The sequence below is a fragment of the Leptodactylus fuscus genome, chromosome 1 (assembly GCF_031893055.1).
Source record: "Leptodactylus fuscus isolate aLepFus1 chromosome 1, aLepFus1.hap2, whole genome shotgun sequence".
Taxonomy (NCBI): Eukaryota; Metazoa; Chordata; class Amphibia; order Anura; family Leptodactylidae; genus Leptodactylus; species Leptodactylus fuscus.
The window spans coordinates 80,445,596-80,517,684 of NC_134265.1; the positions used below are offsets into that span (position 1 = coordinate 80,445,596).

General features: G+C 42.0%; 1 protein-coding gene across 1 annotated transcript; it reads left to right on the plus strand.

The window, feature by feature from the left end:
- The first annotated feature begins 19,432 nt into the window (after positions 1 to 19,432).
- SNX2 (sorting nexin 2) lies at positions 19,433 to 55,440 on the plus strand. Its single transcript, XM_075272270.1, has 15 exons — positions 19,433 to 19,562; positions 30,132 to 30,249; positions 34,760 to 34,923; positions 38,428 to 38,494; positions 38,653 to 38,696; positions 39,427 to 39,568; positions 41,002 to 41,080; positions 41,274 to 41,349; positions 44,444 to 44,557; positions 44,797 to 44,890; positions 46,320 to 46,525; positions 48,499 to 48,642; positions 53,510 to 53,590; positions 53,685 to 53,756; positions 54,984 to 55,440. The coding sequence occupies exons 1-15, from the start codon at positions 19,455 to 19,457 to the stop codon at positions 55,032 to 55,034; spliced, it is 1,560 nt and encodes a 519-aa protein (XP_075128371.1). The 5' UTR covers positions 19,433 to 19,454; the 3' UTR covers positions 55,035 to 55,440.
- Positions 55,441 to 72,089: the final 16,649 nt, after the last annotated feature.

Sequence of the window (72,089 nt, forward strand, 5' to 3'; positions counted from 1 at the left end):
ATGTTGTAAAAACTGAGGAATTATTCACAATGAAAACAATACAAAAACTCAAACGTGCAGCTCTAGTCTAGGATTGTGTTCCCTACGGTAAAGGCCAACCATAACAAGGCAAAATACAAATAAAATTAGCTGTAATAATAAGAATATTTCAGGATTTATTATGTTTATTATTAAACAGTGTTTAAGACTGGATAAAAACTTGGGAAATAAGTACATTTTCTTTTTTTTGTCTTAAAGAGGTTTTACACCAGTGATACTTAGTAGGGAATAAGCATCACCCCATGGAAATCACACACCCCAACATAGATGAAAAATGGTCTGTTATCCTAGTTTATCTTTGACTATTAAGTGGTTCAGTTCCCTTTTCTTCATTTGATATTGGGGGTGGACCTTCTCACTCAAGGGGAGAACAGAAGAACCGCGCTCACCTGGGTAAATCAACAAACTTTATTAGCACAACGTGTTTCGAGCCTATATTGCTCTTTCTCAAGTGCATACAGATAACCTTCCCACAGTGGATGATGGATCTCACACCCATCATCCACTGTGGGAAGGTTATCTGTATGCACTTGAGAAAGAGCAAGATAGGCTCGAAACGCGTTGTGCTAATAAAGTTTGTTGATTTACCGGGCGAGCGCGGTTCTTCTGTTCTCCCCTTGAGTGAGAAGGTCCACCCCCAATATTATTGACTTGACGTCTCCCAGACGTATATCCAGCTGCCGCCCACGTTTACCTGTGCCATCCATTCCTAAGATACACTATAGAGGTGGTTGTGTCTCACACAACCCCACCAGGTGAGCGACCATTTGTTTCTGCTTACCCTGACTTTTTGATTAAAAAAAATACTACACCAAGGTCGGCTCGGTGCCTCTCTTCTTTTTTGCTTTTCTTCATTTGGTTACTGTTTAGATACCTTAGATAACATTCAGATTTAGAACTAAAAATAGTAGGAATACTTTGTAAGCTATTGAATGTTATGTGGATATGTACAGGATGTATCAACCATATTTTCTGTAACTTTTATACAATTGTTTGTAATATTTAAATTCCACATAAAAACTATAAAAACAGAAAAATGGTCTAATAAGACCTTATATAGAATAAATGTATATTACCACTTATTGTATCTGTGACTTTTTAATATGAGGAAGCACTCTTTAAGTGTTATTTTCTTTCATTATGTACCTAATTCCCAATGTACCTAATGTCCTCCAGCAGGCAAAGATGATACTCTCTCTAGCTGCCCATGCCATACTACCGAGGTTAGAGGAAGTAGTACAGCACTCCAATAATAGTTATGCTTCTTAATACAATTTTAATGGTGTACATACATTTTTATTATACGTATTTATGTACACCATTAAGATTGTACTAAGAAGCATAACCATTTTGGAGTGCGGTTCTACTTCCTCTAGTATCCGTGATTTTGTGGGGAGGTGGTCAGTCTCACACAGAACATGCACCCATCACCTTCTGACAACCTGTGTGCTGCCTATGCACAATTTGTGATGCTGTACCAAGGCATCATGGGATTGATAACACAGCAAAGAGAAAGTGACACAAAGGATCTTTCTTTACCTTTTACACAGTGAAAGATATATAACATAAGAAATTTTGTTTTTCAGTTTCCTTTTTCTTTTGCTTGTAACTTCTCCTGTTGCAGAGATATGAGTGTTGGAGGTAACACTTGGCTGTCTCTGGTCCACCCCCTGACGTGTAAGAAAATGGGGGTTGTAGCTGTTCACCAGGGATTTGGACACTTTTCCTGCAGCTGCATTCTCAGGGGGTACAACATCCCCTTTCTCAAAACTGGTATGGGTCTTGGCAGTCAGACTTCCACCGATCAGCAATTTATTCTCTGTCCTATGGATAGAGGATTGATATGTTTCTTGATATAACCCCTTTAAAGAAGAGAGGAAGTAAACACTGTTTCTATTAAAATCAGAAGGTTTGGTCAACTATTATGTGATGGGAAGGCCAAGTTTTCAAAACCTTAGATTGTCATGTACAAATTTACATGAACTAGTCAAGGGGAGCAGCTTCGTTTAGTCATTCAGTCATTGTGCTATACGCAGCGTGAGAGGTCGGCAGTTAGGCAGGGTATTTAGTGCATCTTCCACTACTACTAGGCCTATATTTCAGGCATAAGTAATGGAAACATGTCTTTCCACGTGAGGCCCCATTTCTCTCACTATTCCCTGCTTACTCTTCTCAGAATTTTGAAATGAGGTGTTAAATCCCAGGCGATGAACTCCCATTATTCAGACATCAATGACCTATCCTCACCAACTATAGTCAAAGCACTTCTATGGTCCATTTTAACTTTTAGGTTTGTTCATGATAAGTTAGCTGACAAGATTGTATATAATAAATAACATACTTTTATAAGGCGCTTTTCAGACTAGTCATTCCATATCATTAAAATATACAATGTCCTTGATGGTTTTGTTAAATTATATCAATAAATGTATCAAGGATCGAGTGATGAATTTCCACTAAAAAAACATATTTTCTTTGGATAAGATATTCCCAGTGACTAGCCTGATATACATTTGGACATGCTTAGCTTATAATGAAATACAGCACCAGACTCGTTACTTGAAGTATGTTATCGATAAATTACCACATTTCTCTGTACCACTGTGTGTGTGTGGGGGGGGGGGGGAGGGGTTACTAAATCATCAGCAAATCTTTATGGTGAAGACATATTCTCACTTTTGTCCAGACATTTTGTCCAGAATTAAGAATTTAATTTTCTCATTATTTTACTTTTTCTTTGTTTTATTTCTTGAGCTAGAATAAGCAAACATATTCATGGGAGAAGATATAGCCAGAATTTAAGAAAGTCTAGATAATTCTGTCACTGAGCCAGAAATACATAGACCCTGCTCTCTCCTCCTTCCGTAGTTCCTTGCAAGACCACAGTTTCTCTTGAAGAACATCAGAACATGAAGCTGAATAGCAATAACTAGATTAGATCTGTTTTAAGTTTTATTTATACATAACTTTATCCATATGTTTTTCATCTTATGTGACCATTCAATAATTTTACAATATTTTACTAGTAGCAGAAATGTTCAGGTCGCCACAACATAAAACGAATAATGGCTAGCCATCGAATGTGTATTGGGTTGCCCTGACTTTCCCTTGGTGTCAGGGGAAAGAAGAAGAATTTCAACATTCCTCTTTCCGCATTCAGAACACATACACACTTGTCTGAGCCAATTATGCATGTGTACAGCACTCTAATGGCCATAGGTAGAAATAGACTGGAGCCAACTCATTGAGGTCTACGGGAAATCTTTCTAGTTATGCTCTATTCTATGCAGGGAGGGACAGTAGATATACTCTGACATGACCTATTGTCATATGTAGTTATAATGGTGGGTCAGTAGTGTCATCTATAGAGGTGTTATCCATAGAAGTGTTAGTCTAATATTAGATTGTAGATTTCAATGTTGTCTCATGGGACCTCCCAAGATGTACCACAATTACTAAGAGGTTGAAGCCTTTGGGTGAATAAATTAAAGATTGGCAGAGAAATTCCCCTAATATTTTTATTTCAAATATACTTGTGGTAATAATGTTTCACATATAATTAATGCCTTAAAACCTTAGAAAACATAACTCTGCTCTCCATCTATTAACTATGTATTTCATTGTCTAAATAAACTTTTATCCATTAGATCACTGAAGATGAAAATGACCAACTAGATTCCAGTTTTCAAGTGTCATTTCAAGAGTTTTACTACATTGTTTGAGAACACACTGTATATCATTGATTTATATTGAAAGCAAAAATATACAGCGCCAATTGTAATACCTTAAACTATATCAAATATCAGCTTCCTATAAAGATTCAGTTACGAGAGAGCCGTACATTGTGGAAGCTCAGCTGACAGCTACACAGTAAAGGCCTTTGTACAAAACACGATCAGCCAACCAATTAATACTATTAACAATTGTTTCAAGAAATTGGCAAGAATAAAGGTAAAGGAACACAATCCAGTACAGGACACATGCAGGGTCAGGCTGTCAATGTTTTCACTTAAACAGTATCTAAGTTTAATGCCCCTCTCTATCTGCCCCACGGTAAAATGTCCCCCTCCAGCTAACCTGACAGTTTAATGTCCTCCTCCAGCTACCTCCACAGTTTACTGTCCCCCTCCAGCTGCACTGACAGTTTACTGTCCCCCTCCAGCTGCACTGACAGTTTAATGTCCCTATCCAGATTCCCCCGATAGTTTAATGATACCTCCAGCTACCACTTTTCAGGTAACCCCAATTTAATGTCCAAGTTCAACTGCCCCCACATTTTAAATTTCACGTGCCAGCTGCCCCACAGTTTAATTTACCCCTCCACCTACCCCTACAGTTTAAAGTCCCTCTGTAGTTGCTCTCACAATATTATGTCCCTCTCCTAGTACAATACAAACATAAAAATAACTAGTTTTCACCTCTACTCATTCCCCTGCCTCAGACTGTCAGGAACGCCCTTCTGACGGTGAAGAGCTACAACACCAGTACCGACAGCTCTTCACCCGGGGCACAGATCATGAAAGCAGACAGTGAATTGAATTCAGCGCACTGTTGGCTTTACAGCAGTATATAAAACTGCGTGTGCCCAAACCCATGAAAGGTCCTCTTTAAGAGTTTTAGGCTACAATTTTACAGAGTACAAAATAACTGCATAAAGATTCCAAGAAGCAGAATCTATACTTTCACTTTACTTTCTTTTTTAAAAGTCTAACGTCATAATTTAAGATGATAAATATATGAAACTTTTAATGTTTGTCTGATGTGTAAAAGCCAGACTGAGGGCATTATTGTCAAAACCATGTTTAAAACATACACTCACCGGCCACTTTATTAGGTACACCATGCTAGTAACGGGTTGGACCCCCTTTTGCCTTCAGAACTGCCTCAATTCTTCGTGGCATAGATTCAACAAGGTGCTGGAAGCATTCCTCAGAGATTTTGGTCCATATTGACATGATGGCATCACACAGTTGCCGCAGATTTGTCGGCTGCACATCCATGATGCGAATCTCCCGTTCCACCACATCCCAAAGATGCTCTATTGGATTGAGATCTGGTGACTGTGGAGGCCATTGGAGTACAGTGAACTCATTGTCATGTTCAAGAAACCAGTCTGAGATGATTCCAGCTTTATGACATGGCGCATTATCCTGCTGAAAGTAGCCATCAGATGTTGGGTACATTGTGGTCATAAAGGGATGGACATGGTCAGCAACAATACTCAGGTAGGCTTTGGCGTTGCAACGATGCTCAATTGGTACCAAGGGGCCCAAAGAGTGCCAAGAAAATATTCCCCACACCATGACACCACCACCACCAGCCTGAACCGTTGATACAAGGCAGGATGGATCCATGCTTTCATGTTGTTGACGCCAAATTCTGACCCTACCATCCAAATTTTGCAGCAGAAATCGAGACTCATCAGACCAGGCAACGTTTTTCCAATCTTCAATTGTCCAATTTTGATGAGCTTGTGCAAATTGTAGCCTCAGTTTCCTGTTCTTAGCTGAAAGGAGTGGCACCCGGTGTGGTCTTCTGCTGCTGTAGCCCATCTGCCTCAAAGTTGGACGTACTGTGCGTTCAGAGATGCTCTTCTGGCTACCTTGGTTGTAACGGGTGGCTATTTGAGTCACTCTTGCCTTTCTATCAGCTCGAACCAGTCTGGCCATTCTCCCCTGACCTCTGGCATCAACAACGCATTTCCGCCCACAGAACTGCCGCTCACTGGATGTTTTTTCTTTTTCGGACCATTCTCTGTAAACCCTAGAGATGGTTGTGCGTGAAAATCCCAGTAGATCAGCAGTTTCTGAAATACTCAGACCAGCCCTTCTGGCACCAACAACCATGCCATGTTCAAAGGCACTCAAATCACCTTTCTTCCCCATACTGATGCTCGGTTTGAACTGCAGGAGATTGTCTTGACCATGTCTACATGCCTAAATGCACTGAGTTGCCGCCATGTGATTGGCTGATTAGAAATTAAGTGTTAACGAGCAGTTGGACAGGTGTACCTAATAAAGTGGCCGGTGAGTGTATATTTAGACCATATTTTACACTTTAACCTCATGGTTTCCCTGTTATTTATGTGTATGATTTTGTCTTCATGTGTCCTTATATTTTTAACTTTGGATACAAAACAAACTTCTAAAGTTTTATTGAAATGCGGGTGTGGTTGTTGCTTTAAGTTTGTTCTATATATATCCCATACCTTATTATGTGTTACTGGCCTCTGTATGTTTTGATACTTATCTAGTATGCAGTCCCACAAAGAGCGTCCTCCTTCTTCTTTTGACTGCAGGCACTGATGACTTATGTCATCGCGCCTGCGTCGGGGCAGAGGTCATACTCTGCAGTCAGTGTAAGTTATGGACCCGCGGCCTACACTGACATATTTCAGTTGTATGTGCATTTGCACATACAGCTGAAAGCAGCGATCGCTCAATAACAGGGAATCCTATACCTGATTCCCCGTTAGTGAGCGTTCAGGGCGACGGCGCACGTGCTAACAGAGAGTGCTCTGCTTGCGCTCTCTTGCACGCGTGCCATAGGTTCCCCATGACGGACCGAGATCCACACTGGAAACACTGATGAGATCTCTGTGTTCTTCTCTAGCACAGTTTGTAACACCACATTTTGAGACATTTTGGAACTAGAAAGTTGGACAAGTAAATAAAAATACAAAAAATTTGGGGATCTGAAAATTGGCAAGAAAGATTAAAAATGTGCATTTATAATAGGAACACTCGTTCCATATATGACCCATTCGGACATCAGGAAGTCATTCTTTGTGGTTGGAAGACCACTCCCAGGAATATAAAGGATTCTTTATTGTTCAGGAATGCGATGGAATGCTACAACAGGAACTAATACTAGACATACATTTCAGAAGGGAAGATTGTTTCCCCCCCAAAAAAAACAGAAAAAAAAAAATAACTTATGATATAGCATTTTTAATATATTGGTCTAGTTATCTGGTTGACTACAAATGAAAGATGATACATTACTCCACTAAAATATGTTAATATGTATGTTATGAGCCTTAGGTGTATGGATAAAATAAGAACTTCCTTTAGGCATCTTGCAGGCAAATATTTATCAAGGTCTTTCTTTTCTACTATGAAAGAAAGTGCAGCATGTTGCAGCTCACACAAATAGTTTTTCACCATTGCTCACAATTACAGTTCTGCTCTATGGGGCAAACCTTTCATTTTGCTGCTCAGTGATACATAGCTATATGTTTACTAACTCACCTGAAGGATCAAATAAAGATGAATTTGACGTTATCAAGAAAAGTTCTTTCCCATATTCCCATTCACAAGGAATCCATGCTGTAGCACAGAAGAGCAGCAGTCATTTTAGCATCTCTCTTATGATCGTAAATACTGGTGGTACATACAGGTGCAGCGTAATAACTTTCTCTGCTGTGATATCTTACTTCACAAGGCAACGAAAGCCATTGAAAATCCATTGAAGAAAAGTAACACTAGGCTCACACCTGCATTCAGCTTAATCAGCTAAAGAATAGACCATAATGGGACCCCGAATTGGGGACTGAAACCAAACGGAGACACTACACTATAGTCCTTTTACACAAGACAAATTTGTGCCCATAAAGATCACGGATCAATACAGCAAGTCAATCAATACTTGTTTAAAGGGAATTTACCACATCCTCCAAAGATATTCCATGGTCACCACCATGTTACAGGGCACATTATACTGATGAACAACATAGTGTTGGTGTGTCATTAGTAGTTTTGGAGAAAAACAACTTTGAAATGTCATGTTAATGAGGCAGTTGGTGCACTGGAGGTGGGCCTCAGACCCCTACCATCTCCTGCCAACGCCAACCCCATTGAGTGAGAGTTGATCCTTCCACTGATATATCACTCATCCTCCTCGAGCAGTAAGAGCAATACCCCAAAGCGCTGAAGGCCCGCCTCCAGTGCACCAGCTGCCTCATTTGCATATGATTTTAGAGTCCTTTTTCTTCAACTCTACAAACATGACATACATAAAAACATGTTATTTATCAATGAACTGTTCCCTATAACATGGTGATGAAGGTTGAAAATGCTTGCAGTAGGTGGTAGACTCCCCTTGTTCACAGTTATCTTTATGGTTCCATAAAACAATTATTATTATTATTATTACTATTATTATAATAAACAAATTGTTTACTTGTTTACTTGTTTATTGGCTTATCATTGTCATGTTTACACAGGACACAACCATTCACACTAACAGAGTGTACAGTCAGCCATGATAAGACCTTAAAGGAGTTATCCAGTTTCCAAAAATTATCTGCAAAGACATCCACAGCAGTGCTAAATATGCACTGACCCTTTGTGCACAATTTGCTTGGCTTTAATTTACTTGCTGTTCCTTGCATCACTGTTATTTACATGAAGTGAATCTGTGGACAAGCTACATTTCCCACGCTTAAAGGGGTATTCCCACCAACATAATTATTTTTAAATTTGTAGATAATTAAAAGTTAAACATTTTTGCAAATATAAGTAATTAAAAATTCTGCAGAGTTTTAAAGATTTTCTCTAACTATCTTAGTGGTCACAGTCTTTTATCTTGATCGGTTGCCATGGATACGACCACCAATGCAGAAACTTTCTAAGGTCAGAAAATCAGCCATGATTTCCTTATTGTGGCCGGGATATCTTCTGATACATGTAGTGTCCCTGCCTGATAACCAGGTACAATAAGGAAATCATAGCTGGGTTCCTGACAAGTCCCAGACCATAGAAAGTTTCTGCATTAGTGGTCGTATCCATGCAGCGCCGCACCTCCCATGAGGCAACCTGAAGCGACCGCTCCAGGCGGCGCTATGCCGGGGCCCCGGGGGAGGGCGGCATTTTTGCTTACCTAAGCCAGTCCAGGACAAGCTGTCCTGGACTGGCTTAGCGTCACCGTCACCAAGCGGTGGATTGGGGAGGCCCTGTGGACACAGCGCTGCTCCTGTGGCCTCCCCTCACGCAGAGAGCAGGTCCTCTCCATGCCTGCTCTCTGCCTGCTAACGCCACTCCGCCACGCCCCCTTCGCTCCGCTTTCTGTCGTCCGCCTCGGGCGGCGAAAAAGGCAGGTTCACCCCTGTATCCAAGGAACCAATCAAGCTAAAAGACTGTCACCACTAAGAAAGTTAGAGAAAATCTTTAAAACTTTGCAGAGTTTTTAATTATTTATATTTGCAAAAATTGTTTAACTTTTAATTATCTACAAGTATAGATATGATTATGTACATGGGAATACCCCTTTAAGCTTACCACTTATCCTCTGCTTACTCCTCCCTTCTCTACTCTCTCCTGTAATGAAATCCCAGGTAATAAAATCACTCCCACATCCAAGGTCATGTATTGCTGTGATGTTTCGTTTGCTCGTGTAAGCAGCCACAAGAAAATGGTCGCAGACATGCACAGTAAGGCTCTGCTCAAAGCCTGATGGCAGAACCAACTGCGCGTGCATAAGATTTTGAAGACCAGGCTGGAAGAAGACACGATGGAGAGGTATTGCAGAAGAAGATGAGGTGGCGCTGGAGATTTCTCAAGCAGCATTGAGGACGCCCCCAGTGCTGTTTGGGCGCTGGGGAATTCCCCCAGTGCTGCGAGAAAAATCATTTGCATACCGCAGAAAACCAGCAATATCACTGGAATAGCGACCCGGAGAAGACTTATTATATAGGAGAAGAGTAGCCAAATAGACATTCTTAAGGCTATTCCTACGTGTTAGTCTTAAAAAATGGGATTCTAATGATAGAATCCCTTTAAGCACAGCTGAGGGTTCATTGCAGTGTACCAGTCAAGCCAGTGCTATGAATTCCTCTGGTTACTAAAGACTTAACATTGTTGCATATCAAGTCTGAGGCAGAGTCTTAATATTCTTTATTTAGTTTTTCAACCCTTGATGCTTGCTATTAGTCTCTTGGAGCATGCTAGCGTTATACTGTTTATCTTATCATCTATTTCTGACCTTGTCTTTTCCCTTTGACTATTCTTCTAGTTTTGATTTTGTACTTCGCTGACAGATTGGTTCTGACCCTTAGCTGTCTTGATTACCCGTTCCTGTTTCTTTGTCTTGTCTGTTTTTTGTGTATTCACTTGTATTATGGGAAGGGACCGTCGCAAAGTTGCTTAGGGTAGTTGAGGCAAGTAGGTAGGAACTAGGGGTGGGTCAAGCATTAGAACTCACTTTCTCTGTCGTTCTCCTTCCTCCCAGTTTCCAGCAGCAGCTACTGGGGATTTGCTTAAGGGGAAATTCCCTAACATTCAGTTTGTGAGATACAGACCAAATGTCAGCTCTATTTCAGCCAGGATCTGGACTTCCAGCATCATAGTGATCTATGATGCTAGAAATGCTTGCTTCCATGTGGCTCTACTCTTCCATGCTATAATCATGTTGTTTGTACAGGGACAATAGAGCCACAGAGAAGATGGGACTCCTAGCATCAGAGATACATAAGTCCTAGCTCAGGGTTCAAATCATAGATCAGTATAATGCTGGGAATCCAGATTCCAGTTTAGGGTTTGATCCAAGAAATATGGCCGCCATCCAGTCCCTGCAACCTTAAAAAATGTCTGAGGAACTCAAATGAAATCAAAATCTGAGCCCAAATATACAATCTGCATGTATGTTTGGAACACAAGTTTTTTGAGTGGACAGAGCAAAACAGCACACACAGTAGATCACTGCACTACAGAAATATTTCTAGCAGACTCATTGGTACTGTTCAGGAGAGCATCCAGTAACCGTAGCTTTTCCGTGAGATAATCAGGTGCTTTGTACAAATGAATTGGTTGTTACAGTCTTATTGGGTCTTTTGTAGCTCCCATCAATATTACTTTCTTTTAGATTAAGGTAAATTGATCTCATGCCAACATAACTAGACAAGCTATTAGTACAAATTTTAAAAAAGACAATTTGTTCTCGCATTGATTTATCACTTCAAAATTAAATTACAATTAACAAAGGAAACATTGCTCACTTGTAAGATAAAACACACCTACAAAATAAACTTTTCGTTTAACTAGGTCGACTGCAAGTGATATTTTGTGGACTAGATAAAAGATCAGTATATGCCGTGAGCAATGTAGATCAATAGTTTTTTCTTTGCTTTTTTCAGTTTTTTGTTCTTGCAACTAAGTAAAATGCTGAAACTATCAGGGCTTCAATGCTATAAAGTATAATGTAATGTCTAATGGTAAGAAACTGAAGAGGGGCTGTAACAGGGGCACCTATTTTATAAGGGACCTGTAACAGGGGTACATATTCCATTGGGGGTTGTAACGGGGGTCACTTAGTGTATGGGGACCTGTAATGGGGATAGTGTACTGTATGGGGGGGCCTGTAATTGGAACAGTATACTGTATGGGTCAATAAAAGAGACAAAATACTGTATGGGGGCCAATAAAGGGCAATAAAGCAATATATCATGTATGGGAATAAGTAAAGGGGACATTATACCATGTGGGGGCCAATTAAGGAGGTGGTATACTGGGTGGGGAGCTGGAGTGGCCCCAGTCAAAAGTGCAAAAAAGAAATCCTCTGCAATCTGAATACAAACCAAGTCCCACATCACTACTTACTAGGAATCAAGTAATAAAAACCAGGTCAGGGTCCATCCAAGAGTGCAAAGTCAATGCCAAAATAAGACAACCTTGCCTTCCGCCGGGTTAACAAGCTTCCTGGCCTGACGGTAAAGAACTTTTACATCTGAAGAAGGGCGGAGTTACGCCCGAAACGCGTAGTGTGTTGTTCAATAAAAATCGTATATCTACTCATCCATTTGGCAAGCGCGGGTCCTTTGTGTTCAGGTTTGCAATCACAAATCTGTTATCTGGTCCATCTTTGTACTATACATACACCCGTGAGGTGTGAGGTACCCTGCAGCTGCATCCAATCCTGAGAGAGATCCTTGGCCAAGTGATCCCATCATCACCAAAACAGTTGTGTATACAACCTAAAAGGTGAGCCTGTTTTTTTGTCATCTGAAATTATCACTATCAGTACGATCTGCACTACAGGTTGCTCGGTGTCTCTTTTCTTTTTGAGAATGCCAAAATAAGAAGACAAGAGAATATCCAGTAAAGAACCCAAGGTCGGTATAATAACAACAACCAATATGATCAGATTTCTGGAGCTTAACTTAGTAATAATTAGCTAATAGCAAGCACCTGGCCTTAAATATCCCTCCTCAACTGCTGATTGCTTCAGCATAGTAGACTTCTGACAGCTACAGAAAACTTCATGCATTGGCATGACTACCTTAAAGCAGAAGTAGTGATCAGAGTCACAAAGTAAGATTCTTAACACCCAATTTATACAAAAGTGGTGAGTGCAACACAAAAGGCAAAAATAATATTTGACAGAAATTGTAACTTTTTTCATGCTTTGTATACTAGTGTCTTGTACACCATAGTGACTAATTAGTAAGTTATGGGGAAGGTTGTTTTGGCTGCTGATAGGGGGAAACTCTGTCAATATTTTTGGAATAAAATTGGACTCTACTCAATGAGTAATTGGAGTGTCCACTCTGATGACTTAGAAAGCAGAGTGGAGAGTGAGAAACAAAAGTTTTAGTAAAGGAGGGAACATTGCTATATGTATCATTACGGAAACTCTATTCTAATTATAGAAGGCATAACCCTATGTGAAGCATAAGGCCAGGTTCACATCACCAATTGCTGTGCTTTTTATGGGTTGTTTGGACCTATATTGTTGGGTCCTAACTTTTGAATTCTGCTTGACCACTTCGCATGAACACTAAATGACCACAGCAAAGGTCACAAGCTGATACGTCACTCTATTGCTCAGAGTCGATATAAGGTTGTCAGTGGACCTCTGGAATATCTCTGTTGGATTGGTGGAGGATTGAAGTGGTGAGGTTTTTTTTTATTACAAAATATGTGGGTCCTCTTTGTTTTAACAACTAACCTACTAAGCAGCCCCTTTAATGCTACATTCAGTATTCATGTTGATCAATGGAACATTCAGTATCCTGTCCTTATGATCAATGAATCCATTGCCTTGTGAACTAGTCAGTGTTTGGCCTTTTGTGACCAGTATCACAATCAGTGTCATCTAACATGGTCCTAATAAACTGCATTATTCTCTGTCATCGCAATGTTCTGGGTATACAGTATGAAAAGCACACTTGTTTTATTCTATTCAGTTTTTAGAAAGTGCTGAGTTTTATGCTTGTCGGTAAAATGTTCTCTGTATCGCTTATTGTGCAGCAATAGTGAATCACAGTACAGTTATTCAGGCTTTTTGACGAGATTGACAAAAAACCACTACTACATTTAACCCCTTTTTTTATTTTACGTTCCTAAATTATAACCTGTGTAGCTCTGCAGAACAGTTTTTTTGCATGAGAATTTTTTTTAAAGACATCTTAGAATATATATATGTTAATGCCTCATGTTATGAATTGTTTATAATGGAAGAGAGCAAGGGAAAACAAATTGTGCCATAGTGATTTAAAAACAAAACAATAAAATCATAATTTTATTCTATAGAAAATTATAAGTACAGAAATGTCAAACATTTATGTTTAGAACTGTTTAAATATTTTATTAACCTTTTCGCTGCTAAGGGTCTCTGGAAATTTTGCACCTGCAGTAGCCAGAGCAATTTTCACAGTTTTGAGATGGATAAATCAAAGCTAAATTGCAACATTAAAAAAGCATCCAACCCCCCCCCCCCCAATGCAATTTTGATTTAAAGTGAATGTTTTATGAAAAAATGTAAATAAATTTACCGTATATTAGCTGTTAAAAGTGGAAACCAAACAATAAATTATATGCACCAAACTTCCTAAAAATAAGAATTCAACATGTGCAGAGTTCATACATATCACTATGGCCTGCACCCACATGCACATGTCTTCAGAAAATTGCTAGAACTGGAAGGAACAAAAATCTGCTTTGAAGCTGGAAATGCTAAAAAAGTATCATCCTATAAAATGTAGGGATTACACACCATGAAAAGCAAGTGAACCCCTAAACCCTATATATTTTTTGAAAGTAGACAACCTGAAGATTACATATATCTCAATGGGTCATCAATAGCCACATCCACCTTCATGCAACTTAGTGACAAACACAAAACATTTTTTTTAAAAAAATGCACTAAAACACATATTTGCACCTAAAACTCATGTTCAATCTCACATTCATATACAAAATACATCTAAAATAATAAGTTAAGGTGTATACAATGTGTATATATGTACCGCAAACATTAACTACAACAAGAGCTCGGACTCCCAAAAACCCTAATACAGAAGATGGTCAGGATTTTGCTGTTATTTACTAATATGTTATAAAGCTATACTGCACCTACCAAACTGTGACTGTGATACCAAAATCTAACTTTTTTGAGATTGCACAGCATACTGTATATAAAAACACAATTTAATAGTTCATATATACAACCACCTTCATGCAATGTTGCGGCAAACAGAGATTGCAAGCAAAAATTGCACAAAAATTCAAATTTGCCACTAAAGTGCGGCTCAAGCAATCCCTTTCTGCAAACATAATGTACTTTCCAAAAAACTGCAATATGTGAGGAGTTCATACATACCACACATGTATATATTTACAGGGGCGGGTGTTAAAGAAACGCCAAAATCGCAGAAATGCGCCATTCCATTTTGTGCATGCAAATTAAATAGGACTTTCCATAAAAATATTATTTTCCATCCCGCTATAAAAATTTTAGCAATGTATACGTTCATCTCTAGTGATAATAGTTTTTACTATTATTTTATCATGTAACGGATATCGCTTGAGGCGTGTTTTACTCTAGAAAGCTCAGATATGGACAGGGATTGGGTGAAATGTAAACTTTATTCATGACTTTGTATGTGTTGTGTAAGTGTTTGGTGCGACTTTTTTTTTGGTGCTGCAACCTGGACAATAGTAAATGTCTGGGTCACAGCGCCAATAACCTTCCTGGTTGTGTTCAGGAGGTATAACATAAGAATACCCCACTAGTAAAGCTCAGGGGGAATTATATTATACCTGTATGTGACAATCAGACAGCAAATCAGTATGCTATCTGATTAACAGGAGGGGGGAAATAGGGACTAAATCCCTCCTCCCCCCTCCTCCTAGGGTCACATAGAGGTTGTCCACAAAGATTAGAGAAAAAGCTTCTCTATCTCTGTGTCTCTGTGCAAGCTGCTGCAGCTGCAAGTCCTTCTCCCCTTCCTGTTTCACTAATACTTCCCGAGACAGGAGGGGGGACAATTTAAAGTCCCGTATCTCAGGACTCGTTTGGCCTATGAAGATAATTTTAGATTCATTTTAAAGATGAGAATCTCATCTTTAAAATGACACCAAGATCTTCATAATAGCCCTTACAGATTTTTAGCGAATTGCTGTTAAAAATGCTGTCGGGAATTGAGATCTTCAATGAGATCTAAATCCCCAATAGCGTTTTCAACAGTGAATCGCTTTGGCACAGTAAGGGTTAACATGAAGATCTGTCATTTTAAAGATGAGATTCTCATCTTTAAAATGAATCTAAAATTATCTTCATAGGCCAAACGAATCCTGAGATATGGGCATCAGAAGTTAAGCACGTACCTCTACGTCCTCGGCTATGCAAGTGACACCCTGGGAGGACGTAGAGCTACGTGATTGGCAGTGAAAGGGTTAAATAAAAATGATTTATTTAATATAAATTGTGTTCATTGTATTTATTCTATTTTGCGTTGCTTTTTTAATCAGTCAAAATTTAGATTAGTTTACTTTTTTTTTTATTTTTTACTAGCTCTGGAAGAAGATGCGCAGAGAGGCCGTTCCTGAAGAAGATGGCAGTGTAACATCTCTGCCTGTTCTGGTCTCTACACCACCCTCTGCTCGCATGCTGTGGCGCAGGAGGCGTGCACAGTTTGATAACTTGCTTAGAGTTTTTGGTTGCATTGTCTGAACACTGTCCTATTCCTTCACCTTGTTAATTGATTTTCCACCACACCCATCTCCTTCACCTTCATTTCCCTCTGCTCCTCTAAGAGTTAAGTTTTGTTTTTCCCTGTGATTGACAGCCTGCCTTCCTATCAGGTTCAGGGCAGGTTCTTCCTCCCTATTTATTCTTGGTTCGCATTCACATTGTTGCTTGCTATTGCCTTGTGCTTGCTGGTGGTTTTTCTTGTTGTTTTGTTACTTGTATTCTTAATCCTGACCTCTGGCTTTCCCTATTGACTATTCTTTTGGACTTCGATTTGGCAATGTATTGCTCTACTGTTACCGAACCCTGGCTAGCTGACCTCCCTTTGTTGTTGTTTGTCTTGTCTGCTTTTTGTGTGTCACATATATAGGAAGGGATAATCTTCTAGTTGCCGCCTATTACATAAGATAGGACCTGGCAAGAGGAAGGGACAGTGGGGGGTTTCAGCTTAGGGCTCACTGTCTCTTGTGCCCCTTCCTCCAGGGTTCTCCAGCAGCTACTGGGGAATTGTCATCTACGCACTGGGGAATTGCTGTCTGCACTTCCCTAACAGGCAGCTTCGCTGGAGAGTTCTCTCGCAGCATTGGGGATGCCCCCAGTGCTGTTTGAGTGCTGGGGACCGCCCCCAGTGCTGCGAGAGAACTCATTTGCATACAGATGAAACCGGGATTTCTCCCGAACAGCGGCGCGGAGAAGACATCTAAAGGTAGGAGAAGACTAGCCTTTCTTAAGGCTATTGCTACTTGTGATTGAGAAAAAATGTCATTTTAATGGTAGAATCCCTTTAAGTAGTTGGTGCCCTGGTGGCAGGGCAGGTCTTCAGCTCCCTGACACACTGCTCTTGGCAATTAGCCCCTCTGCCATCTCCTACCTGCACCACTGCCTGCAGTGAGAGTTGATATTCCCACTGCTATGATACAACCTTCCTACTTGAGCAGCAAGAGCATTGCTCAAAGAAGCTGAAAGCCTACGCCCCGTGCGTCAACTGCCTCATTTGCTTATCACTCCACTATTAAGTTGTAATTTCCAAATCTACAAAAGTGACATACATACCTGTGATGATAGAAGTTATGTATTATTACCTAATCATATTAGTCATATATACAATATATCCTTAGTTTAGTGAATGTTGGGACACACAGCTCTTCAAGGTAAGAAAAAGGATTCTTCTTTTCCAGATAAGGAGGGGTTGTTCATCCCTCACCTCAGGGAGTAAGAGGAGGGGAGCACATTTGCGATGAAGAGCCAACAAGACGTTAGAACTGATGTCACATCTGTGATGCCAACTGAGAGAGCTGGGTGTGTCCATTTCACTACAGAAGGTTACATGGAGGCTGATTTTGACAGCTGATTTCGCTTCAAAATCAGCCTCCATAAAATGTAGCCCTATGTGAATTGCTCACTTTTTTTTCTGCTAGCTTGCTAGCAGAAAAAGAAGCGACATGACCTTTCTTCAGGCGTTTAACGCCTGAAAAAATGAATTGGAGTCTATGGGCCGCTGAAAAAAACGCTAGCGGTTTTTGGTCGCTTATTTTTGCAGCTGTTTTGGCAAAAACAGTGACTGAAACTACTGGCGTTTTTTTTATCATGTACTTTTTTGTAGTGCAAAAAAAAAAAAGCTTCAAAAAAACAGCGACCGAAAAAGCGTCAAAAACAGCGTCCAATGCAAAAAACACATGTCCAAAAAAAGCGACGCTGAAAAATCAGTGCCAAAATCAGCTGGGCTTTTTTCACGTGTGAACTAAGCCTAAGATATTATTCTGTTTTTATCCAATTTTTTTTTTATTTTTTAAATTGTTTGCAATGTTGTGTTATTTTTGTCAACTCTTCTAGTACATATAGCACTGAACCCCTTGGGTATTAAATTGTTAAATTTAAGGCTACCTAGTGTTGCTCTATGAACCCATTACCTTTGTGAGGTGTGTTTGTGTCTTACTTTTGGAATATAAAAAACAAAAAACGAGAGTCTTCAGTAGATGATACCTTTTTTAATGGCTAACTCATAATGATGACAGAATATAACGTTTCTTCATCGCTTGCAATTGCGATTGCATTCCGTCCGGGGGGTCTCCATGCGGACGGAATACAAGCGCTAGTGTGAACCAACCCTTAGTCTCATTTCACAGAGCATGTGATTGTAGACCAAAATGTAATGCACCAGTGTGTCTAGTGCACCGACATGGAATTAATTCTATGGGCCCACCTTACAACTACTGGTGTACAAGCCATATGAGAAAAAAAAGTCACGCCATATTCCTGGTCCACTCAGAGTTATCATCATGCTCACCTGTTCCCATCACTCTGTTGTCTGTTGCCGGTGGCCATTCAGTCTTGTGCGGGCCCGTTCTTGTTAGGAGTCCTTTGACTTATATGACCGCTGAGATCAAATAGCAGTTGTTGGTATGAAACTGGTGGTCTATCTGAGTGACATCACCGGGGAAAGGGATAGGCCAACAAGTTGTTGGGGACAAGTGAGCATGTCTTTGTTTTATTTTTTTTTACACCTCCTCAGCCACCAGAGGGGTCCCTCAAATTTATAAACAACCTCTTTAAAGGGGTTTTCCAGCGTAATTTTTTTTAATGGCCTATCCTCAGGACGCTGAATAGAGTCACTTCAGTGGTATTCCTGTACACAATCCGGGGCAGGAACAGAAAGCTCCATCTACTGTATAGCGGTCGGGCACCTTTGCTGCAGCTCAGCTTCCTCTGATTTCAGCAATGAGCTACTGTAACAGCACTGGGCTGCTATACAGTGGATGGAGCCTTCTGTTCCGCCACTGGATTGTGACTTGAAGGAACAAAGTACTTTCTCTTACGGGAGTTAGAAAATTGGCGTGAATACCACTCACCACAAACTAATGCAAGTATAGTCATAGTGAGGAAAATATACAGGAAATATTTTAAGAAAAAAATGTATATTACAAGCTTGCAAGCCCCGCCCCATGTAAAGTCACGCCTCAACAAACAACAAGCCACGCCCTGTGCGCTTAAAATTGTTTCAAAAGTTGGCAACTATTTAATGACAGCAGACCGCAAAAGTATACACAGAAAGGCAACAGAATTGGTACTAGCACACCATGCAAGACCAGCCATGACTAACCACAGCCGTATAGCTATGCACCTGACACATTGCTTTACTATGCAATTTAGAGCCTCAAATTTATACATTTTAACATAACATGGTGATCCAACTGTCTTCATTTGAAATGTCCCACAGCTCATGTTCTGCAGATCATTTATAAGAGCCATGGCTATCATACTGGCCCTGCATGACACATATTTATCAGCTGCCCACACTATTGACCATTACAAAGATGGACGACGTCTCCCTTTTCGACTGATTTGATTGGCTGTTTTTGCTTCCTGATGAGAATAGATGATCACGTGCTAAGTCACGGGACTACACGTGACAGCCGGAAAAGAGGAGGTGGAGTTGTAGTGACAGAAAGATGGCAGCTGAGAGGGAGCCGCCTCCGCTGGGAGATGGGAGACAAACCGATTTTGAGGAGCTGGAGGACGGAGAGGACCTGTTCACCAGTACCGTGTCCACCATGGAGGTGAGGGCGCTGGGCTCTGCTGTCAGGCTGCTTTGTGAGTGTGCCGGTCCCCGTCTCCCAGGGGGGTGGATGTGACAGGGGAGGCCAGGATGACAGTGTCATCGGTGCTAGTCACCCCGGGTCATGAGCGCTACACGCACACGGGCTGCTCTCAGACAGGTGATAGCGCCCTCCATTGTCTGAGCCTTATAGATGAGTGTAATGGTCTGCAGGCAGGTCTGTAAACAGCATATGTGTAAGGTCCGTGAACAGCAGCTGGTCTCATGATGGGTTAATCCAGGCCCTGGCACATTGTATAGTCACACATGTATGCTAACTATAGTGATATTCTGTGTGAGGGGTAAATGCGGGCAGCTCCATAGGTGAAGTATACACTACTATGTGATAGGTAAGTGTGCACACACAGCTGAGTTTGATGTGAGTGAGATTATTTCTGCATCTTGTGTCTGTATTCCTGTAGACATCATTTAGATGTGTAGAACAGTGACAGAAATATCTCCTACAAGCCTGCCCCATGTACATAGACCGCAAGGAACTTATTTTCCAAAGGTGAGCTTGTGTCTGCGCTGGTTTTCCAGGTCCTTATGATGGGCCCAATTCATGGAACTTCCACTGATCAGCTGATTGAAGGAGCCTTTGAACAGTCTCAGCTCGGTACACTGTGTAGTGGATGAGAACGCTATTTAATTGATATAAAGCTGCAGATCCCTCAGCTGATCAGTGTGGGTGCAATTGGACCCTCACCTATCTGTTTATATGGCCTTAGGTCTTCAGTATTAAAGTCCCAGAAAACCCCTTTAACTCAACAGTAAGTGTAAACCCAGCATGAAACTGACTCCCTTAGAAGAATTAAAGGGGTTGCTCATGTGTACACTATTTAGGGCATCATAAATGGCTGACAGCCATAGTCGGACAGAAACGGTAAAGATCCTCTTATTCAGGAAAAAAGCCAGTGACTGGATTCTTGTGAAGTAAATAAGCAACAAATGATGCACCTCATTCATTATACAATATAGATAATTGTATAATGTAATTAATCACTTTATTTTGGAATCAGTAACTTTCTGACTCCACCCAAAACTGACTCCGACTCCACAGCATTGATACTATTCATGGCCATCTCTTATGGTAGGAAACTGATAGCGGAGCATTTGGGGCCTGACTAACTCCCATCACCCTACTGATCATCTGATTGCAGCCACTGCACAACTGCCACAGCTCTGTGCACGGTTTAGTGGCAGGGGAGGGTACTGCAACCTCAGTCTGATTGACCTGAATGGCTCTAAGCTTGCAGTAGCTTCCCTGGGCAGTACACACTGTATAGAGCTACTACAGCAGCTGATCAGCAAGGGTCCTGGGAGTTAGATCTAGGGTTATGGAGTTGGATTTGAGTCCAGTTTTGGGTGGAGTTAGTAAAAAGTTTGACAACACTTACAAAATATAATATACTGTATTCTACAATTATTGGTATTGTATCATTGGGTGTGTAGATTGACTTCTATGAAAGTAAATATGTAACAGTCACTGGCTTTTTAATGAATTAGAGGAGCTTTACTGCCTCAGACTGACCATGGCTGTCAGGCGTTTATGGAGGGGTTGGGGTTGTGGGTTTGGCCTACTGTCTCCACAGCCCCGGCTGACCTAAGATTACGCCAGGAATAGTATACTCATGGACAACTTCTGTAAGGAGTTTAGAGTGGGATAAGCTGCTTTCATTTCCATCATGGAGTTATTCAGTGTTTTCCTCTTGCTCCCTTACTGCCATAGGTAAGTTGGGTGGCCATCCTCCATGGGTTTATACACAATGACATAGCCATGTGCTTCTTCTTTCCATCAGGCTGTTCTCCTTGGGTTTGGGGGTAAAAGCGGCTGAAGGTAAAAGGTACATTGCCGAATAGCTGTATGTTTTTGAGGCATTTTCTTGAGCCAAAGCCAGGAGTAGATTTGTGAGAAGTGAAGAAGTATAAGAGCTTCCTTTGTATTTCCAGTACTCCTGAAGGGCACACCTCTGCTTTTGGTTAAAAATAAAACAAAATGCAGCCAACTCTGCAACCTAACACAGCTTGGCCTCATACACCTTTACTACAGTCTCCCCTTCTGTTATGTCTCCGGTTTCCAGGTTTATGGCACTTTGTAATATTTTTTGCTATAATTCTGTTTCTTGGGTATATTGTAGGCGGAGGGACTATGTAGTTTTCCCTTACCTGGATTTTCCACCCCTATGCTTTGTTAATCCTCGGTCACAGCCCTGTGACTGCCCTGTATCCTGTTGTATGTGTGTCATGTTACCATTTCCTTACCACATTGCTAAGTGTACCACTACTTGTATATTGGAGAATCTTGTGGTCCCTCTTAGGTCCCATTTACATGGGTGAATGTGGTCTGGACTATATGTTGCCCACATTTCTGGGATGGCATGTGGTCCAGAGATTGGGCTCCTAGTGATTTACGCAGCTGTGAGTCTGGCTCAGACCCTAGTGTCCTGTACTGTATATAATGTGGGGTGGGGTCTCTCAGCATCGCAGATCACTATCTGAGGAGTTGCTGTCTCCTGCCTGGGTTCAGGCCAGGAAATCTGGCCATTGTGCAGTACAAACTAGACTTTCCAGCTTGTATTTGCCTATGTGCATGGCCAAGCCCTTACCCAGAGAAGTAGAAGGAAGCTAGTATTGCTTGTTTAGCTTCTTAATCTGGTTGTCAGATTGGTCAAGATAATCACATGACCCGGTCACGTGTAACTCAGCCACAGCTGAGAAGGGCCCTGCTACTTAAAGGGGTAACTGAGGACTAGAAAATCATGGCCGCTTTCTTCCAGAAACAGCGCCACATAAGTGATGCATGTATTGCAACTCTGCTCTATTGAAGGACTGCAATGCCACATGTTTTTGTAACACTGGACTGTCTCCTTTGTATACAGTGTTCACTTTCTTAGTTTCCTTATTTAGGATTCATGATGGGGTACAATAACACACTCTAGCTTAGTTTTGAGTATGTACCTGGACCCATACTGCCAATTGAACCTGAAGTTTCTGTATGCTGCCTGATGGTCCAAACCCTTACCAAGAATTTTAGGTTTCTGGGGGTCCCTGGTTGGAAAACAATGGACTAGTATAGTTTTTCTCAATATTCCTATGCCAAGTAGTGCTAGCTAAAGGTCAGTGCATCAAAGTGTCTCCAAGGTTATGAGGCAGCCTTGTAAAAGAAAGCATCTACTAGGGTATAGCACAAGTTTAAGATCTAGGGCCCAGGAGATAGCAAGAGTTAAACAAATTTATCATTGGGGATGCAGTAGTGGAATCTCTAAAGATCTAGAAAGGGGAATGTTCTCTGTATCCTGGCCGCCATCCTTGCTGTCTATCTTAGCTATATTAGTAAGTGGCAGCAAATACTGAGGTAGACGGACTGTTGTGGCTGCACCTCAACCCTGGTGGAAAAAGCACCAAAATGTGGTGCATCTAGTTTGAGCTTAATTTTATTTTATTTTTTATTTGTGTGACTTAAATGTGACAATTTACTCCAAGGATTCTGGCTCAAGGTAAAGTAATATGTGTTATAAACTTAGAAGATGTCCCCCATTTATCATCCAGTATCCACCACTGTGAGGACTCTGGTGTTAGTCTAAGTTTACATGGTGTATTAGTAGATATGACCCATTGTCTCTCCATTTGTAAGGTGGTGTATCTGCCACTAGTACATCCCGGTCACTTCTGAAATGGTCATTTTAGTTTATTTAGCCTCCACTTGTTGTCACTGTAGTAGATCTCCTGTTCCACCAAACTGACTGTAAATGGACCTGACTAAGACTTCATTGCATTAATAGAGGGGTTCATTCACCATCTGGGGGGAATTGCTGCCTCAATTCAGGTTGGCTGCTCAGGGGCCAGAGATAGCCGTATGGCACCCCCTATAGAGAGCTGTAGGTGTTGGTCAGGATTCTCAGATGATCAAATTTAATTGATTTTCTTGTTTCATGTTATTGGGGGCTGCATACAGGTTAAAGCGTAGTCTCTTGAAGACCACTTTATAGATTAAAGGGGTATTCCCATGTACATAATTTTTAATAATAATTAAAAGTTAAACATTTTTGCAAATATAACTAATTAAACATTTGCTGAGTTTTTTTAAATATTTTCTCTAAATATCTTGTGGTGACTGTCTGTTATCTTGATCGGTTGCCAGTGGATATGACCATGAATGCAGGAACTTTCTAAGGTCAGAAAATCAGCCATGATTTCCTTATTGTGGCCGGGATATCTTCTGATACATGTAGTGTCCCTGCCTGATGACCCGGCTACAATAAGAAAATCATAGCTGGGTTCCTGACAAGTTCCAGACCATAGAAAGTTTCTGCATTAGTGGTCGTAACAATTGGCAACTGATCAAGACAACAGACTGTCACCACTAAGAAAGTTAGAGAAAATCTTTAAAACTTTGCAGAATTTTAACTACTTATATTTGCAAAAATGTTTAACTTTTAATTATCTACAAATATAGTTATTATGTACATGGGAATACCCCTTTAAGGCTAGGACTTGTAGTTATGCATCGTATCACTCCATTACTACATCACAGGTAAAGCTGAATGTAGTCCATTGTGATCACCAGATGGCAGATCTAACCCTGCTAGATCCCTATGTAGCCACATTTGCTATCACTATTCAGATCTCTGCTTTGTGCACCTATTTCTTTCTTGTAGGCCTGTGGACATGTTCGCCCCCTCTCTTCCTTGTGTCCCATCTTGCTGAACAGTTTCTTTCTGAGAATAGATGCTGATGACCTATCCCTTGTGGATAAGCATAGATTTCCATAACACATGAGAAATACTGGACAATCCCTTTAAGGATAAGGCCCCAAGTTGCAGAAATGCAGCATTTTTTTTTTGTTGCAGTTTTTTCTTTTTTTCGGGAGCCAAAGCCAGGAGTGGATTGAGCAGAAGGTAGAAGTATATATTTCCCACTACTTTTGTAGCCATTTTTGGCTTTGACTTAAAAAGCCGCAGCAAAATCTGCAACAAAAAACTCTGCGTTTCCGCCACCGGGACCTAAAGAACCTGCTGCTAAGCTTTTGCTGCCAGATACCACACCTTGTAGGTTGCCTTGACTGGTCCGAACGGTCTTGACATCAGAAGGAAAACCTTCACAGTATTAGGCAGGTGGTTTTAATACTGTAGCTGTCTGTACAGTGTGTACAGATATATTAATATATCCATAAAAATATGTTACAGCTGTAGACTATACAAGAAGTAGGCCGTGTAGCTCATGCCCCAATATTTAAAAATAATGTACAATTTTATTCTTAGAAATCTGGAATCAATACATGAATGTAATGGTTTAAGCAGTAAATGCTGTGTCTTCAGACAGACTTGCTCTCACGGTTAGTTATGTGTACCTTACTGTGCACAGTCTGATATACAGGGAGTTGACCCAAAGTGGCGTATAATGTTGGAAGGCGGTTAGCTGTCTGAATTATTTATCAGGCTCTTCTGACTCGATTACTCACGTTTTCCTTCAGTTTCCTGAGTAAAGGCAAGTGTCTGTCTCAGAAGATATCGAGCTGGTGCTCAAGGCCATGGCTTTGATAAAGAAATGTGCAGCTTTTGGAAGATTTGTTGCACTTATATATATTGTAATAACGCAGTTTAGTTAGAAGATGATGGGTGTAAATGAATAAAGGAAGTACCGAAATAGAACCTGCACACAAAGGGGGTATGTATAAAGACTGGCGTATTGTGCGCTGTCATAATGAAATGAAGGATTTGCCTAATTGATAATAAGGGGGAAGGCTTTGTCATAAATCTGGCACATGCTCCAGCTCGTGGTATATGCAACCAAAATCTGTGACAATAGATTTAATGCAATGATGTTTTAGTGCACTTGAAAACCTCGTAAACCTGAGATTTGTGACTTTTTAATACCACCGAGTGGCCTAAATGTTAATAAATCTCCCCCCATCATGTTAAATCAGGGTGATACACACTTCTCATCCACCAGTGCAGCAAACTGCATGTTGCCAAAACAGCGGCCACATACAGCATTGTGGATAAAACAAGGTAATCGCCACAATATTGTACACTCATTGTGGCCACTGAGTGTTGTAATTCCCGCAATATTGTACGCCCATTGTGGCCACTCAATGTTGTAATCCTCACAATATTATGCACCCGTTGACCCACAGTGTGTGTGTGTGTGTGACTTTTCTCTGCATATGGTTGCTGCACTGGCGGCTGCTCAAATTTCCTTTTATACTAGCAGTGTCACACACAGCTTTTACCCTTCGGTAATGCCCCGACCAGGTGTTGCTTTTTTTTTTTTTTCTGTAGGTTGTGAACCCCATATAGGGGTCACATTTTTTTTCCTATCAGTATGTCTTTGTGGAATGGGAGGAAATCCACACAAACATGGGGAGAACATACAAGCTCCTTGCAGATGTTGTTCCTGGTGGGATTCGAACCCAGGACTCCAGCGGGGCAAGGCTGCAGTGCTAACCACTGAGCCACCGTGTTGCCCCTCAACCAGGTGTTGCTTTGAAATGTATGGTAAAATATTTTCATTCATGGGCCATGCTGTAAGTAGAGTTCTTCACAAAATGCAGCCAACTTTAGACATGGTGTTTTTCTCCATAGGTTTTATAACGGGACACCAGGAAAATCCACATGCAAAAAGATTGAAAATAAAGACATTTTTGGAAATAAATGGGGAAGAAATTTATCAAAGGATACATACTCACATTTATACTTACAAAGGATTTACATCTTTTTACATCCTCCAACTTTTTTCCAAAGTTGCAATAAAAGTAGGTGAGGTTTGGTAGGAGGAGACACTTTTCTATAAAACTATACCTCAGTCTGCTCAGCTCCTCCTGATCTATAACATGCTACAGGCAGGACCAGGTTTACCTTAGAGAGGTGTAATAAATGGATGATAAGCTTAGAGGTGTTCTAGCGCACTTTATAAGCTGTTAATTATTTATTGCTTGTTTAATGAGTCGTTTCACATAAAGGCGCATCAGCTGGTTAAAGTTAGAGGAATTGTTGCAGTCTTTTTAGCCTGGAATCTTCAGCTACTTATTAATTTGTTTGTCACTATCCGTATGTTCGGAGTAAAGGGCTTTCTGTCTTTATTTTATGCACAATTGGTTTACATGCAGTAAGCTTAGACACCAATGTACTGACTGTAGTAGAGATGTCTCTGTAAGCCAGACTCAATGCAGTCACATGGTGAGCTTGGTGTTTTTGTCCTGTTTGTGTTCCATCCCCTACACTGAACACAGGGCCATCTCTCCTCTCACCTTCCCTTTAGTCCTGGACTTCACATGCCTCAGCCTCATATCTCAGCTGCGCTTTTCTTGTTCATTTCCATAAATTGCCGCCATCTAGGCCGTTGTGACTTCGCTGTTAGGTGTTTAGCAGCAGTTTTTACATGAGGTACACACACATGGCTAACAGGCTTCAGATGGCCCAGACAGATCACCAACAGAGAGGATAGTTTGATCTGCCCTCCTGCACAAGCAACTCCCACAGTTTCCTTGTCCACCATCCAGACAGAGGTGACACCTTCTTCACATGCTCAGACCATTTCCAGAATCTTAGCAGAAGGAAATCTTGTCACAGGGCCCATTATGTGTCCGGCCTTTGTAAGCTAGCCACCGGCCTCCTTCGTTTGGGGCTGTGTCTAGAAACCTCAACTGCTACAGACTTCAACCATATCATCTTGATCGATTAATCCAAGTTCTGTTTGAGATCTGATGATGGTCAGGTTGGAGAATGGAAATTTTGTGGTGAGGTCTTTAATCCTGTGTTTGTGGCGGAATGACCTATTGTGCCACTTAGGGCTCGTTCACATCTGCGCCCGGTCTCCGTTCATACAGGTTTCCATCTCCTGCACAAAACAGAGCAGGAGACGGAAAGCTGCAGGACTCTATCATGCCCATTCATTTGAATGGGTTTGAAAGATGTCCGGCCGTGACCGCCGGTGAGCGTTTTATGCTCTCTGCTGCGAAAACTTTTTTTTTTTTTAAATCTGACACAGAGTTGGACATGCAGTACTCTGTGTCCGGTTTAAAAAGAAAAAAGGTTTTGAAAGGCTCACGGCCGGACCCGGTCTGACAGGTTTCAGTCTTCTGCATGCAGTCCGGGCGCTAGTGTGAACCCAGCGTTACTGGTGTGATGTTCTTAGGAGCCATCGCATACTATAACCACATATGTTGCCTTTCAAAGCAGGGCTTACAACTGGCATCTTTCAGCAGGTTAATGCTCTCCCCCACACAGCAATGCTTTCTAAAGAATGCCTCTATCTGCTTGCAACACTTCCTTGGCCTGCTCACTCAACAGATTTATTGCCAGTTGAGCCTTTATAAGAGCGGCTAGGACACCAGCTTTCACAACCTATGAGTCTGCATGATCTTCAGACCCAGCTGCAATATCAGTGAGGAAATGTCTTGCAGGATATCATCCGGAAATTATATGCCTCAATGTCCAACTGTATCTCATCTTGTATCCAAGCTAGAGGTGACTAATTTCTCCTTCGAGCTTTATCTTTTGTCAGTCAGTATATATCTGACTTACTGTGCCAGCTCACCAAACCCCCCCCCTTTTTTTTTTTTTTTTTGTTAAATGTATTTTAGTTAATAAGGAAGAAAGATAATCATCCATATATTTAAAATAAAATCAAGATTTTATTTTTAGGCTTCCTGTTGTAGCCAGATGATCAAGTAATACATTCATGCTAACAAACCGTATACATTGAACTAATAATTGTTCACAATATTGCATAACCTGCTTCGTCCGCCTCCTGCTTCCCGCCAGTCCAAGAAATGGCGGCCAGTGACAGACTGCGCTCATTAACTCTCACTAATGAAATGTTACTTGGACGGCAGCTTGTCGTATAATTGATAATTAAATATTCAGGATCTGGGACTGCATCGGACTTGTGCTCGCAATAGCTGAGAACACATTTTTGTAACATAAAGTTATCTGGACTAACAAAGTTTAACTTCTTACAGTGATGGTAATTAATGGGAAATGGGGGGGGGGGGGAAGCAATAAATTGTACATCTGTTAATGGGGTTTTCAGCTAAGCATATGTTGGCGGGATGAGGAGGAATCAGACATTCTGGTTTTTAACTTGCCTGATACTTTGTCCTCAAAAACCACTACCAGAGGTGTTGAGAGCACATGCACACTTGATCCAGGCCGAGTTTGCATGTGTAGGGTATCTCCACTACTAGGTTTCTGATCATAATTAAGTTTACTGTAAGAAAAACACTGTGGGAACTTAAGAGTAAAAAAAAAAAAAAATTGTGATCTCACTGAGCTACCTCCTAGGGTGAAGATCTACTTGTACCTCTGTCTACCCATTACATCCATTCCCATGTACCAGACTGTCTTGAAACTGGTCGTGTCCACTATAACTCATTTTGTAAATTTCCAGTTGTCCCAGTTCTCTATTTTCCACTCCAGTCTCTGCTTATGTTCTAGGAGTGTTTTCCATCTTAAGGGTGCATGCACACTACGTAACGCCAAGCGTGTATGAGAGCCGTACACGCCGGCGTTACAGCAGGGCTGCCGAACACTTCCCATTCACTTCAATGGGAGCGCTCGTAAACGCCGTTGTTACGAGCGCTCCCATTGAAGTGAATGGGAAGTGTTCGGCAGTCTGCTGTAATGCCGGCGTGTACGGCTCTCATACACGCCCGGCGTTACTCAGTGTGCATGCACCCTAAGGCTCGTTTACATGGGGCCAAAGGGGGCCAATTCTGATGCGGCTTCCTGCATCACAATCAGGGGCAAAATACGCGGTCCCGTGCCCCATGTGAACTAGCCCCTAAGCCTTACAGTGAAAGCTTTTGGTCACTAGATTTTTTAATTTTTTTTGGCTACTGCACTGTATTGTTTGATAGCCAAAATGGGACAAAAATATCAAATGAACTGCAACCTAATGTTGCCCTTCTGTACTATAGGAAGCATACTCGGGTATGCTCAGATCCAGTAAGGCCATATAACTTTCCTGGTGATAAATCAAAGTAGAATTCGGCCCATGGGTGTTGTGGAAATGTCTTTTTCTGCAGAATCGCTAACATTTTAATTTTAGTTTTTCCTGGGTAAACTGCAAAAATCCTTAGCATTGCACAAGTATAATAAAGTATTATATATAGTCTTTCTGACTCAGAGTAAGGGGTGTACATGCTGACCTTGTTTTATACTATTGCATAATACTACTTGAGTCATTGTTCCCCAGAAATGCCCCACTATATACCATATACTCGGCAATGTAAGAAGGACGACGGCTACTTCTATGGCTGACTCTGCTGATCCGTGCCTGTAGATTTTGGATTTTCAGGTTCTACAGGAGATAGAGCAGTGTTTTCAGCTGGTGTAATGCCGTGACCTGATAACTTGCGATGGAACGTTTCCTTGCTTATTGTTATGTTTCCAGGTTTAGGAAATGGAAAGTGCTGATACTGAAAACTATTTCCTTTTACTATGAAAAGAACAAGTCAGCTGCTTCATAGGCACAAACAGAGCTGTGGGATATTATGTGTTAACTGCTTTTACTTCTTGTTGTTTTCCAGTCAAGTCCATCCTCTCCAGAGCCTGCCAGTCTTCCTACAGAAGATATCAGTACTAACTCTAATGGCCCCAAACAAACAGAAGTTATTCTGACTGATGACCGGGAAGATCTTTTTGCTGGTAATTGTTTTTTTTTTCCCTCATAGTGATATGTTTTATCTATATAAATATAATTATCTCCAACTGGTTGAAGATTTAACAAATTACAAAGTGATCAACCCCTGTGATCTCTATCGGATTTTTTAAAAGACTGAGTCAGGATCATTCAGAAGGTGCTGTGGACTTGACCAGTAGTGAGGAAAATTTAAAGGGGTTTTTCAGAATTTTATATTGAGGTCCCATCCTTAGACTAGGCTATCGACATGTGATTGGTTTGTGGCCAGACCACTGGGACATCCGGGATAAGGAGATTGCAGGTTATTGGCGGTTGCTGGAGTTCTACAGCCCCTTCTCTGTAATACACACACTTGCTCTCACGCTGCTTTGGCTCGTGTAAGACTTGTGTGGCTCTTTTATGAATGCGGAAGTCACTTATCACAATGGAGCAGGTCAACAAGGCAGTAAATCCCACATCCCCATGCTCCTTTAACCACTTCCGGACCACCCATAGACTATAAAGGTCCGGGAAGTGGTTGCCTAGTTCTGACAGGACGTACCGGTATGTCCAATCAGAACACAGTAGCTGCACAGAGATCGTGCAGCTACTGAAGCTGGGAGCTGACTGTAACTTAAGCCGGAGCTCCCAGAGAGATGGCAGGGAAGGTTTATTCCCTTCCCTGCCTTCTCGATCGCTGTGTATACAGCGCTCAACGAGACCCCAGATCAGCCCTGTAAGTGTAAAGAACAGCGTGCAGGAGGCTGTATTCCTCCTGTAACTAAGGCTAAATGTAGCAGCCTCACTTATAGGGAAAATCAGCCTCCCTAACAAAAAAAAAAGTGATCAGATGTCCCCAAAAGTCTCTTATCACCTTATCGGGACACAATCTGAAAAAAAAAAAAAAAAAATGTATACTGTATATACTCGAGTATAAGCCGACCCCCCCCCCCCCCCAATTTTACCACAAAAAAAATTGGGAAAACTTATTGACTCTAGTATAAGCCGAGGGGGGGAAATGCAGCAGCTACTGGAAAATTTCAAAAATTAAAATGGTTGGAGTTTTTGGGTGCAGTAGATGCTGGGGAACGGGAGGGGGTGTTTTGGTTGTCTGTCTGCCCCTTCCCTGAGCTTGAGGACTGGGATTTTTTTCCCCCACTTGGAATTCAGCCTGGCTGAATATAGGGTATCTGCAGTGCTCTTATTAACCCCTTCCTGACGGAACAGGAGCACTGCAGATACCCTATATTCAGTAGACCGGGCACTTTCAGACACAGGGATACCTAATGTGTATGTGTTTCACAGTCATTTTCTTTTGTATGTATTCTAGGGGGGAAAGGAGGGATTTAGAACTTTTATTTTGTTTAAAGCTTTTTTTTTTTTTTTTTTTCTTTTTCTTCACTATTTTACGGGAGAGTCTATATATTGATATTGTGGCTGTGCTGAAAAATTTGGCTTATACTCGAGTATATAATAAAAAAGTTTAAAAACAGAAAATAATTAAAAAAATAAATAAAATAATACGCCAATAAAATGACGTTATTAAAGGTTATAGCCCCACCCCCGACAACACCATACAAAATAAAAATTACCGTAACAGAGAGGAAAAACTATTTTATAAAGTTTTTCAGTAGCACTTTGTGTTATTAAATAAGAAAAAATAATAAAGTGAAAATCAAACACAATTTCCCTCCTATTTTGTTTATATTTTCCTGGATATAAAAAGAATTAAAACACATTCGAAAATACAAACAACATAAAAATAAAGCCCTATGTGTCCCTGAATAAAAATGAAAAAAATTAGTTGAATGAGACATGTGAGAAAAATGTTACAGCCCTCAAAAACCGCACATACAAAAAAAACCCCGAAAATGCGTCTGGTCCTGGACCACAAATTGGCCCGGTACTGAAGTAGTTAAAGAAATTTCCTAACATACTTGAAAGTTTACTAACCAGGCAAAAATGGACAACCCGTTTTAAGTTTTAAATAGGCTGGGGACAGTGTGAAAAAATTATATTGGCCTTTCCATGGTGTTCCAGTGACTCCGAGTCCTAGTTACACATGACCTCTGAGGTCAATCAGCGGCCTCAGTGAAGGACATGTGATGTCACTACTCATGACTTCATGGGTCTCTTCCTGAGGCTGTGCCGGGAGGGCACAGGGGACAGATGAGTGTGTGTTTTTTTTTGTTTTTTTTTTGTTTGTTTGTTTGTTTGTCCCCACCTCCCCTGGTTGTCCAGGCATTATTTATTTAATTTTTTTAAGATTAGACTAACACTAAACACAGAAAATGCATGCACAAACGTGTTAAATGTATCCCAGCCCATTCTCTGTCTTCTGTGTGTGTCCCTGCCCCCTCCTCACTATCCTGAGGATAGTCTGGCAGTAAGACAACTGGCTGGATCATGAACCTCCCTGCTGTTCCTTATCTCCAGTAGGACAAAAGAGTAAGCCCAGCCCCCTTTCCTAAGCCCCACCTCTATAGGCGCTAACCATTTGAGGATTTAAGAGATTCGCAAGAGATTAAGTCCTATAGGGTTTTTACAAGACTGTCATGTAGAAGGTGCAGTAAATCAGTACTATGGACAACTATATTTCTTTATTCTATACATTTATTTATAGGTTTAATGTTCCTTTAAGGAATTCGTCTTGTTAAGGCTGAGTTCTCCTGTGGCCACTGCCGTGCCCTTAGTTACATGCTAATCTTCAGTGGTTACTGGTTAAAAACTAGTTAGATTTTTACTAGTTAACCAAAGGGCAGCGCCTGGAGTCCGGATGTGTGATGGCTCTTATTATGATGAATATGTTAGTGGCTGTGTCCCATTATTTATTATATTTTGTTTTGTTTCTTTGTGTAATGAGTTGCCAAACTCGAGTTTAGGACTAAATAATGTTTTTAATACAATTTACGGTTTGCTTTCTGTAAATTGAACAAGAAAAGAAAAAAAAATCCTTGATTTGTCATTAGGCAGAATAGTTCTGGCTTTGTCTTGTCTTATCTGGTTTGGCAGTTTATACACCCACTTTATCTCACTTACAGGATCGAGAACTTCTGTAAACATGACTGCTCACGCCATATACAGCATGCATTAAACGGATGAATTAAAGAGAATCTGTCAGCAATTCTGACCCTGCAGAACTGCTGACAGTGCTAGATAAGTGACCTGGAAACCAGTTTAAACATACAGTACCTTTTGTGGATGTTAACAGCATGACAGAGAAAAATAGGTTTTAATCTGTCATGCATCCCTAGTCTGTCTGCCATTCTCTAAAGGACCCCAAATCCAAATTCAATGCAATATTCGACATGATCAAATCCGGAGGACAAAATACTTTCCTGCCTCTGTCGTTTATTTCTATTGATGAAGAGGTTATCCAGAGCATTAACAGTAACGTTGTATCTTTAGGAGGACCCCCAGCACCCCGCAGATCAGCTGGATGAAGGAGACTCAGCTGTCAGGCAATCTCTGTGTCCCATTTATTGTTTACATTGCTCTACACACCACAGCTATGAGCTTTTAGTACTCGCTGTGCCTGGTATTACAACTCATTTACCGCTTTGTCCCCTTTAATATGAATGGGACTGAGATGTAATACCAGACACAGAGCTGTGCTGTATGAAGCCACACCACAGCCTCTTCACACAGGGGGGTGTCAAGATGCAAATGCCAACTAATATAACATTAATGGCTATTGGAAGGACAAGCCAAAAGTTTTAATGCACATCCCCTTTAATGTAATTGGTGTGAACTGTGCTCATGACACATCCCCTATGTTTCAGTATAGAGCGCTGCACATTGCTTCCTCTGTCGGATGTTGGTGTTTTTCCTAGGGCTTCCAGCTGGCACAGGGTGTCTTACAGATCTGTAAATTCTCCTTCCTCTAAAAGGAAGAATCCAGTTTCTGTAATCTGTAATGGAGGCAGAGTCTGGGCTACTTTTGATGGGAGGGGGGGAGAGTTTTTGACTCTGGCTTCAAAACAAAATTATTTTTGATATTGAGTCTTGATAATTATGATAATTAGATGAATAGTTTGTTGCTTATTTACTTTCCTGGGAATTTCTTCTGTTCAATTGTGACTATCAGCCATTAATAAAGGAGTCTGAGTCAGTGGTTTGGTTTACCAAGTCCACCGCCCTGTCCGTATTGCTACCTGTAGGACTTTTTAGTGGTTCTAACCTTCAATTACATGATGGCTTCCTATAGGTAGCATTAAAGAGACAGGTTCTTCTTCTAGAGAACAGCTATTCTTTCATCCCCCATACACCCAGAAAATAATAGATTTACCATAAACATTACTATATAATGGAACGCTGATGCTGTTATGCCAGCTTCTTCCTATAAAGGAGAGTGGTGGTTTGTTTTTCTGGACACAACTCTTTAGATTTCAAAGCAATACAAATTTGAAGACATAGGAAAACCTGAAGGCAAAACCTGCCAGTGACTTCAATTTCATAGTGTTTTTTTTTTTTTGTTTTTTTTTGTATTTGTACTTTTTGTAACATTCTATTTTTTTTTTTTTTCTTTTCTTCTAGAAGCTACAGATGAAGTTTCCCTGGATAGTCCAGAGCGGGACCTCATCCTTTCTTCAGAGCCCAGTCCCGCCATCACTCCTGTAACACCCACATCACTCATTACCCCAAGGATGGAGGCTATTAATATTTCTGCACCTGTTATTTATGATCGCTCTAGGGATGAGGTGAGGGCAGACCTAGGCATAGTATCATTCTATGTATTTATGTACCAGCTATGTTATACAGAGCTGTTCAGCCAGGGAAAATGAGGGAACAATACTTTACATGCAAAACATTCTGCTAGGTAAGACGCCAGCGAGCAATGGCATAAAAGTGCAAAATAATGAATGGATGTGCTGTGTGGATCTACATGTGTATCATAATCAGATAGCTTAGTTACCATAGCAGATCTAGATGGGGCTCTTGAGGCTGACATTGAATTTTTTTTTTAGTGTGCCTCCCACTGTGAAAGGAGCTACCATATCACTTCATTCATGGGCACAACATCAATGTTACCAGTGGCATAACTAGAGTCCAATGGGCCCCAGATGAAAATTTTGAACAGGATCCTACCCCATCCCTATGTGTTATTCCTGATAGAAGTAGTTATGGGTACTACAGCAATGTGGGTAAGGACTCAATTTCATAGGACAGTACCCACAACAACCATTATCAAAACTATGGCAAGTAAGCAGTTCAGCACTCTGTATATTAATGATGCAGATCAGCTGTTTCCCAGAACACACAGCTTCCGGCAGATCTCAGATTGATGGCCATCAATTTCTTTTTTTTTTTTCTTTAAACATTGGATTACCCCTATTAATGACCTATCCTTGGGATAGGTCATCAATAACAAAGAGATCAGGAGGCCTCTGACACTGCAACCCTTGCTGATCAGCTGTTTGAAGGGGCTGTGGCATTTGTGTGAGCATCATGACCCCTTAACTGCTTACATTGTAGACTGCCTGTTTTATAGCAACAGTGCAATCTAGCTTTTCCCATTCACTTCTGTGGGACAATGCTGTAATTTCATCACATGGCCGCTATAAAACGGATGGCATTTGAAGGTGCCATAGCGCTTTCAAACAGCTGATCAGCAGGGGTTTCGGGAGATGGATCATCAATAAGGAACTGGAGTACACCTTTAAAATTTGTAACAATCCAACTGATTGCTCAGTTACCTGGGGAGGATAAGAGGACTGCAGCGAGCAGCAGAACTACTTACTCATTACTCCAGCAGGACCGTAGTCTTGGTAAGACTGATAATATTCTTACCATTGTCTCCATTAGGATCACCATACAGCTAAGGCAGCAGAGATCAGCATTAATTGTTGCCTTAAGATCTCTGCTGCCACAGCAGTATTGTGATGCTAATGCAGACCTCAGGTCATGGTCTTCCCCTTGTAGCGCTGGGTCCTTGGTTCCTATCTTATCAAGGACAACATCTCAGTGTAGCTTGTATGTACTTATATTTTGCATGGTTTTCCTTTGGGTATTCTATTTTCATTCTCCCCTCCAAAATGCCCTGGTAGATTAATTTGGCTGACAACTGTCTATGGTGTATGGCTACCTTTTTAAAAGGGTGTTCTGTGTCAAGATGGGTCAGCAATATCAGCTGCTATCCACTAACAGGGCTGGAAGCAGATAGGGTTGTACCCTGTGTTGTGGCCGGGCTGAGTTGCTGCACTGCAGTTCCTATTCACTTGTATAGAAGATGATCTAGAGTAATTCAGCACGGCCACTACCTGGAGGACAGAGCTGTCTGCTTCCAAGTCTATTCTGTGGACAGTTGTCAGACCCCTGCCATTCTGATATTTATGACTTAACCTAAGCATCGTCTGCTTGGAAAACTGTATTGCTGGCATTGTTGTTTGTTACTGGTCATTGTTTTGGGGTTCTCACAAAAGATAGGGGTAAATGTCAGATTCCTGGGAGTCCAAAAGCTCATGAGAGAGCTAGGTCTGTGTATCACTGTCTGAATTGAGTAATAGTGACGCAGGTGCCCTGCTGCTCTGTTCATCTCTATGGCACTGCTGAAGAGAAGCTCTGTTCAGCATTCAGCCATCTTCTTCGGAGTGGCCTGCTGCGGGAGTAATATAAAAGCCAAGGACAGAAACAGGCATGTTAGAAGGACCAGCTCTGTCCTGGGGAGCCACCTGGCCCCAGTACAGGTGGTGGGTGACAGAAGGATTCTGTACGTGGTGAGCTCCATGCGGGAGAACAAATCCCACCCCATGTATGAGACTGTGACAGCACTGGGCAGTACTGACAGTGACTGACTGCTTCACCCTAAGTGTGAGAAGGAGCGCTATCGGAAGTCTTAACTTCCCACTAGTTAGGCCATACACCCAACACGGAGCTAAACCTAAATTACTCCATACAGAGAACCGAAAGATCCTGAAGTTGTGATATCCCTTCTACTACTTTTTTACCTTTACCTTTTTATGCAGCATTCACACTTGCGCCTTGACCTGTCTGCCTTGATTCCGCCTAATTTCCTGGAAAAACTGTGTAGGGACAGCTTGTTGGCGGTCAGTTTAAAATTCCATTCATTTAAATGGGTTTTTAAAGCAAACCACCGGTGTCTGTCTGCAGCCTCTCTGCTGTGAAACTTTTTTGTTTTTTTGCATGGACACACAGTCCTGCATGTTGGATTTTGTGTTTTGTGGGCTGCATACGTACACCAGCAGTTTGCCTTAAAAACCCATTGTAATGAATGGAGTTTTAAATTGACCTATGCAGTTTTCCGAGGATTTAGGCGGAATCATGGCGGACAGGTCCAGGCCCAAGTGTGAACGTTGCATTATCTGTACCTACCGTCACTGTAATGCCTCTACCTTGGAGCTTTTGTATTTGTATATTTTAATATCTATGCTGTTGTAACACACAAAATTTCATAATGGTGCGACTATTAAAGGATTATCTTATCTCATATCTCTGGCAGTCCCAGAGAGGTGAATGGAACAACAGCTTGTATTTGTGACCTTTGCTTTATTCAAACAGGCTTACAAAAGACGCCCATCCTTGTGTTCACTTGGACCAAAAGTGATCACTTATCCCCCATCTTGTGGATAGAGAATAAGTTGTCTTTGCAGGATCTCTTTTTTGATTATTTGATTATTTAATATACATACATACATACAGCAGTTATTAGGTCAGGGGTCTCCGTGTAACCACCTTTTCCTGCACCATAGCACCAGATTAGGTAGAAGTCTCAGCGGATGCTACATTCACATTTACGATTTTCTCTACCTGTTGTTCTGATCTTTTAGAAGACCAGAAGAATGGAAATACTGAGAGGACCAGGTCCTTTCTATGACTGACACCAACGAACCCTGAGGGACCTCATTGACTGTAATGGGGTTGTTGGTATCTGTTGGCTGTCACTTTTTAATAACTGAAATCACCTGACGAAAAAGTCAGACTTGCAGGACATTTTCATCCAGCAATTTCATGTGGATCTACGTTGGAGACTCTGACTCAGATGTAAACAGCCTGAGTTACTGAGATATATAATGTGATCCTGTGTAGTTTGGCTAGTCTATGTAATAGTCTGATTATGTAACTATCAAGATATTTATTACATTACATGTGTGCTTATTTGTAAACCCCATATCAGGACATTATTAGGACTGTTTATTGTGTGACTTATAAGTGGAAATCCTCACGTAATTCTGTTTATTATACAGATCGAGGAGGAAGCAAATGGAGATTACTTCGATATAGAAATCGGCGTCTCAGATCCTGAGAAAGTTGGTAAGTACGAACTAAACCTTGTCAATCCTGTGCTCTTATTGTGTACATATAAGTTATATTTAGTTGATCTTTATCTTGAGATGAATCAGAGACCTTGCTTCTAAATAGTGACCACACCTTGTCAGATGACAAATAATAAGATTATATCTTTATTTTAGGTGATGGGATGAATGCCTATATGGCCTACAAAGTAACGACAAAGGTTAGCAATCTTCTTAGTTGTCTTGTTTTTATATGTGGATCAGTAAATTTACCATAAACCGGCAACACCAACAAGAAACCTTTGGAATTTGCTTTTCTTACCAGTCCTGTAGTTAGCTAAACCATATTTTGTAGTATTCTATGTATAGTGAGGGTATTGCAGAATGTTGTTGCATTTTATGTATAGTGAGGGTATTACAGTATTGTGTAGTATTCTATGTATAGTGAGGGTATTGCAGAATTTTGTAGTATTAGATGTATAATGAGGGTATTACAGTATTTTACAGTATTCTATGTATAGTGAAGGTATTTCAGTATTTCGTAGTATTCACATCTCATCCCCAAACTCACTGAAGTCATTACTCCGGCCCTAACCCATCTGTTCAACCTATCCCTAACATATGGATCCTTCCCTTCTGCCTTCAAATGTGCCACAGTCTCACCTATTCTTAAGAAACCGTCCCTCTACCCATCCTCTCCAGCCAAGTATCGCCCCATCTCCTGTACTCCTGTCCCCAGTACTCCAATTCTTTTTTTTTTTTTTTTTTTTGTCCCCCCCTTCCCCTCCACTGCCCCTGGTCTATTTTAAAAATACTTTTAATGTCCATTTTTGCCTGGACAACCCCTTTTTTAAGCCTCTGTATTATAATAAAGGCACAATTGCTATAAATATTGCAAATTTTGTCAGAGCATCATAATTCTTATAACATATGTTTTTTAACTTTTTCCAGACTTCTCTCTCTATGTTCAACAAGAACGAGTTCTCCGTGAAGAGAAGGTTTAGTGATTTCCTTGGGCTCCATAGTAAATTAGCAACAAAATACATGCACTTTGGATATATTGTGCCTCCAGCTCCAGAGAAGAGTATTGTAGGTACGGTTGCTTCTTAACCTTGGAATATTTTTTTTTTTTTTCAGTGTGAGCTTATGGGTGATTTGTAAGTAGAATTTCTGTAGAAATCTCTTTTCTCTCTGCACAGGATACAGGTTGTCATGAGATAGAGATAAGTTGGTAAAACAATACACAAGGTTATAAAAAGCCACAAACAAGCTTGTGTTACACAATAAAATCTCTGGAAAGGAAAAGGAAGAAGCTGCGGGAAGCTGAACTTTTGTAGTTACAGAATACAAGTAGTAGTGATCGGAGGTTTTTTTTTATTTTATCCTCCAATATTCTGCAAGCTGACATTGATATTGCCTTACAATAAAAGCTGGCATATTTCTTTTTATGCTTTGCGTTCCCTGATCCTGTATTTTTTTTTTTTTTTTTTCTACTTAAAGGCATAGTCCCACAATGGACATGGTCACTAAAATTGGGTCTTGAGCTCCCCTTCAGCTGCTTTGAAGGGAACTTTGAGTGGAGTAGCGGTCACACATGCACCCTGCTACTCTATATGGAAAGTACACGGTGTCAATCCTGTAGACATTGATGATGACTTATGTTTATAACCATTGTAATCCCTCAATCAATGGAAAGGAGTAGGAGCAAAGTCAGGAAAGTACCATGTCCTTTCACCTTTAGTCCACTCATGGACAGTCCATTATACACACTGGCTGACTATAGCTAAGGGGTGACTGACACGTAATACTTATTGGCTGATGGGGAGCAGCATGAGAAGTTGGAAACACATTTGTTTCACTGTGGTTGGCAAGACAGAATGGATGGCCTGTTAATGTCATCGTGTCCCCTGTGCTGCTTCCAATGATCCAAGTCAGAGGGAATACAGAATCTTCGTTATTACCCCTTTTACAAATCGGGCAGGATGTTTGCAGCCTTATTTGGGGGAGGGTTTAGTTACTAAGAAGATGAGCGTCTATGAATCACCCCTGTACCTAAACATGGCATTTTATTGACCCTGTGCTTACTGGTGTTGTACAGTTTGGTGAAGATGTGATATGTACAATACATCTTTAACTCTTTTATGTTTAGATTGTTTTGTTCATCTAAGGCTCTTCTTTTCTTATAAAATGTTACACTTTGATGCAAAATAGCCATTGACATTGCCAGTGATATTTTCCCCATGTCTAATGTAAGAAAGCATGTGGGTATATACTGGCTGTAGAAGCTTTATTACAGGCATGCAGACTTTATTCACAAATTCAGAGTTATTTGACCCTACTAAATGAAGGCCAGTAAATCTGGCATTGCAGGCTGTGTATATAGAATCCAAAATGGCGTCTGTTTCAGCTAACCTGCCTTGTGTACAGCTCTTTCTTGAATGAAAACCTTATGAGTGATAGTCTCAGCCCCCTTCAGCAGATTTTAGTATTCTTGGCATTAAAACAATTGATACTTTTATTTTCAAGGCATGACTAAAGTTAAGGTGGGAAAAGAAGACTCTTCATCCAATGAATTTGTTGAAAAGAGAAGAGCTGCTTTGGAAAGGTATTCTCCTTTATTATTAATAATAATACAAATTATCTTTTACTAAATGTAGATTTTTTTTTCTATTGTTACAAATACATTACTGTATCAGTTGAAATGCTTCTTTTTTATGAATGTGTGCTTACTTTGAAATATGAAGTGCAGTTTTATTCTAAGCTTGGCCATGTTTTAATAAGTATTTTTCTCTGAATAGATATCTTCAACGAACTGTTAAGCACCCCGCATTGCTGCAAGATCCAGACGTTAGGCAGTTTTTGGAAAGCTCCGAGGTTAGTATTCTATTTTTATGGCAGCCTCTATTGTCCTCTTGTATTCTGTGCACTTGTTTTATTTTATAGTGTGTGGTTGAATTCATTAAAACCCAGGGATATAAATATTTATTAGGCTTACTCCACATAAAGTGCTCTTTACATCAATTAATAGGCTCTGCTGTGCTAATTCTGGAAGAGTTTAGGCTCTGTACTGTCAGGCAGGAGCAGGCGAGGGGGGTGATTTTTGGGCTCTGGCTGCCTTTGGTGCTCTGAATTACACTCTCTCCCCCCCCTTACTGACACTGCCCTTCTGAGTCTACATACCACATCGGACACCAAAACTAACTGTGCTTGTTACTTGGGAAAGGCGGGGGCTAGAGAGAAAAATCCAACTGTGCTGGACTCTGTGGAGCGGTGACTATTAACAGATGCTAAGGAATTAAATTGGTGGTGATGGTGAAAGGTCCTCTAGAAGTATGCTTCAGTCTGTTTTACTCCATAAAAAGGCATAAGCAGGTTGAATCTCAGAAGGGGATACCATGGACTTTTGTTCATGATATCACCCCTCCACCCCCCATTATCAATAAGAAGCATACCTGCCATTTAACTCCTTATATATGCTGCTGTCAGTGCCAACCGCAGCACCTAAGTCACTTTATGGAAAAAAGTAAAAATAGATTTGGTCTCATTAGAGATATAAATGGTGTTTATCATGTCGAATATATAACACACATTGTTACAGATGTGGTGATACCAATTGTCTTTTTTTAAACATAGACTTTATAGATGTGTGTGTGTGTGTGTGTGTGTGTGTATGTGTATATATATATATATATATATATATATATATATATATATATATATATATATATATATATATATATATATATATATATATATATATATATATATATATAAATAATATGGGGTAGTGACTATCAGTTTCCAGAAATAGGGAAAATAAATTTGCCTCCTCACTCTGCAGTCATAGCTGCTTATGTTCTCCTGCAGTCTCATTAAAGTGAAAGTGCTAGTATTATGCAGGACAGATTGCACATTCTACTGGCACCATTTACTATTCTGTACAATGCCATGAGAAACTGAAAAAAAAATTCAGTGTGGTAAATTTGGGGGAAAAAAAATGCAGATGACAGTTTCTCTGTTTTAATGGAGTGCACTGTCCACTGAAAATAACACATTGCATACATGGTGTTCCGTGGGTCACTGCCACCACAGCAGTACCAAAAAAAAAAATATATATATATATTTTTTTTTTCTTAAATAACATTAAATTTAGTAACCTTAAAAAAAAAAAATATATAAAATTTTGTTGCATCCTCATATTGTGATAGCAGTAACTCTTCTGAACTATTAAACAAACAGAATTGTGTTTTGTTTTGTTTTTTCGTTTGTTTTTTGAAAGACGAGATGTAGTTATTAGTGGTATCATTTTGTAGAATTTGATGTTTTGGTCCCTTTTCGTTGAATTTTTTTATTTTACTTTTTTTTGTCTGTCAAAAGGAATTTCAGATTCTGCCATTTTGATATGCTTTCGTGTTGCAGTTTTTATAGTTTAATAGTGAGGGTAATTCCAGATGTGGGGATACCCAATTTATTTGTTTTTAGTTTTACTTTTGTGTGTGATCTAAGAAAAGTGGGGTGATTTGAATCTTTATATTTTAATGTGGTTTTTTTCATATTTGAAAACTTTTTTTTTTTATTTTTTATTTTTTTTTTGTTAGTCTCCATAGGGGATTTTTAGCTGGCAATCATTAGATTATATATACCATAGACTGCAATACTTACAGTATTGCAGTCTATGGTAAAACCCTTGTATTACTAGTGAGCCCTGCCAGAGGCAGATCTGAAGTCATAAATCATTGGCAGGCCTGGGAGACACAGCAATGGAATGGCTCCAGCGATCTCCCTGGATGCAATGGTCGCATTTCACCACAGCATTTACGGTGTTAGTTGCCCATGATTAAAGTCGCCAGTTCTGGCCCTGCTGTATAAAATGGCAAAGAGCCAGTGCCTTTAGAGCTCTGGTGCAAAACACCATGCAAAGGTTTAAAGCCTCTTCTTGAGGACTTATATTTACGTATTGTTGGTTCTAGCCCCCATGACTCAGTTAAACCGGTTGCACACGACCATATGCTAACCAGCCGATATGAATGAACCACATAGATTGCGCACATGGGACACGTCCTTTTATTCAAGCAGGGCCTCAAAGTCGGATAGGAATAGGACCCATTCCATGTTTGCCCAGACTGTCGGCCCGCACACAGGATTGTGTATGGGCCCATAGAAATGAATGGTTCATTGTGCTATATAGGTAATACCCGGATAGCACCCTACCCATTCATATAGTCTTAGAGCTGTTTAAAGTTGGTGTCCCTGAATATGTTCTACTGGAGTAAACTATTATGTACTTTGCTCAAGCCCGAGTCCTGCGCATTCAAAACTGTAGGGGGTTTAATTGTGGTATTCTTCACGTAAGCCGTAGTAGCATCCACTAAATGTAAAAATCATGAAAAGCTATTGAAGAACTCATGGCTTATCCATGACATTCTTTGTAGGCGACTCCATTACTCTGGGACAGTACATAGCATCACTGACTATAGTGAAAGTGTTTTACAACGAAATGGCTTTTTGCCTTTTTTTTTTCTTATCTCCAGTCTACATCTGAGTCTGCCGTATTGATTCTATAATTATTTTACATTTCAATTTTGTCAGAGCTCTGGAGCAGATTTCTGCCTTTTCTATAATTGGTAGCGTTTTCGGGTTTTTTTTCCCCCTTTTAACACAAAGTGATGGAAGACATACGCTGGCTACCTGAATTAGCTGTTTTAAGCTTTTGGGACCCTCTTTCTATTGACCTTTTGGCAAACACCACATTTGTTCATCTATATGTAAAAGGGGTAAATGAAATTCAGCTTTTTTCTTGTTTTCCACTGGGATGGGAAAGGCAGTAAATCAGAAAAAATGAGTTTACTTTGTATTGAAATGTAATATAGTGGAGAAAATGTAACATCCTTTTTATTTGTGCTTTGATACTCTTCTAGGCTGTAACCTTTAACCGGTTTGTTTGCCCTTATTTGTCATTCAATTGCAGCTGCCGAGAGCGGTTAGCACCCAGGCGTTGAGTGGAGCGGGATTATTGAGGATGGTAAACAAGGCTGCAGACGCTGTCAACAAAATGACAATCAAGATGAATGAATCGGATGCCGTAAGAGCTGATTTTTTTTGAGTTGTATAATGATGGCCATTGGAGGTTAAACAATCGCAGTTTAGGCTCATAGACACACAATGTAGGATAATTTACCTATTGACTCTATTCTCTTTGGTCTGGCGAGGAACACAGTTGTATGTAGCTTGTCAACCACTAGTAAATCTAATATAACGTAGTTTTTGTACCTTGATAAATTGGGTTTTTTTTGTTTTTTTTTTCATTTTTCTTTCCGTCAGTGGTTTGAAGAAAAACAGCAGCAATTTGAGAATCTAGATCAACAACTTAGGAAACTGCACGGCAATGTTGAAGCCTTGGTCTGCCACCGTAAAGGTTTGTTGCATTGCAAATTTTTTTTTTTTTTTTTTTTCTTTGTGGAGTCAGGGTGTGTGTCTTGGCTTTTATGTATTTTTTTTTTACTATTTCATATTACATTATACATTATACATTTTAATCGACCACATATATCAGTGATTCCCAACCTTCTCAGACTCTAGGCACCCCTGGTGTAAAAAAAAAAAAAAAAAAAAAATCTCTCAATGGCAGTTTTGATGCTTTTTTTTTTTTTTTTTTTTTTTTAAAGCAGTTCTTGAATATGCAACTGAAATATTGTTAAATATATATTCATTGGCAAAATGAAAACTGCATTAGAAAAAATAGAAAAACTCACCAAATGTGCAAATTGCCAGCACCATGCACCCAATTGACCCCCAGAAAGTTTAAACTGCTCCCCATTGGCCCCAAACAGTAGTTTTCCCGTATAAATAACACACTATTACTTACTCAGCCCTGTTTCCATGATGATCTCTGCAGCTCTCCTCCACTTTTTTTAAGCTCCACACATCACTAATGGCTGCCTGAATGGTGGAGCAGTTCCTGCTTCACTCTCTTTATTCAAGTTATCTGGGCCTAAGGATGTAGATAGACTTGAAAGAAGACTTCAAAGCATCTTTCCACCAAAGTGTTGTGGCACCCCCAGCTGGAAGTCACTGACTTTTACAGTACCCTGTAATCCTTTATACTTGCAACATCTTCTAGAAGTAGGAATTAATAGCAATATTACAATGGCAGGTCTTGGAAGCCTTATCACACTCTGTTGCTGTGACAACCAATCTGCATCCTGTCATTGGGATGGGGGGGGGGCGACTAAGGGTTGGGAAATGCGTCTCACTCAGATACTGGCGTTTTCATAGACTATGGCGTCTGAGGGGTTAAACATCTGCCTCAGCCACCCCAATCAATGTTCTCCCTTTGAGTTCAGTTGTCTATAAGGTGTTGGGGTTCCCCTATATTATAGAGAACTGTCAGCCTTTCGAACAAAGGCTATTCCTCCCAGCCTATACATACACCGGCATCCTTGACTCCACAGGGGGAGGAGCGTAAACTGCTGCCAGACACTGAAAGTGGCAACTTATCTACCTTGATAACAGAGGATTGGGCTTGTTGAAATAGAACATGGCTGGCCCTTGTTACCCCTGACATCTGTTGTAAAGATGAAGCCTCTCACATACACCGGCTTAGATGGTTTGCCATTCCCACTGAAATCCTTGAGCTTGGTCACCTACACCGTTGGGTATGAGCAAGGACCTAAGTGTGTCTACAGTTTGATATGTACTAGCATTCAGAATTTTGTTTGAGTTTTTTCAGTTCACCAAGTTATACACACACTGCTCCACAATGACTGCTTCTTTTTAATATTTGTGTGAAGAGTATTTGTAATGTGGAGGAAATGCCTGAAATGTTACTTGTCCTCTATTTGTAGAGCTGTCGGCCAACACAGCTGCATTTGCAAAGAGTGCTGCTATGCTGGGCAATTCTGAGGACCACACTGCGCTGTCCCGGGCTCTATCACAGCTGGCAGAAGTAGAAGAAAAGATAGACCAGTTACATCAGGAACAGGCCTTTGCAGATTTCTATGTGTTTTCAGAGCTTCTCAGTGACTACATTCGACTCATTGCTGCTGTGAAAGTAGGTGCACGGTACCATTACTTGTGAATGTATTGTATATGCTGTATTGTGGCTATATATGTCATATGACCAAAAGTATGTGCGCACTGGAATAGCAGATCCATAAATCACGACATTAATATTCCCTACTTTACCAGACTCTCTCTCCTTGGCTGTTATATTGCTACAGGCTTTATTGCTAAGGAAAGGCTTTCCAAATACTGATACCTGGAGTCTATTGAGCTATTAGGCTGCTTGCACATAGGCTTTCCCCTCTAGCGTTGTGTGTTTGTTTTTTTTAATCTGTCATTTGCATATTTTGGGGAATTTCCCATCCTATAAAGTATTGCATATGAAAACGCCTAAAAAAAAAAACCTTTCAGAGAAAGGAATGCATTGAAATTTGAAAAACGCCAAACACCCCACAACGGGGCAGATTTTGATGAAAACTGTCTTAAAGAAAAACCACTTAGTTGCCCATAATACAGCTTTCAATTTTCAAGAACACTGTAAGACTTGAAAGCTGTGATTGGTTGCTCTGGGCAACACAGGCCTTTTTATTTTTTAAAAAGTTTTTATAAATCTGCCAAATAGTGTGTGGGGCTTTTAATAAATCATTGACTAAATCACTGAAACATCTGAACACTCCACCTGCCACCAGCCTAAGGGAGCGTTTACACTACTGTCGCTGTCCGACAGCTAGTGTCCGCTTCTTATGTCCGTTCAAAATCTTGCGCGGACCTTAGCTGTGTCCATGACATTTTGCATTAATTTAAATGGACATCGGGTGCGTTCTTTTACTGTACGTGTCTGTCCTTAAGTGTCCGTTCCCAAAGATGTCCGACTTTTCAAGCGGACAGCAAAACCCGACATGTAGGTTTTTGCTGTCCGCTTGAAAAGTCGGACATATTTGGTAACGGACAGTTAAGGACACTCACGGACCGTAAAAGAACGCACCCGATGTCCATTTAAATCAATGCAAAATGTCACGGACACAGCTAAGGTCCGCACAAGATTTTGAACGGACATTAGCAGCCAACACTAGCTGTCGGACACCGACGGTAGTGTGAACGCTCCCTTGCAGCTTATAGTCCATCAGTGACATTGAGCTGCTGTATAAGACCAGACTTTTTTTTAAAGGGTTATTCCCATCTCTGCAAATCTAGATGGAATAAGCTCCAACCAATGCTGCACCCACAGTGGTCCTGTAGCCCCATAGAGGAAAGAAAGAAAGCTATGGAAACAGGATATTTGGCTATACTGTTTTAGTGGCGGTACGGAAACTGTGTAACTCATTTGTGCTACACTGTTTTTGTAGTTTCCATTCTCCTCTATGGAAGTTACTGGAACAGCGGAGCAGTGCTGCTCTACCCCAATTCTGTAAGTCCATGAGATGGGATTAACCCTTTAATAAATTGTCCAATTCATCTTTGATGGAGCTGAGATCAGGGCATTGACCAAGCCAGTGAAGTCTTCACAACTACAATACCTTGGCAGCCCAAGGTGAAAGCTTTCCGTTCTCTATAAGGGTATCCAGCCCTTTTACAGGTTGCAGCTATTAGTAGGGATTCCTTTCCCCCATACAGTATTGGTGACTGTCGGTAACACATCCACAGTTTACATGAGGGATTGTGCGGTCCTGTTTTCTTTTGTTGAACCTCTGAACATCTTTACTCTGGGTAATAATTGAGAATGTTTATTTGGGTGATTCACAACCCATGTTAAAGATCCTCCAGTTTAGTGCATACAAGATTTACTTTAAGGTATATATGTACACATTTTCCCCAGGAAATTTCTAGATGAGAATTTCTCAAGGAGTTTATAGCTAATTTGCTGCCAAATTCGTGCTACATATTGAAAAGGGGAAATCTGCTGTAAAAATCTGCAGCATAACTATTTGACCTTGTTATATCTGTATTTTAAACATATTTTCGAAGTGTCTTTGGATTAGTGGAAATAGAATCTCATTATTAATTTTTTTTTTTTATTCCTAGGGTGTATTTGATCAGCGAATGAAATGCTGGCAAAAATGGCAGGATACTCAGGTTAACCTGCAGAAGAAACGTGAGGCAGAGGCCAAGCTCCAGATCGCTAACAAACCTGACAAACTTCAGCAAGCTAAAGATGAAATCAGAGAGGTTTGTATTTCTTCCCTAAAGCACTGACTACGTGTTTTTTTGTTTGTTTGTTTTTTTTTTTCCTTCTCCATTCTGAAATTCACAAAAGGTTTATGCAGTTACAGAATGTGCAAGAGCAGCCAGCAGCACCGACCCCAGATTGCTGAACTCTCCGCGACGTCATGCTAAATACCCTTGTGTTCATTAGGAATAAATAAAATTGTCATTTTAATATTACTAGATAAAACATGTTGAGAGTGTCTTATACACTATCGTATGTATGTATGTATGTATGTGCGCGTATATATATATATGGATGAAGTCGTGATGTATGGTCATGATGCATATGGTATTTTTGATTATATTAAAAGCAAAAGGCTTAAAACAATGAATTTCTGATGATTTCTTCCCCATGCCTCATAAAGGAGATTGAAGAGGTAGGATATAACTCATCATTCTCTATTCTCTAGTAGACTATAAAATGTCTGTCTTGTGTGCTGGTCCTTCTGTATACTTCTCCATTATATTCAGATGTGTTGTGATTGTGTACACGTCATCTGTTCTGTGTCTATATTATGATGTGACAGCGGTAATGAAGTATTGTATTTCTAGACGGTGCCAGGCATGGCTGTGAACAACAATTTACTTCCATGATGTGTGATGTATCCTGTTACATTGGTTTACCTGCAGATGTGTTTTCTTTGTGCAGATGTCTGCTGTCTTGACAGTGTTTGTTTTAGTAAACACTTGTATTCCCCATAAAATTCTGGAGCATCTTTATAAATATGTTGTTTTTTCCTCGGTTATTCCTCAAAAAAAAAAAAAAAAAGTTTGACAAAGGGAATAAGACAAAATTAGCAAATTTATTCAAACTGGTGTGTCGCTACATTGACGTTGTCCAATCAGAACTTTCTCGGTGCAGACAGACAACCTTCCCCCCCCCCTTCTACTTCCAACAAGTACCGTATATACTCGAGTATAAGCCGACCCGAATATAAGCCAAGGCCCCTAACTTTACCACAAAAACCTGGGAAAACTTATTGACTCGAGTATAAGCCTAGAGGGGGAAATGCAGCAGCTACTGGAAAATTTAAAAAAAAAAGTGATCAGATGTCCCCAAAAGTCTCTTATCACCTTATCGGGACACAATCTGAAAAAAAAAATAGATATATGTATACTGTATATACTCGAGTATAAGCCGACCCCCCCCCCCCCCCCTAATTTTACCACAAAAAAAATTGGGAAAACTTATTGACTCGAGTATAAGCCGAGGGGGGGAAATGCAGCAGCTACTGGAAAATTTCAAAAATTAAAATGGTCGGAGATTTTGGGTGCAGTAGATGCTGGGGAAGGGGAGGGGGTGTTTTGGTTGTCTGTCTGCCCCTTCCCTGAGCTTTGAGGACTGGGGGTTTTTTTTTCCCCACTTGGAATTCAGCCTAGCTGAATATAGGGTATCTGCAGTGCTCCTATTAACCCCTTCCTGACAGAAGAGGAGCACTGCAGATACCCTATATTCAGCAGAGCGGGCACTTTCAGACACAGGGATACCTAATGTGTTTGTGTTTCACAATAATTATCTACTTTTGTATGTATTTTAGGGAAAGGAGTGAACTTTTTTTTAATTTTTTTAAAGCTTTTTTTTTTTTTTTCTTTTTTCTCCACTATTTTATGGGAGATTCTATACATTGATGTCGCGACTGGTCAAAATTTGGCTTATACTCGAGTATATACGATAACACTCACCTTTTAAAATTATTTATAAATTTCAAGGAGGAATAACAGGAATGGCACAACATAAAGCAGAAAAATTCTCCAGAGTTGTTGTCCTATGTGGAATTCGGTTACCTACATAAACGGACATGTCAGGAATGGTAGCAGCTTCTCTTTAAATAACGTGACTCTGGAATGGGATGGTCACCTTTCTGTATTATAGAGTGTTTATGTAATAAATAACTCAAAAATGCATTCTCTTTGAAGGGTTAACAATTCTATTTCATAAACCTATTTTTTGGATAGTCCTTTCAAATGCATGATAGTCTTGCATGAAAAGGAGGTGCTGCTGGTTCTTCTTGTATCCAGACAACTGTGTGTGTATACATAATATATGTAAAATTATTTATGTAAACTCATTGGCCCATTCTAAAATAAAAGAAGCTCCAAAATATATAGAATTTATAACTGTAGTTGTATATACAGTAAAGGTAGTATAAGATTGTTGAGCAGCCCACCATCAATATAATAGTAGGTTAAAAGGTGAAGTTTCCCTTCTAAAAAGTTAAATGCCTTCTTTATGAATTGGTGATCCTTAAAGACCCCAAGTCAATGAGCCACCCTTGGACCCAGCTAAGCTGCAATAGTTTGACTGGGCCAGGGTACAGAGCCACTGCTTTCGGAACTGCTGATTGGTGGGGGTCTCACGCCCAGCCCATGCACCAGTCTCACACTAATGATCTATTCTAGGGACAGTCAGTAATATTAGGTGGTGGTTGACCCTTTTGCTTCCAGACCATTGTTTCACATCAAAGAAAATGTAATGGTCCTAGCTATATTGAATAAAGTAATGTGCATAACCAGAACAGCTTAATATTGGATGTTATACATGTCTACATATTTGTTAAATGTGTAGTGTATGTATATAGGTCATGTGTGTGTGCATATATGCATGTTTGTTCTTCTATGTCTAAAGACAAATAAAGATGCCTATATTAAAGGGGCTCTCATTGGGAAAAGTCATTTTTAGCTAAGCATATACTTGCGCATCCTGTAGAAAGGCTATTCCACACTTATCTTTAGTATGTAAATTGCCTCAGTAGTTTTTGTCTGTTTTTTATTCATATGCTAATTAGCCTCCAGCGTGCACCCGGAAGTTTCTGTGAGCTCTCCTCTGCTATTCTCTGTGTGTGAGAGCAGAGAGGCTGCTGTGCTGATGACTCTACTCTGCTGTACATACACATAGAGAATAGCAGATGGTGATCAGACACTTCTGGTGCACGGAGAAGGCTAATTAGCATATGAATGAGAACGGACTTATTCAAAAACTACTGAGGCAATTTACATACAAAAGGTTCGTGTGGAATAGCCTTTCTACAGGATGTGCTTAGCTAAAAATGACTTTTCCCAATGATGGAGCCCCTTTAAAGTATACTGTACTTCTGGCCAAAAAAGAAAAGCTGGTTCTCATGAATCCACATATGTAATAATTTTGGGAAATCCTTCAGATCCAGTATCAATGATTTATTTAAAGCAAATGAACTGCTAAACTGTGACATCATTGAATGAGGAATCAAGGAAGTGCTGTAGTGATGCTACAGTATCTGCAAGAAGCGGCTTACACTAGGTTTACACCTATGCCTGGGTTTCTATTCTTTGGGTCTGCTTGGGAACCTGAAGAACAGAAACCTAATCCACTTAAGAAGCGGTCACCCATGGACCCCATAGACTATAATGAGGTCTGCTGGGTTTCCTTTAAGTGGTTTTTCCTTTAAGTGGGTTCAGGGACAGAAACCCCAAAAGAGCTACATTTTCCCCATAGACTTATATGGGGGGAAGCAAAAATGCAAACTCTGTTAAAAAGCAGGTGTTTTTGTGATTGCATTTATGCTGCAGTTTTATCTTGCAGCACTTTTTCGAAGCATTTCTTTATATGTTGCAGAAATGCAGTTTGTTTTTTTTTGTAGATTTTGTTGATTTTTTAAATTTTTTTATTTTTTTTAATTTTTGAGCCAAAGTCAGGGTTAGATTGAGTGAAGGTAGAAGTGAAAGAACTTCCTATATACAGTATTTCCCATTCCCTCTGTAGGCATTCATGGCTTTAGCTCATAAAATTGCAGCAAAATCTGCAACAAAAGAAGCTGCGTTTCTGCACAATGGGGCCTCAGCCTAAAGAGGTTTTCCAAGACTAGATCATTGACAACTTATTCTGCACTCCTCCAGATAGCTATTTACAGGGGTTGTCCAGTTTCAGCATATGATTGTATAATAAAAAGTTCTACAGTTTTTTCCAATATACTTCCTATAACAATTTCTCATGGTTTTTTTTAGATTTACGCTTGCAATGTAATTTATTCTGCTTGCTTCCATTGAACAAAGATCCATCGATGGTCATGTGATGGATACACCGGTACATGGCTTGTTACCACATAGATGTCGGATTACTGTGACTGTTGCAAGCTGTGCACCTGTGTGTCCATCTGTGAGAAATTAAAGTTGTATTGGAAAATTATGCATCTTTTCATTATCCAAATCATAACTTTTTTTTTTTTTTTACCAAAACTAGCCAACCCCTTTAAAGAGACTGTGGCATTCTGAGAAGCAGCCTCTTCATTGCATTCTAAGCACAGCGCTTTACATTGGATAGGAACTTGGCCCTATTGACTTGAATGGGTATATATACCGCACATGGCCATGTGATCCATGAACGTGACATCACAGCCGATTGGCAACTGTGCCGGATATCTGATGTGATTTTCGTTGCCGTGTCCTAAGGATAGGATAGAACATCAATATAGTGTTTTTAATGTAGCATTTCTATTTACTAAGCGCTTGAGAAGTTAAGCACTATTGGCTCTGTTTTATCTGTAATAAACCACTTCCATGGGAGACAACATGCTTAGAAATATAAGAAATAACTAGTTACATTTTAACAGGTTGAAAGGGGTTTTTTAAATGTTTATAGCAAAAATCCATTATTCTGCCATCCATGTGATCAATCTGATGAATTGCCAGCAATGTAAGAAAGTAGAGCTTCACTGTGCCAATCCCAGTAGCTGGATGCTTTCCCTTCTGCGTTTCTCCTGTTTTATTATCTCCTACAACATATTGTTGTATTTTGGAGATCCCTTTCATTATTGTATCTTAAAGATTATTTTGCTTTGTACTGTTTTCTCAGTTGGAAGAAAAAGTTCAACAAGGAGAACGAGATTTTGAACAAATCTCTAAAACTATTCGCAAGGAAGTAGGAAGATTTGAGGTATAGTCTTTATTTCAGGTCCTATTATAAGTGTATTACTTGTGCGTTACATCTTATTGAGAATTTACAATAAACCCTTTCTCTTCCCCTTCAGAAAGAGCGGGTGAAAGACTTTAAAACTGTTATTATCAAGTATTTAGAATCGCTAGTACAAACACAACAACAGGTAAATATTTTATGCACATAATGTTGTAGGTCTCAAGTCACTTTAACATTGGAGAATATAGTGCATTAGAGGAATATTGCCATTTCTTGGAGAAGTTAATTTAAGCGAACTGAAATATTTTACTTAATACATTATTTTTAATTGTGAATACTTGTGAAGTTTAGAAGAAGCAAGGAGTAAGCTGCTGGCCCCAGCTGAAAACTAGGAAGTGGAGGAGAGAGTAGACAGGAAGGCAGGTGAAACCTGAGATGGGGAAAACACCTTTAAGCTGGGGCCCAACGGGCCGGAAACGCCGCGTTTTGGCCTGCAGCGGAAACACTGCGGGAAAAATCGCGGCATTTTACAGTACTTGTAAAAAGGATGGGATTCATGTGAATCCCATGCCCACTTTGTGGAAAAAATCGCAGCGCAGATGCTGCGATTTCCAAAACTGTTGCAGTTTTGAAAATAGCACATGTCCATTATATCTAAGGAAGCGCCGGCGACTTTCCCATAGATATAATTGTAACAGAGTCAGCGGAGGAAAACTCTGTGAACTTTCTGTTCAAAGTGCTGCAGGAAGAACTGCAGTGCGTTCACGCCGCAATTGTTCCCACAGTGCTTTAGTTCAGCAGTTCCGGCCCGTGGGGCCTTAGGCTAAAGCCCCACGTGGCACAGTTTTTGTTTTTTTTTTGAGCCAAAGCCAGGAGTGGACTGAGCAGAAGGTAGAAGTGTAAGATCTTCCTATATAGTAGCCATTCTTGGCTTTGGCTCAAAAAAACAGCAAAGTTTGCAACTAAAAAAGAGCTGGGTTTCCACAACGTGGGGCCTCAGTCTTAAGGGTTTGAGTTGCCTTAAAGTTTAGTTCCCCTTTAATAACCATTGTAATCTTGGTCTTTTAAAGGAGTTGTCTCAATAGGTCAATCCTTTTCTGTATGCCTTATTACAGTATACAGTACATTATATAGAGACTCCCCTCTCCCTATTGGCTAAAGGAGCGAAAGCTGCTGAAATGAGCAGCTTCAGTTATCATTGCCTCTATACATGTTCTTATTTACTTTTTAGGGTGCACTAATAGAATATCTTTCTAGGTTACTTGGCCTGTTTTAATTATATGAAGCAATTGAAAAGTACAATTTATAGTGTTTATCTAAAGTGTTCTAAACATTTGGTAATTTGTTTGTAGACTCTATAATTATCACTTATTTTATTTATTGTAACTCTGATTTTTCACTTTTTCCCTTTTAGCTTATAAAGTATTGGGAAGCATTTCTACCTGAAGCCAAAGCCATAGCCTAGAATGAAGACTAGTCCACATCTGATCATCCGTTGACATGCACCGCATTCCACAATAAAATTGTGTTTCAAATCAAAGAAAATATCAAGATAAACCACTCTATATTTTATTAACATGTGGCTTCTTTTTATATACTATTGCTTTTTAATAAGAGTGCTGCATGTCCTGACCCATTCCAATGGACTGTGGCATGATATTCTGCAATATTTTGCTGAATTGAACACTAATGTGTCTTACTATTTTGCATTTATCAAGTGCAGATGAAAGCAAGAAAGTTTTATTTTGAAGTATTTTCTTTGAAAAATCAGTTCCGTCAAATGATATTTACCTTATCTTTATGAAGCAAATTATTGTTGCATTTATAAGTGTTCACTTACACATTCCTGTACAGATATTATGATTTTGTGATTATTATAATAAAGGTATATTCCTTGTGAAATGCTCACTTTTGTGCCTGCATTATGTTCATACGGTTTTAGAATGACTTTAATGTAGCTGGGGCATTTTCACTTTTTTTTTTTTTTTTTTTTTTATGCAGTCGTTTGGTTAAAAACACATCTTGTGCTTTTGAACTATTCAGACTTTTCCTTTACAAAATTGCAGAATTGACATGCATAAGCAAACTTAAAGGGGTTGTATGGGCACTATAGAACGCAGACAGACAGACAACTTTATATATAATTTTTTAGTCCAGCAGCAGGGATGTTTTTAAGTCCTACAAGTCTTACTTTTTCATTTGGCAGTTTCCATTAAAAAGAACAGACACCCAAAGGACCCCATTATATTTAAAGTGCCCTGTTGTCCATCGGGCTCTGTTCTTGTGCACTTTTTAGTGGTCCGTTTTGTCCATTTTTTATTTTTTTTTTATTTTATTTTTTTTGCCTCCGCCAGGACAGAACAACCTACATCTTTGACCACCTACACTAGTATGAGCCCAGCATAAAATGAAAAACTCAAACCTGCAACTCAAGAACGGCTGGCTGGAGAGAGAGAGGGGACTAAAGATTCTCTTGTTACTTTAGGCTTCCCAAACAGCATTAAACGGGTATTCCCATGACGCTTGTTCACTAACCTGCAGGCTGTTGTGCTCTCTTCACTTCCTGCTTTTCTCGGCACATAGGTGGGCGGGGTTTCACTTGCACGGGATTGGTTGTAAATGAATTACCGCATTTTGAAGCTGATGTAGCAGAGCTGGATTCAAATCAGTTTGCATTACATACAGAGGCAAAGGACTCCCCATCTCAACCCTTATCAGCCAAATTCAATTAAACCGACTGATAAGAGCTCAGAAATCCTGGAGCTCTCACCTCCCCTATCTGTGTCATTTAAGTAGTGGAGCTTCTCAAATGGCTCAGAGCTGCTCCCAGCCCCTCCCTCCCCCCTGAGAGCAGGCAGCTACATCACTTGACAAATGAGCAGATAATCCCAAGGGCCATAGACAGGAGTGTAAACAATGAAGTGAATAAATTAAGATAGTGGACAAACAAAGCAGTTTTGATAAAGCAATGCATTTAGGAAAAGTTTTACATCCACATAAACTAACATAAAGGTTAGGATGTACATATAGGCACCATTCTTGGCTGGCGCATCACAAACTATATAAATGACACTTCCTATGCTGAAGATGAACTTCCCTTTTGAAATGAGGGTTTCTACACATTAATGGCCAAAAACACACAAGTAAGTGAACAACAGGATTGAGCTAATAGTGACCAGCGCAATCCTGACCTCAGTCCCTTATAGAACTTGCGGGATGACATAAAAATGTGGTTTATCAGGCAAAACCTACAAATGCAGAACTGTGGAATGTACAATATTTCTGGACTGGAATACATTTCAGTGCCAGAATTTGGCCGACTAAATAGAACTGCAATATTGAGCAATTCCCATAAATAGTTTTGCCGCTAAATGTTAGTTCAATAATTCAGAGTAAAGTGAAATCTCAATGATTTGTTTAATTTTTTTTAGCGAACATACAACACAATACTGTGTACATTTCAATATTTAACACAAAGTAGAGATCAGCACAAATTACAATATAAATACCACGACAGATTAATAGAATAAAGGACCAATTGGAGGTTGCAGATATTTTACAGTGAACATGGGAATCGGTCCTCATCTGCATGCTAAGCCTCTTACATTGCAAAGGGTATGTTAAACCCATAAAATAACAAACCAAACATTGCACATGTAGTGTATGGTATGAGAGTATTTTGAATAGTGTGTCTTGAGGGACCTTCAAGATCAGAATATGGAAGATTTGATGCGTATCTTAAAGGTTTAGTTAAATATTATATGGAGGTTCCTAATCTAGTGGAAACCTCAGCCTGTACTAACCTGGGAGAAGGGGTTACGTAATGAGTCACACCATGCCCCCCCACACCTTTACAACTCTGAGGACACCCTCTATGCTTCTATACCAATTCCCCATATTGGATAGTATTAACTAGTTTCTTCGACTGCCCAACAGTTGGGAATTTCTCTTCCATTCACCTAATTGCAATGACTTTCCTGTGATGCAGCCAGTCCAACTCCTCCATAAGGCCTAATGGACAGACCCTCAGGGGAGCTGAAACTGGAATTATAGTGATAGTGAAGCAACAACTTCCCTCCAGAGTGAGCCTACAATATGTGAAGTCATATATATATATATATATATATATATATATATATATATATATATATAATGTGTGTACCGGAGAGATGGTATTATTGAATTGTGTGTTATTGATAGCTTAGGTCCCATATAATGGTGACTCGAAGTCTTCTTCCCATCTTCTAAGAAAACTTCATTGAAGTGTGATATCCACTTTGCCTCCACTGCAAATTGTGTGGATTGTAATTTAGTCCCCAAAAGCTAAGCATACAGAGTCCATATTATCCCATGTGGACCCTGAGATGAGTACACCTACCAAGGGGGGTAATATGACAGTAGGGCCTGCACTACCTGGAATTGGCTGGGTAGTGCAAGTCTCAACTGAAGATATCTGTAGAATGAAGTATGAGGTAGTTGGTAAGATTCCTGTAGTTGGGAATAACAACTGAGGGTAGTATTGTGATACAGGTCATCCATTATAAGTACACCGTAAGACATCCAGAGTGGATCCACCAACATGGTTTGTAAATGGGAGGAGGGAAATAGGATTTTTGTCATGGAGAAATCTCAGGGGGTAGGGTCTAGTAATGTGAGATCTTAGCGGCCTTCCATACCTGTATGGCAACATTATGGAGTAGAAGGAGGTACATTGCCATGAGCCTTTTGGTATTTTGTTTATCCAAAGATATAATCCCTTTATGCTAATGCCCCATGTTGCGGAAACGCAGTGTTTTGTTTTTTGTTGTTGTTGTGAGTCAAAGTCAGGAATGGATTTATCAGAAGGAAACATCTAAGAGCTTCCTTTATATTCCTCATTCCTTTTCAAGCCACTCCTGACTTTGGCTCAAAACGACGCAGTAAAATCTGCAACAAAAAACGCTGTTTCTGCAACGTGGGACATTAGCATTGATGCAAATTAAGGTATAGTAGTCAACTTGGTGGTAGCACTGTGGTTTCTCTGTGTGCTTTATATCATGCTGTGCCCACTTGGCTAGTATACCTTAATTTACATGAACACTGAAAGGATGTGGAATGCTCCGGGTGACAGCACATGGTGTATGTCATTGGGCTTTTCAGACCTGGCCACTCAGATCCTCTTCAACCAGAACTGCTCCTCTCTGCAACTGGGATTCTCTCCTTCCTGCTAATAGCAATGCTTAGGAACAGGCACAGCGCACTCTCAATCCATGCAATAATCACATCCCAGAACTTGAAAGCACTCAAATGTCCATAGTGAAGAGTCTATGAAGTCAAAGAAATAAAGTACCGTATATCCATGTACTGTATCAATACAGGTTTATACAGACTGAAGAATCGAAGGGCATTGTGCTTGGGTTTCTACTAGAGATGAGCGAACAGTGTTCTATCGAACACATGTTCGATCGGATATCAGGGTGTTCGCCATGTTCGAATCGAATCGAACACCACGTGGTAAAGTGCGCCAAAATTCGATTCCCCTCCCACCTTCCCTGGCGCCTTTTTTGCACCAATAACAGCGCAGGGGAGGTGGGACAGGAACTACGACACCGGGGGCATTGAAAAAAATTGGAAAAAGTCATTGGCTGCCGAAATCAGGTGACCTCCATTTTAGACGAATAGTGGATTTCAAATCCGGGTCATATGAGAATGTGAACTTTGTGACTATGAGACAGGGATAGCTGTACAGGCAGGGATAGCTAGGGATAACCTTTATTTAGGGGGGAATGTTATTAAAAATAACTTTTTGGGGCTCTATCGGGTGTGTAATTGTGATTTTTGTGAGATAAACTTTTTCCCATAGGGATGCATTGGCCAGCGCTGATTGGCCGAATTCCGTACTCTGGCCAATCAGTGCTGGCCAATGCATTCTATTAGCTTGATGAAGCAGAGTGTGCACAAGGGTTCAAGCGCACCCTCGGCTCTGATGTAGCAGAGCCGAGGCTGCACAAGGGTTCAAGCGCACCCTCGGCTCTGATGTAGGAGAGCCGAGGGTGCACTTGAACCCTTGTGCACCCTCAGCTCTGCTACATCAGAGCCGAGGGTGCGCTTGAACCCTTGTGCACACTCTGCTTCATCAAGCTAATAGAATGCATTGGCCAGCGCTGATTGGCCAATGTATTCTATTAGCCTGATGAAGTAGAGCTGAATGTGTGTGCTAAGCACACACATTCAGCTCTACTTCATCGGGCTAATAGAATGCATTGGCCAGCGCTGATTGGCCAGAGTACGGAACTCGACCAATCAGAGCTGGCTCTGCTGGAGGAGGCGGAGTCTAAGATCGCTCCACACCAGTCTCCATTCAGGTCCGACCTTAGACTCCGCCTCCTCCGGCAGAGCCAGCGCTGATTGGCCGAAGGCTGGCCAATGCATTCCTATGCGAATGCAGACTTAGCAGTGCTGAGTCAGTTTTGCTCAACTACACATCTGATGCACACTCGGCACTGCTACATCAGATGTAGCAATCTGATGTAGCAGAGCCGAGGGTGCACTAGAACCCCTGTGCAAACTCAGTTCACGCTAATAGAATGCATTGGCCAGCGCTGATTGGCCAATGCATTCTATTAGCCCGATGAAGTAGAGCTGAATGTGTGTGCTAAGCACACACATTCAGCACTGCTTCATCACGCCAATACAATGCATTAGCCAGTGCTGATTGGCCAGAGTACGGAATTCGGCCAATCAGCGCTGGCTCTGCTGGAGGAGGCGGAGTCTAAGGTCGGACCTGAATGGAGACTGGTGTGGAGCGATCTTAGACTCCGCCTCCTCCAGCAGAGCCAGCGCTGATTGGTCGAGTTCCGTACTCTGGCCAATCAGCGCTGGCCAATGCATTCTATTAGCCCGATGAAGTAGAGCTGAATGTGTGTGCTTAGCACACACATTCAGCTCTACTTCATCAGGCTAATAGAATACATTGGCCAATCAGCGCTGGCCAATGCATTCTATTAGCTTGATGAAGCAGAGTGTGCACAAGGGTTCAAGCGCACCCTCGGCTCTGATGTAGCAGAGCTGAGGGTGCACAAGGGTTCAAGTGCACCCTCGGCTCTCCTACATCAGAGCCGAGGGTGCGCTTGAACCCTTGTGCAGCCTCAGCTCTGCTACATCAGAGCCGAGGGTGCGCTTGAACCCTTGTGCACACTCTGCTTCATCAAGCTAATAGAATGCATTGGCCAGCGCTGATTGGCCAGAGTACGGAATTCGGCCAATCAGCGCTGGCTCTGCTGGAGGAGGCGGAGTCTAAGATCGCTCCACACCAGTCTCCATTCAGGTCCGACCTTAGACTCCGCCTCCTCCAGCAGAGCCAGCGCTGATTGGCCGAATTCCGTACTCTGGCCAATCAGCACTGGCTAATGCATTGTATTGGCGTGATGAAGCAGTGCTGAATGTGTGTGCTTAGCACACACATTCAGCTCTACTTCATCGGGCTAATAGAATGCATTGGCCAATCAGCGCTGGCCAATGCATTCTATTAGCGTGAACTGAGTTTGCACAGGGGTTCTAGTGCACCCTCGGCTCTGCTACATCAGATTGCTACATCTGATGTAGCAGTGCCGAGTGTGCATCAGATGTGTAGTTGAGCAAAACTGACTCAGCACTGCTAAGTCTGCATTCGCATAGGAATGCATTGGCCAGCCTTCGGCCAATCAGCGCTGGCTCTGCCGGAGGAGGCGGAGTCTAAGGTCGGACCTGAATGGAGACTGGTATGGAGCTATCTTAGACTCCGCCTCCTCCAGCAGAGCCAGCGCTGATTGGTCGAGTTCCGTACTCTGGCCAATCAGCACTGGCCAATGCATTTCTATGGGGAAAAGTTAGCTTGCGAAAATCGCAAACTGACAGGGATTTCCATGAAATAAAGTGACTTTTATGCCCCCAGACATGCTTCCCCTGCTGTCCCAGTGTCATTCCAGGGTGTTGGTATCATTTCCTGGGGTGTCATAGTGGACTTGGTGACCCTCCAGACACGAATTTGGGTTTCCCCCTTAACGAGTTTATGTTCCCCATAGACTATAATGGGGTTCGAAACCCATTCGAACACTCGAACAGTGAGCGGCTGTTCGAATCGAATTTCGAACCTCGAACATTTTAGTGTTCGCTCATCTCTAGTTTCTACGTATTGCCACATCACCTTTTTCTGTGCAGCTATGGATAGTACATTGTTATCGGTTGTGTCCAATCCAGTGATAAAACGTGGCAGGATGAACGTGATATATGTGAGCCCAGCCTCAGATTAGCAGTGCTGTTCTGTATATTACTGATGGCAACCCAGACATGCCCAGGGTTAGTCTGCTATTAAAGTGAAGGTCCTGTAACTGGATCTAAAAATATTCTGAATGACCTAACAAGAAATAGGAGAGTCAGTTTTATCCCCAGCGACAGAAATATGCAGCCAGAGGTCTATAAATATATGTAGTAACTGTATTCAATATTAGCTGGGCATAACTATACAGTTCACTGACATCTGTTGGTTACAGTGCATTTCTTCTTAAAAAAAAAAATAAAAAAAAATTCTATTCTTCGAGGGGTTATCAACTTACTAAAAATTGATGGCCTAGGGAGTCCTGGGTTCGAATCCTGCCAAGGACAACATCTGGAAGGAGTTTGTACGTTCTCCCTGTGTTTGCGTGGATTTCCTCCCATTGAGTGCCCTATAGGGGGCTCACAATCTACATTAAAAAAAAATTGCTGGCCTACTCCAGCAGCTCCCGGCCTGAATCGAACAGCATTTTCCACTTGTGAATCATTGCCTCCACTGTAAAGATATTGCTGAAATTGTCAACATTGCACCAAAGAGCTCATTTGCATATTGACAGAAAAGTGATATCTCTACACTGGAGGGACCAATTCATAAGGGGAAAACAGTGTTTGAGTTAGATGACCCTAACCTGTCTGTGGAGCTGGCTTGATATGCTGGCTTCTGGTGACAGGCTCCCTTTAAAATACCTTTAGGCTGCAGCCACACTGCAGAAAAGCAGCATTTTTGTTGCAAATTTTCTGTAGCATGTAGCCTCAGTCTTAAAGAGGTTTTCCAGGATTTTGATATTGATAACCTACTGTATCCTTAGGGTATGTGTTCAATATCAGATTGGTTGGGGTACGACACCTACCAACCTCAATGATCAGCTATCAAAACAAGGCTTACAGCGAAGAAGCTGACAATTCCACAAACTGTTTAGAGTTAAGTTACTACAGCTCTACCCCCAAATGATATTAGTCAGACTATGTTCACATCTGCATTGGAGTCTTCGTTGGAGGACGTTTCTCTCCAACAGTTTCTGTATGAAAACAGTGGACACAGAATGGACACCTGACAGACCCTATTATAGTCAATGGGGTCCATCGCTGACTGCGTGTAACCACTATTTTAGCAGACCCAAACAACAGAGAACCTAGCCTCACCCAGTTTCCCATAAACACACACATACAGTATATAATATAAATCTGTAAAATCAATCATGAGAAGGATCATGATATAAAACAGGAAGTGGGCAACTAGAAAATGCCACTAAAAGATTTATAGGCAGTCATTAAAGGGGTGTTCGTTCTCCTTTTTTGACTCCATGAGTGCATCAGATCATCACTGCTCAGCCACCAATTGGCTGGCATGCATCTCTGTAAGTTGTAGGTCAGGAAGACCGGGCACCGAAATGGACAGTTCGCACTGTATTCCCGGCCCAAACAGACAGGTGAGTATATAGTGTATAAGTTATGCTGGGGAGTAACAAAAAATTAACTGCAACACCCCTTTAAGTTAAAGGGGCTCTATCACTGGATTTTCACTATTTTAGATAAACTTATGCCTGAATAGCCTTTAAAAAGGCTATTCAAGTCCTGCTAATCGTTTGTTAAACCACCCCCCATTTTAATGAATTAGCTTTTAAACGTATATGTAAATGAGCCCTATCGTGCACCCTTCACGTCACACTATGTTCATGGCCTCCTCTCTTGGTTCTTCTATGTAAGTCCCTCCTCCTGCTTTCGATTCACAGCCTCCAACTGCCTCTTCCCGGATGAGTGCTCTGCATACATCACTACTTAGAAGACGGCGAAGGACCTTGTAGTGACACCATCACAGGGACAAGTGCAGTGACCCAGAGCGGCCACTGATAGTGAGTTAGGGCCCTTGTGCGCCTGTGGCCAGTAGCTTACTCCTGGGCACTGCTCCCCAGCACCTCTGTGGCACCCCTGTCAGTATTTAGGCAGATGTATCTCTCTTTTATATAGGTTCTGATGTACTCTGCATTATAAATGTATTGTTATGTACTGTCACTTTAAGTTTCCTGTGTCTGCTAAACATGTGAGTTGTGAGCACCAATCCCTATCCAGTCCTCTCCCTGGGAGGAGCTTCCTTCCTCTCAGGCCTGCAGTCTAGACCTAGAGTCTAGGGAAGGCAGACATCCTTGCCAGCAGCTCTTAGCTCCTGTGTAGGCCTCAAGCCTGAGGTCTAGGCCTACTTGTTTTCTCTGAAGTTGCAGTGACACTGCAGGTCTCAGCCGAGACCCCTGACAAGCTGAAATCCGGGTCTGGAAGATATAGCCCGCCGGTACAGCTGGGCTGAAGTGCCTGCACCCCTGAAATCAACTCCTGCACCTTCTACCTCTCCGGACAGAGCCCCGCGAGCTGCGGAAACTCTTCAAGGTCTCCTACCTCCCTAAAGTATTGTGCATACTGTTTGCCAGGAGGGGCAACTACTTCAAGGACCCTCCTGCCTTGCTAGTGGCCTTTCATCGGTCCCCGAGCCACTGCACCCCGACATCACCAAACGTGAGTCTTTATCCGTAACGAGCCAAGTTACGAAGCCGCAGTTACCGTTGTCTCCCCCAAGGGCCGGCCTGTCCTATCATCTACCTTCCTACTGTCTTGGAACACCTTCACATTGCTAATAGCAACCGTCCTCCCAACTACTGCTAAGGGACATAAGGATTGGTGATTGGTGCTTCACTTAACTCTTCAGTGCCTGTACTGGACTTTGTCACATTGCACTGTGAACCTGCTGCTGCAAAGCGCTGTAAGACTGTCGGTTTCTTCAGTAAAGTTAACCTGTTCACCCTAACCCTGTGTGGTCGACTGTTATCCTGCACATCGCACCTGGGTGAATGGAAGAGTGGAAAGGGTTGTGGATAATCAGGGATACACCGGGACCCCACTCTGCCCAAACGTGACAACACTACATTGCCCGTTGCCCCTGGTTACCACAAGACCCCTTTTTCTGGCGTCACGAACAGGATTTGAACTTTGTGAAAATTGGGCCCCAATTTATTGCTGGACATTATACTCCATCTTCGCTACCCCTCCTGTGGACTACCAGCCATCTCAGAGTGAGTAACGAACTGTTGTGTATAAAGGGGTACTGTACTTTAAAACCGCCGCCATTGCTGTGTGGCCGGCGTGTCTGTGGACTGTATTGCCGTGGGCGCCAAAATCCTCAGGCAGCGCCAGAACCGCCCCCTGGATTGGCGCCAAAAGCCCCGGAGTGTCGCCGCCCCCTCCACAGACTGTGTACTTGCTTTCTGCTAACTCCTCCTCTTGTGGCCTCCGCTCCAGCCGCCATCTTGCTGAAGCCCTGGGCTTCCCCTCTAGTGTTGGGAGGCGTGCCTTCATCTCAGCCGGCCGCAGTGCACTCCTGGGAAAGGAGTAACGTCACGCCCAGCCGCGCAGTGAGTAAGCCAGCAGCGCTGGTGAGAGGATGAAAGAGTGAATTGATTGACCACCCGGTGCAGTGCCACACTATCCTACTATAATGTCTGACGCGGACAATGCTCAATTAAATGTTATTCCTGATGATGGATCAGCTGCTGCAGCTACCGGAGTGAACTTTCTTCTGGGGGCTCCGCACCTACCCAGTTATCGGGGGGACCCCCACACTTTAACAGACTTTAAGGAACAAATACTCCGGGCTTTTCACTTGTTACCTTTATCCCCAGTGCAGCAGGTGAACGTACTGCTGGGCCAGCTGGAAGGAGTCGCCTTCCAAGAAGCTCGCTCCTGGCCCACAGCTGATAAAGACTCTGTTGAAAAGATCTTCACCCGGCTCAAGCGGGAATTTGAACCAAAATCTTCTACAGAGGTGAGACTGGGATTCTTCAATAGAAGACAACAACCAGGTGAGACATTGAGAGACTATGCCTTAGCCCTGCAAACTGCTTTCCGGGCTGTACAGCAAATTGATTCCATTAGTGCGGTTGAAGCTGATAAGATGCTCAAGGACAGATTTATTGAAGGCGTAGACTCCCGGCTAGTGCAAAGCCAACTCCGCATGCTAGCGGTGCAGAATCAGGACGTTTCATTTGCAGATTTCAAGTCGCTAGCCATCCAAGTCTTAGGGACCGAGTCACCTTACAGCCCCTTCCTGTACTCTCACCCTTCCAACTTAGAAAGTGGACCGGTTGTCGCACCTACACCTCTGTTACCTGCCGCTCCAGCTGTTCCTGCTGTTACTCAGGCTGCCCAAGCTTCTACACCTGATCTGGTGGCCTGTCTGAAAGATTGCATGGACAGAATAGTTGAAAGTGCTGTTAAAAGATTAGAGGGACTGACAGTGCCAGCCGCGCCTCCCTCCAGGGAGCCTTCCCTGTCCCGCTCTTCCTCACCTGAGCCACGACAGTACTATCCACGTCCCAGGCGTCCTCCACCTGACAGGCCACGACCTGCTAATAGAACTGTTTGCTCTTATTGTAAGAAATTTGGCCACCATCGCAACCAATGCTTTCAGTTAAACGGGATGCCCCCGAGGCAGAGGACCAACCCTCGGGAGGAATATACAGAGGTCCCTCCAAAGCGCCCAAATTCATTGCGCCCTGTCCGTACATCACTGTCCGAATCAATGGAGTCCCGTTCGAGGCCCTTATAGACACTGGCTCTCAAGTCACTACCCTAAAGAAGTTTGCTTATGTTCAACACTGGGACCTCAGAGACATATCCAAAGACATTGGCGACCAAGGATTTAATCTCTTAGCAAGTAACGGTCAGCCTATTCCTCAAGTGGGTTATTGGGAACCCACCATCCAGATTGGTGACTGCCGTCTCCCTCAACAAGGTGTCATTGTCACAGGGGTAGAAGAAGAGGGCTCTGCTGCCTTAGTGCTAGGCATGAATGTCCTTAAGAACTGTTTTGATGAAATAATCAGTGCCTTGCACGTGTCTCTCTCCACTGCTTCTTCTTCCCACAGGAAAGCCATACAACACCATGTCAAGGTGCTGGTGGCACATCAACGGTTCGCTAACCGCAACGGAGAGATCTGCCGTGTCCGGATCCGGGACACTCACCCTGTGACTCTGTCTGCCAACTCTGAGACGATCGTCTGGTGCCACGCACGCCCCGGTGTAAAGAACGAAGATTATCAGGCTCTTCTGGAACCCATCCAGCTGGAGACTCAACCTCTGGTGAAAGCAGCACGCAGTCTTGTGACTGTCACCAACGGTAAGATTCCAGTACGCCTCATCAACATGAGTGACACACCTGTGAGCCTTTATAAATTCACACCGGTCGGCCAATTGCACCAGCTGTGCCCTGCAGATGTCCTTGCTGACACAGCTACGGCAAAACAACGGGCTGCTACCACCACACCTTACACAGATAGGACCAGCCCTTCACCCTGGTGGATGGAGCTTAACGTGGGGGACGCTAACACACCTCCAGAATACATCAATGGTGTCATCAACCTGGCCAAACGTCATCACCACGCTTTCAGCAAACACCCCTCTGATTATGGAAAGACCTCCTTAATTCAGCATCGCATCATCACTGGCGATCATCCTCCCATCAAAGAGAGGCACCGGCCTGTTCCTCCTGCAATGTACCAACCTGTCAAGCAGCTGTTGCGGGAAATGAAAGAGGCCAATGTCATCCGAGAAAGTCAGAGCCCCTGGGCCGCTCCTCTTGTGCTAGTCAAAAAGAAGGATGGGACTATCCGATTTTGTGTGGACTATAGAAAATTGAATGCTGTGACCCACAAAGATGCGTACCCTCTGCCACGTATAGAGGAATCCTTGACTGCACTGGGCTCTGCTGCTTACTTTTCCACTCTGGACTTGACAAGTGGCTACTGGCAGGTCCCCATGGCTCCGGAGGACCGCGAAAAGACTGCCTTTACTACTCCCATGGGCCTGTATGAGTTTAATAGCATGCCATTCGGGCTTTGCAACGCACCAGCCACCTTCCAGAGACTGATGGAGAGATGCTTAGGGCATGTGAACTTCCAACATGTGTTGCTCTACTTGGATGACGTCATCATCTATTCCAAGTCTTACAAAGACCATCTACACCACCTTGCTGAAGTGTTCCACGTGCTCACAGAGCACGGTCTCAAGATCAAACCCTCCAAGTGTCACCTCCTGAAACCTCGTGTCAATTACCTAGGCCATATCGTCAGCGCAGAAGGCGTATCACCTGACCCGGACAAAGTCTCCGCTGTCACGGATTGGAAGACACCCTCTACTGTCAAAGAAGTCAGAAGTTTTCTGGGTTTCGCTGGCTATTATCGCCGCTTCATCCCCCACTTCGCACAGATTGCTGAGCCTCTGACAGAACTGCTTCGGGGGTGCCCAAAAGAAAGTTACAACAGAAAGCTGCCAGTAGAGTGGTCCCAGAGACAAGAAACCGCCTTCCAGGCGCTGAAGGCCTTGCTCACCCAGCCTCCTATCCTAGCTTACCCGGACTACAGTCAACCCTTCCGGCTGTATACTGATGCTAGTTTCCAAGGACTTGGTGCTGTGCTGTCTCAGGTGCAAGACAACCGTGAAAGGGTGATCGGCTATGCCAGTCGAAGTCTCCGAGGAGCTGAGAAAAACGATAACAATTATAGCTCCTTCAAGCTCGAACTCCTGGCTCTTGTGTGGGCTATCACTGAAAAATTCAAGGACTATCTTGCTGCATCGTCCTTCGTAGTCTACACTGACAACAATCCCCTGGCGCACCTGAACACCGCACGGCTGGGTGCACTTGAACAAAGATGGGCCTCTAGGCTGGCGAACTACTCCTTCACTATAAAATATAGAAGCGGAAAGACGAACACAAACGCAGATGCCCTGTCACGACTCCAAAATGGAGAAGAGTCTGCTGTCCCAGATGAATGGGAAGAAGTCGAGATGCCGCCTTTCTATAACAGATTTGCCCAGCAAAACGTCATTACCGCTGCTGTAGAAGCAGAAACGTCACCATCTAACTCAATTGATCCTCTACAGGAACCTTCCAAGTGGCTGCTGTTGCAGCAAGAGAGCCGCAGCCTAGGTGAGATACACGACTACCTACTCACCGGAAGAACTCCTGTCCGCCTACGTCAATCTTGTCCAGACCTCGAACTCCTTCGTTTGTGGCGGCAAAGAAAGCGTCTCTTCCTCCAAAAGGGGCTGATCCTCCGAAACACCCTAGATCCAGTATCCAACCAACGACTTCATCAAATTATTATCCCCAGGAGAGACGCCAACATGGTGCTGGATGCCTACCATGACCAGTCTGGTCACTTCGGGGTCTATAAGACCGAAGCTACAATCCGCCGCTGATTCTATTGGATTGGGATGAGATTCGACATCGAGAAGTGGTGCCAGGAGTGCACCGCCTGCAACTTGACCAAGGCAGGAAGAAGAGACCAGCGTGCACCACTTCACCCCATCCAGACTCAAAGGCCTAATGAACTTGTTGCCCTGGACCATGTAAAATTGGCCCCTACTAGGTCTGGCTACTCCTACGCTCTCACAATGGTAGACCACTTCTCCAAATGGACTGCAGTTGTCCCTGTCAAAGACCTTACCGCCCGCACAACAGCTGCTGTCTTCTACCATGAGTACGTGAAGCACTATGGCTGCCCGGAGAAAGTCCTGACAGATCGTGGTTCTGCCTTCGAATCCCAGCTGTTCCAGGAGTTATGCCAGTACCATGAGTGCAAGAAGTTGCGGACAACTGCCTACCATCCCCAAGGCAATGGGCTGTGCGAAAAGGTTAACCAGGTGTTCATCAACATGCTGCGCACTGCCTCAGTGGCGAAACAACAAGAGTGGCCTAATCTCCTTGCTGAGCTGGTGGAAATCTATAACAACACCATCCACTGTTCCACTGGCTTCACACCCTTCTACCTGATGTTCGGGCGACAAGGACAACTCCCAAAAGACCGAGCTCTTGGGATACAGATACCCGACTCTACAAATCCCCTGCCAAGGGATGACTGGGTTACGGAACATCAGAGGAGAATAACAGAGGCACAAGAAATTGTTAATCTCCGAATGGAAGAAGCTCGCCGACGTCAGGAGGAAGATTTCAACCAGCGAGCGTATGCTGTTCCCCTCCAGATTGGAGACAAGGTCTGGCTGAAGAAGGAGCACCGTAGCCACAAGCTAGAACCTCTGTGGGAACCAGAACCATATATCCTCACAGCTGTGCCTTACCCTGATGTATGTGAGATCTTTAAAGAAGGAAGAGCTCCCCAAGTCGTTCACCGAAACCGGCTAAAGCCCTGTCACAGGGAAGAACTGTACATTGCACCGGTGCTGCCACCGAGTGAAGCTCCTATCAGGTACCCTCTTCCTGCTCCAGAGGTACCTCCTCCTCATCCTCCTTCTACCGCCTTCAGAACTATCATTCCCATCAGTGAACTGTGTCAGGAAACCCCTTTTCTCCTGACAGGGTACTACCCATCTGCTCTACAGCCTGCAGCCATGCCTCCGGCTGCACCAACCTTGCCGGCTACACAGCCACTTCTGCCTGCTGCAGAACCTCACGGACTTCCCCCTGCTGCGGAGATTGCTCTCAGGAGGTCTGAGAGAAGCACAAGAGGTGTGCCTCCTGCCCGCTACAAGGATTAAATTCTTTATCTCCTGCATGGACTCTAATGCATCTGAGCCTGCAAAGACTTGCACTTGTTATGGACTGTTTCTTTGTTATGCAACGTTTAAGCTGTGTGCCTGGCTCTGCCATGAACGTTATAAATTTACTTACCTTGCCCCCTTTTACACGGGCTCTAAAGACTATGAGCCCCCTTGGATTAGCACTTTGATTTTTATGCTTTTATGTATTTTTCTACTGTTTACACATCTATGCCAATATGTATATTTTTGATATTTAAAGATGTATACCTTGTTTGCACTACAACTGTTTACATGTATTGGAGTGCCTAACTTCTTCCCTCCTCAGGTTCTCTTAGGCCTAGCCTGCAGGACCCCTAGGGGCCTGATGGTTGCAGTAAATCCTGAGCCGAGGTGACCCAGAACCCCTGCCTTCTAGTTTGGGGACTAGACTGTCCACCAGTCGCCCTCGAGCCCTGCGCCGAGGCCGGCTTTTGTCAAAGCCCGGGGGTGTGCAGTGACCCAGAGCGGCCACTGATAGTGAGTTAGGGCCCTTGTGCGCCTGTGGCCAGTAGCTTACTCCTGGGCACTGCTCCCCAGCACCTCTGTGGCACCCCTGTCAGTATTTAGGCAGATGTATCTCTCTTTTATATAGGTTCTGATGTACTCTGCATTATAAATGTATTGTTATGTACTGTCACTTTAAGTTTCCTGTGTCTGCTAAACATGTGAGTTGTGAGCACCAATCCCTATCCAGTCCTCTCCCTGGGAGGAGCTTCCTTCCTCTCAGGCCTGCAGTCTAGACCTAGAGTCTAGGGAAGGTAGACATCCTTGCCAGCAGCTCTTAGCTCCTGTGTAGGCCTCAAGCCTGAGGTCTATACACACTTGTTTTCTCTGAAGTTGCAGTGAGACTGCAGGTCTCAGCCGAGACCCCTGACAAGCTGAAATCCGGGTCTGGAAGATATAGCCCGCCGGTACAGCTGGGCTGAAGTGCCTGCACCCCTGAAATCAACTCCTGCACCTTCTACCTCTCCGGACAGAGCCCCGCGAGCTGCGGAAACTCTTCAAGGTCTCCTACCTCCCTAAAGTATTGTGCATACTGTTTGCCAGGAGGGGCAACTACTTCAAGGACCCTCCTGCCTTGCTAGTGGCCTTTCATCGGTCCCCGAGCCACTGCACCCCGACATCACCAAACGTGAGTCTTTATCCGTAACGAGCCAAGTTACGAAGCCGCAGTTACCGTTGTCTCCCCCAAGGGCCGGCCTGTCCTATCATCTACCTTCCTACTGTCTTGGAACACCTTCACATTGCTAATAGCAACCGTCCTCCCAACTACTGCTAAGGGACATAAGGATTGGTGATTGGTGCTTCACTTAACTCTTCAGTGCCTGTACTGGACTTTGTCACATTGCACTGTGAACCTGCTGCTGCAAAGCGCTGTAAGACTGTCGGTTTCTTCAGTAAAGTTAACCTGTTCACCCTAACCCTGTGTGGTCGACTGTTATCCTGCACATCGCACCTGGGTGAATGGAAGAGTGGAAAGGGTTGTGGATAATCAGGGATACACCGGGACCCCACTCTGCCCAAACGTGACAACACTACATTGCCCGTTGCCCCTGGTTACCACACAAGTCAATCACAGAGCAGTAGTGATGTCATCACAGGTCCTTTTCCACTCATCCGGGAAGAGACAGTTATGAGCTGGTGA

Bases quoted from the DNA above. Each gene is read 5' to 3' on its own strand.
- SNX2 (XM_075272270.1), top strand. From the start codon at position 19,455: ATGGCAGCTGAGAGGGAGCCGCCTCCGCTGGGAGATGGGAGACAAACC. The intron at 38,495-38,652 runs GTAAGTACGAAC...TCTTTATTTTAG, and splicing joins CTCAGATCCTGAGAAAGTTG to GTGATGGGATGAATGCCTAT. The intron at 41,350-44,443 runs GTTAGTATTCTA...ATTCAATTGCAG, and splicing joins AGTTTTTGGAAAGCTCCGAG to CTGCCGAGAGCGGTTAGCAC.